The 72,089-nt window shown below is 36.5% G+C and overlaps 1 long non-coding RNA gene across 2 annotated transcripts; it reads right to left on the minus strand.

Moving 5' to 3' along the window:
- Positions 1–16,508: 16,508 nt before the first annotated feature.
- On the minus strand, positions 16,509–41,917 carry LOC110467975 (uncharacterized). Of its 2 annotated transcripts, XR_014953578.1 has the most exons (4): positions 34,734–41,917; positions 32,612–32,699; positions 28,315–28,387; positions 16,509–21,639 (listed from the first exon to the last, which is right to left on the minus strand). It is a non-coding gene; the product is annotated as an uncharacterized LOC110467975 (long non-coding RNA). The 2 variants fall into 2 exon arrangements; XR_014953577.1 differs by having other exon boundaries at positions 16,509–28,387.
- Between the last annotated feature and the right edge of the window lie 30,172 nt (positions 41,918–72,089).

The raw sequence follows: 72,089 nt of genomic DNA on the forward strand, positions 1-72,089 counted from the left end.
GGTAAATGACAGTTAAATTCTGCCTAAACATATCCAAACCTGTAAGATTATAGACCTTGTCTCTGAACTCTACTTGTTGCACAGTCTGATGGTAAAAAGTGAAATTTCTTGTGTTGCAAGAAGTATTTACATGTCCTGTGATAAACATCAGATAGCCACAGCAGAGCAAATCTGGATTTGATGTTGTTCCATCTTGCTGTCTATAATGAATATATGCTTTTTACATTAAGATACAAATTATTTAATTTATTCTGTCAGTTTTAAATACAACATATCAATCAGATATTAAATAAAACAAAATTTTTATTTTATTTAATCTGAATAGAGAACAGCTAAAGACATTTCAGTCTTTACTGAGGCACAACTTCCATCATGCTTTAAATCATTTTGTCAAACTAATAAATAACAAAAAACACAAAAAACCCCCAACCATCTGATAAAGCAGATTTACAAACACACTTAGAACAAATGTAATCAGTATAGTGTATATCATGTCTTTTAATATGGATAATACTCATATGTTTAAAGTGATGCATTTTCTCAAGCTTTAGTGAGAACAAGGTTGGACAAAAATCTCTGTCTATTTTTCTATGTTATTCAACTGTGTCATATAGAAGTGCTTGATATTACTGATCACACAAGTTTCCCATGTGCAAACCATACAATTACAAAATGCCTTTGGTCCTTTAGTCCTTTTAAGAAATATGTCCCACAATACCCTGTTCTCTGTTTTTAGATAAGAATAGTGTTCATATATAGTTTGGAGTTTTTTAAACTCCAATTTAGAATTCATTGAATTACCTTTTCATGTTGACTTGCACATGTATATTTGTTCTTTAAAGCCTCATTTACTTTCTTGCCTTTTATACAAGCAAAAAATAATTTTGTAGCTAAAATTGCTTTTTTGGTACAGTTTGATTCAATCAGCTTTTAACTGTGCTGATATTTACCGGATGGTCATAAAAAGAAAGCAAAGTGAAAATGACAAAAAGCCCCATGTTTTGCAGAAGTTCACATTCAGTGCATCCAATCTGCAGTCCCTGGAGACAATAAGAGAAAAGAGCAGGTCTGTAATGCAGCTGCCAGTTTAGTGATCAAATCCAACAGATTGCGGTCTGGCCAGATCTGGTGTCCAGATAAAAATGGCATTCATGCTAACCATCTGCCTACAGGTCAGTGGGGACAAAAATTAAAAATAATTACCTCTAATGAATGAATAGACAATGACAATCCTGTGTGAGGTATGGTATCATCTCTGTGCATGCACACACACACACACACACACACACACACACACACACACACACGTATACTGAAGAGTCACTGGGTTATTTTTTTTTTAGAATGCTCCCAGCTACAATTTTCATTTATGTTCTACTTTAATTGCCTCACTTTCTGGCTTTATGTTGTTGTAGTTTTAAAATATACAGATGTCTTTTCAGCAACTAAATTGCACTTATGGTGATACAAATGATTAATACCTTGATTATGTCCAGTGCAAGACTCAAAAGCTAACTTCTTACTCCAAAAATCTTAAAATCCAACTAAGTCCAAAAAGGCAATTTGGACTATTTACTTTCAGGTACAAAATCTGTGGAGAACTAGGAGCCTTGAAAGAGTTAAGCTGAGCACTGATTACTGCAGCTGGAGCTACTTGGAGGGGGAAAAGGAAAGGTCCGGTCTGGGGTGTGAAGCTGCCTGGGGCTGTCCGGTCTGGCTTTCATATCTACAGATCCAAATCCACCATTCAGAGCTACAGCTGGCATCTATGTGTCACAAATTCATGGTTTTTTAGAAAAGGAAAGGCTTGTATATGGTGAAAAATACAATAAATCATGGAGATTCATGAGCATCTCTTAATAGGCCCTGAAATAGCTCCTGCTGTTGCTACAGACTACATAGTCAGTAGTGTAATTTCAAGAGATTGCACTTTTTCTCTTTTTTTCTACAGCTATGAAACAAGATTGATTTCTGTATTAACAAATACATTCTCCAAACAAAATTATTCCACTGTCTTCCTATACTAAGCAGCTACTAACTCATCATTTTTCCCAACTATTCTGGAACCAAACATGCTCTGAAGATATACTCCAATTTAACCAAAGTGCCTTCTTTTTACATCTCCATATAAACAAATCTGAGTGTCCATGTAATTAATTTATTTGTAGAGGAAGCCAATAAGAAGATTTAAGAAGATTTTACTGCTGGAAACACTGCGGATTTGAGCTACCTAAAGGATACCTGTGCCTATAAAACACTTATAAGAGCCATTATTGACTTAATCTAGATTTAAGTTACCTCTTTTCTACATATATATGTACTACATAATGGTAAAAGATGAGTTAATTAATTGTAAGGGCCAGAAATGACAGAAAATGTATTAGGAATATCTATGCAGAAACGTGTGCTTCAGCTTTGATAAAAAAGCCTAAATTTCCCAACAGCCAAGAAACAGCAGCTTTTTGAAATCAGAGTGAGCTTGGCTTCCTTATTCAACTTTGTACTGTGAAAAAGTTTGCAAAGACATCTAAGATCAAGCAGGTTGTTGTAAATTAAATCTTCATCAAAGAAAGATGAGCTGGTTTCTCAGCACCCAACATCCTCCCCGAGTCACACACTGCTCCCAAAGAACCTGTTCACAGGAAACATCCTTGGAAAGATTCACTGCTGTCTCTGCAGGCTCAGAAGAGCCCGTGTTGCAGAAGGAACTGGTCTGTATAGTCAGCTCCTATTTTGTGTCATGAACTACAAAGCCAAGACATTCTGGGCTCATGTCCTTGTCTCTCCAAGAGCAGCCCTGCTCCTGTCAAACAGAACCCAGCAGACATTTCCTAGCAAAGTGTAGTCAAATTGCTGAGCTGTGATTTTTATTAAAGGCTACTCAAAACAAGGCCATTGTTTTGTTTTTAGTATAATATTTTGCCATGGAAACCACAATAATAAAAAAAATTGAAACAAAAAAAAATTAGTCTAACTTCTAAAGTACAGGCCAGTGTTCATTTCATAGTTGCCTTCAAACGCAAAGTTTGTTTATTTATTTATTTGAAAGTCATCTCTGCACAGTCCAGAGAGCAATATTTACATATATCTGCACAGATATCCACAGACTTCTATATGTGAAAGAAAATATATGTAAGAAAAAAATATTATATTTCAGAGTGAATTAGTGATCATGCATGTGACTCATTTTTAGGATAGGATGAAAGAATTGCGTGTGGCCAAAGCTTTTGCACTGTGTGATGCAGACAGGAGGCACTCAGACATGTTAGAAATGGACCTGTAATAAAGAATTTGCACATAACGAAGTAGAGCACTTAATAACTTCTTTAAACAGTATTCAGAACATTATGTTGTTCCTATCAACATATGAGATCAGGATCCCAGAAATCTACAAAAAATATAACTGAGCTGAAAAAATTGTTTGCAAAACAGCATTGTGAGCATGTTCCTCCTTGCAATTTTTTTAACATTTCTTCAAACAAATCATGTTGACAACCAACCTAGCAACCAAATGCACTTACACATAGCCAGTCCTCCATTAATTCAGTAAAACTGAAACTGGAGACTGTTGGAAGTTCAGAATAGGAGTAATATTTCCTCATGTATGCTGTGAAAGAGTATGTATACACCTTGGAGAAGTTAAATAAGTTTAAAAAAAGTAACTATAGCAAATAAATTTGGACACAGAATTTGGACTCAGAATTCATTTTTAGAAATTTCCAGTACTTTTGTCTCTCCTGGAAATACAGCAGAGACTACTTTCCTTTCACATGTATTGAACAGATGTAAGAACTATATGAATGAGGAAAGGTACCTTTGTAACTTAACTAAATTATTTAGAGCTCTGTAAATATGTTACATTCTATATATTTTATGTATTTGCTCACTATTTCCATGTTCTGATTTTTGTCCTAAATCATTTTTATGACTACTCTAGATGGTTTTTTTTCCTGCCCTGTGGAGGAAGGAAGAGCTTATGTCTCCTTTGTGAGTGATAGGATGTGCATAGACTATTAAAGGTGAGTCTTATTGGCACTACCTGGAACAAGCTTCTAGAGTGTAAGAGGTGGTAGGACTAAGGCCAGTGACAACTTGCAGAGAGCCTGATGTTTGAGAGGAGATTAAAAGAGTGTTGAGAACAATGCACAGCCAGCCAGGCATGGAGGAGATGGTGGAAGGAGACAGGCTAAAGCTCTTCTCTATAGACTCTGCTGTAGCCCAGAAAAAAACATTAAATATCAGTAGATGTAGAGTGCAATTACAGGAAAGAGCTCACCCTGTCTTGCTCTAAGTTCCTATATTTTGAAACTATGTACTTCTAGATTTGGTAAAACAAGCTTTAAAATTTAATAGCTCTGCCCCATAGGTTTATTGAAAGAGAAAAAGGCTTTATAGTTTCATCTAAATCACTGGCATCGCATCTATATATTCTCTTTTTATTGATTGGTGATTTTAACTCATCCCTTTTAAAGCTATCTACAAAGAGAGGCTGTCCCACAGAGTGAGAAAAGGCAGTGCTAGGCTAATGATTGAACTTGATGATCTTAAAGGTCTTTACAAACAAATTGATTCTATGATCCTATAAGTTCTCTTCTTTGGTCTTCTAGTTATTTCTCATGCATTAAATCTCATGTTACTGTCTCCTTATTTTCATGTCCTTTCAGCTGCTGGCTAACCAGGTTCTTCTCCTTTTGCTGACATGTTTTCCAGGAAATGAAGACCATTTGCTCAAGACAGCAGCTGGTCCTGTGCTTCTAAAGTGGATTTCCTGGCTGTGTAGTTAGCATTTGTCTACAGGAGCAGTGTCTATCCCCACCTTGTGCACCAGCCACAATGTTCTCCTCTAACAAGGTAATCACTTTGAGCCAAATACCAACTTGTATATGATATATTGGTGACCCAGAACACAGGCTTTTTTAGGTAATATTTGCTTTTGGGGACTCAGTAATCCCAAATGATGCATGAGGAGACATTTGTTTCTAAGCTTTTGTGCCATGGTTGGCAGAAAATTGAAGCTTGAGACATTTTATATGCAGTGTTACTCATACTGCCCATCTAAACCTATTGTTGCTCACTGTTAATGCCCAAGGCAAAAGTTTTGCCCAGCTTCTGCCTGGGCACCATGCCATCCCAACAGATGGGTATGAGTGTAGACAATCAAGAAAGAATGTTTGTTCATCAAACATGAGTGGTTGGGGCATTTTTCCCAGCTGACACTAAAAACAGCTGTCTGCCTTGAGCATGCTTATTTCTAGTTAAAAGGTCTGTGATATATTAGTAATTCCTCTCTGAACTATGCAAACTGTCAATAAATAAAAGTAATTTACAATTAGATATGGTTACTATGTTTGGGGCTACTTTTAAAGAGTGACCTCAAACAAGTATTTATTTTTGCTTCCAGAATTAGGAAGTGAGGACTAAGTGTCCATGACTCACCTGAGCTGCAATTAAACAGAGCTCAAAATGTGTTCTCAGTTCCTGTGCAACACTTGCAGCAGGCTTCCCTCTCTCCTGATTGCTGAGGTGACAGGGACCTGTAGTACCTGAACTCCTTTGTCATCAAGGTTGTTCAAATACTCCCCAAGTCTAAACAAGATGTTTGGTCTCCACTGTCCAGAGAGAGGGAAATATGAAAGATTTACCTTTATTTTCCAATGTTTAATTTCATTTTAAAAAAAGGCAGCTATAAAGTCCTTCATGGTCTACAGGTGCATTTCAAAATATTTCTTTCATGTTAAACAGAGTAACTCACAAATTTTTGCATTTCAAAATCTTCACACATAGCCATCTGATATTTATATTCCTGGAAAAGATTTTAGCCAGCAGCAGAAGGGAATTAAAAATCCAACATTGACTCATTTACCAAGACAACAGCAGTTCTGCTGTTTCGCAATGTCATAATGATCTATATGCTCAAGATTTTTGCTGTATAGTGTACAGTGATTTATAGACATCATGTGTGTATACAACCCCAAGCACAATAGCTCTTCTTGAAATTATTTATTTGCCATTTGCAACCTTTTATCATGGATAGTCAAAATTTTTCCTCCTGTTAATTGCTGCTATTTTACTAAAGTCACATGGGATTAAAAGAATTATAGATGTATCCTCATATGCCTCAGACTACAGCCACCATGACATATGATGAGTGTTTTGAAATCTCTGTTATCCCAAACTATTTTTGAAGGACACTCCAGAGAAAGACCTGAGACACTAAATTTCAAAATTCCGATCTGAACAAGTATGTTTCACCTCAAAAAGGTCTGTGTCACAGTATGAACACTGAATTCAGGATACATAAAATGCACTTATACAAAAAAGAATTCATGGCATATTGTGGTTTCCCACACCAAAACCTTTGAGAGCTGATGTTATACAGAATATTTTCATTTCCCAGTGCTTAGCAAAAGAAGCCCAAGCATAAGAAGAAACAGAATACATGAGGCCCCTGGACTGTCTTCTTGGGATGGCAGCACTCAGTTTTCTAAGGAAACATGCCACTGTATCTATCACACATCCACATTTGGAACAGAAAGAGCTGGGATATTTACAGTGATTCCCCTGAGAATTAAAGCATTAATTCACATGGCTATTTTCCCACAGGTTTAATGGGGAATATCTCTGTCCTTGAAAATCTGCCAGGACTGAGACAGGCTCTGCAGCACTTACAGCTACAGGGCACTGACTGAGTAATCAGAGGGATGAGCATACTCCATCTGGTCCTTGCCATCCCACTGACATGCAGTTATTGGCTTCACCTAGGAGAGGTAGGTATCCATCCCAGTCCCTCTGCATGGCATGTCCACCAGGCTGTCCTCATCACCCGATTTTCCTGAGTGCCATGAAATAGAAAAACACTGAAAAAAGAGAACACAGGTGACTCTGGAAAGGATACTGGACAGGAATGGGGCAGTGGAACAGTACTGCCCATCTGGTTGTCTGGTGAGTGAGACACAGGCATTCTTCAATCATTTCATGAATGGAATAATGGAATAAAAATTCCCAGGAAAGGGAAACTAATCCTGTGCTTTTTTTATGCCTTATTTTTTTCTTTCCTTTTTTTTTTTTTTTTTATTAGTCAATATAAGATAAAACTTTGTAGAGGATTGAGATGATATAGTGTCACTGCACCACAGGCATACCTGTGTAAAATAATGAAAGGCCAGAAATTGTAACTTTTCCTTGTCTGTCATTGATTGGTCTCTGACATCATCAAATATAGAAGTGGGAGGTTTTTCCCGCAAGCTCATTTCTGAGCTAAGTGAAACTATTTTAGCAGAACCATGGACTATCCATGAAGAAAGGTAGAGAAAAACTGTGTTGAAAGACAAAAATTTTAATCTTTAATTCTTTCTCCCGTCACCCATTTGCAAACATGTTTAAAAGGGGAACCTTCTCCCAGTTTCATGAGGAAACTAGCTTCAGGACCACCCAGAGAGCTCTATTCCCTTTTCCTTGTCTAAATCACACAAAGAAAAATAAACAAATGAACACAACATTTGCTTTCTCATCCCTTCTTTTCACTAAAGGGTCAGGAAGGTCAGGGATCCTTCTTCTGCCATCTCTGGACACCCTCACCCTCTTCAACAGCCAATCCAGATGGATCACGGCCTTTGAAATCTTAAATCCTTTAATCAGTTTCTCCAACTTTCTCCATTGGATCCTTTATGTCACATTCCAGGGTTAATTCAGGTACCTTCATACAGTGTAGGATTTGGATGGCAGAAAACACACGGGGAAGTACAAGTCCAGAGATCTGTGCAAGCGGAGGGTTGATTATCCTTTGCTTCATTAAGGTTGCTCAGCAACATGAGCTTGTATTAATCATGTCAGAGCAGCAGCATCCTGACAAGCTATCAGCACTGCCAGGATACAGAGCCTTCCCTCACACTGCTGAGAAAACATTCCCATGAACAGTCCCTCTGCTTCCAGCGAGGTAATGGGGGAATAAAATTTAGACTTTTCAAAAATTTAATGAAGAATTGTTCTTACTACAGTTATGAGTCCAACCAGAAAGGAACAGACGACGTTGCACAAAAGACTTTTTCAGTGACTTCAAAAAAAGATATGAAAAGCAGCACTTGAAATATGAAATAATGCAGCTAAATGATCTAGGTAATTAAACAAGGGGTAAAGAATTCCTGAATAGATAGATCACTGGCTGCTGCACAGCTCACAGCTTTTCTATGCCTGGAAAGATGGAGACAACGTATTCTTGAGAGATTCATCACTGAGTTCACAGACATTATTTCCAGCTGGATTTTTTCCATTTGATAATTTTATCCACTTAATCAGAGCTCATCAAATTCTGCAGAAATAACATTCAAAAACTTCAGTTTAAATTCCAAACAGCTTCCTCATGTCTTTCTATTTCTTATTAATATGATTATGTTCACTCACAAATGTTCTTTTTTTATCTCAGCTTTTTAATGCTTTCAAATTACCAGCCATTCAGTGGAACAGCACTTCAAGTAGCATTACAGAACAAAGCTGACTCTTTCATGAACCAACCTTACACCCTCAAGCCAAACAGGAATTTCTATGGACTTCCAGATATTCAGTATTGATGATGTCAAGATGTACTTGGTGCTTTAAATTTGAGGCAGGGCTTACCGAAGAATTACTGAAGAATGGATTTATAATTTAGTAATGGCAATTCTGGGAGTGGTTTTCCTCTAATATGTGGGTGAAATGAATGGGAGATGATGTCAGCCTTTTAAAATGAAGTGAGGGTTTCTCAAACACCTTGCAGATGATTTTAGGACCCCATTCCTAAAAGTCTATGCAGATAGTACAAGTAACAAAGCCCCACTAAGGTCAAATGGGATGCTGGAAAAACCATAGGGATTATTCCCTTAAAAGAAAACAGAGAATTTTAGAAACACTCTAGAGGAGTTATCCTCTATAACCTCTATCTCTAAACACATATACTTTGTCGCCTACTACCAGTTTTAATTATAAATTGAAGGATTGTGCTCCAAATCCTTTATAAATGACACATTGGCTGTTTCAATACCAAAGGTGGAAAACTGTTGAGAACAATTGAATTTGGGGGTTTTTTTTTGTTTGGTTGGTTGGTTGGTTTTTTATTTTTGTTTTAAGTCCCTCACTTCATGGAGCAGGAAAAACTATCATGCAATTACAGGGAAATTTGCTTTAAAAAACCCAAACAAATAAACAAACTTTAGGAAAGATTTGGTTCCTATACTCCACATAAAGATAAAGATTTCTACTAGTTTGTTCCTACTTGAACATATGAGTATAAAAGAGCCACCTAAATCTTAGAGACCATTGAGGCAAGAGGGTTTTCTTCTGTGAGTTTGTTTATGCAATTTTGCTGAGGCTTCAAATACTTTCAAATAAAGAACACTTCAGATCATTGAATGCTATGTGTACTCCCACATACTTTTTTTTTTAAGTTACACATACTGAAAGAAACCACTTACTGGGAAGGAAGACTACTCTTGGCCCACTTCTGTGCAGAACAAGCTCCGGATGTCTGAGTCTCCATTAGATTTGAAAAGACACCTCAGATCTGTGTTGTTGTCTATATTTCCTCCTCCTTTCCCCCCACAGCTATAAAACTAGAATAGTGCAATTTGATTTTGCAATCACTATTTACAACCTGACTGTACATTTGAATGTCTGAGACTGCCTCATCCTATATATAGAATTAGCATGATGAACTTTTACTCTCAGTTCAATTTTGTTTATGCAGCAAATAAGTTAAATATTATAATTTCTAAAAGAATGCAGGCTAGCCAATAGTCTTAAGCAGTTTAAAACAAAGAAATGTCTTAGAAGTCTTGAGAAGTATAAAAACAAAGAAATCTAACTTCCATTAGTGATTTATCCCATATGGCTATGGAATAAATTCCGTGTTATTAATAGTAATAGGAATAACTTCTTTACTGTGAGCACTGAGAAGTACTGATTTCCCAGAGTAGTGGTGAATGCCCTATCTCTTCAATGCAGGTTGGATGGGGGAGGCTTGGAGGAACCTGGTCTAGTGGAAGGTGTCCTGGCCCATGATAAGGAAAGTTGGAATTAAATTATATTTTAGGTCCATTCCAGCACAAACCATTCTATGATTCCATTAATAGCTCTAAATGCCATTTATTTCCGTTTTAAAGAGGGATTATGTTGCTTGTTGACACATCTGCAAATTATTACATTATGTCTTCTCTCTCTGAAACCTAAGGTAATACAAATCTGAAAATCAATAGGATGTGCATATGAAATGTACTAACATTTTAGATCACTATCATGTTATTAATCACTTATTAATCATAAAAATAGAGTATTATATCAGCATAACTACCAGTTGAGATATACATGTGTCTCAGTACATATATAGCATGGATAAATCATTTTCCATCTCAAAGGTCTTTTTATCCAGAAAAGTGAATCCTCTAGTTCATGAAATTCCTCTTTTTTCCACCTTTATTTCAACCAGTCTTCAATCTTTGATGTTAGGATAAAATTTTTTCTCAGAACAAATAATCTCTGTCTGCAGCTGCAGGAGGTCCTTGCTTTCATCTAAGAATACATCAGGGCTAATGTCAGAGTTAAGATACTCAAGGGGGTATATCAACCACCTTGTTCTATTAGGAGAATTTTAAGTTGGACATTCTTTTTTATATTTATTTTAAACATGTAGAAAACATCTAGCATGGAATGGAAATAAGTTTGTGGTGTTCCCCTACCATGCTCTCTATTAACCTCAGTGACCAGTGACCAGAGATGAGTGTTCAGGCAGCTCAGTTTGTTCTGCTTCTGTTCAAGGGCAATGTAGACTTGCTAAGTTTTCTCCTCCACACCCCACACACTCCTGTGGGTTGTGAAGTTTTTTCCTCCACACCCCACACCCAGGCACTGCCCTCTACTTACCATATACACAGAGGTTTAAGTAAAGTAAAACAACAAAACAAACAAATAGATAAATAAATGCCCCCACATAAACCTCTGAAAAACTTGAATTAATAAAAAACTTTTGATGGGCTGACTCTGGACACAATGACATAGCTGAAGAAAATTCACAGAGCAGTGTCTCATTTCTGTTTTCTCTTGTGTGATCTATAAACAAAAGAGGGATCCTAATTTTCAGTTCATGACATTATTCTCATATTTATTCATGTGGGGTTACCTCATGAACTGGCCTCCAGAGGAAGCAGCTTCTGTTCTTATATGTCTAACAGTTGAATCTCTCAAGACAGAAGAGTTCAAAAAGACCAAGCTCTCCTGTCCTTTCTTGGTTCATTGCTTCCATCTGGCAGCTGAAGTACAGTAGCTGGGTGGGAGAAATAAGATGAAATTATTGCTGACAATTCTGCTTACTGAATCAGTATCGCTTAGTGATCTGCAAGTGGACCAGGTTGCTCAGAACCTCAATTGGTTTGACTTCACAATACCTCTGAGAAGTCAAGGATTCTTGAAAGGGGGAACTGAAGATTTCCTACATCACCAGAATGATGTAAGCTCAAATTGTAGCAGACAAGTTAGTGTGGGTGTCCTATGACTTATCCCATTGACTTAGTAGGGACCATGTCTCTCTTTTGTCTGAGTAAACTGAGATTTCATTTCTTTCAGACTGGCAGTGTGACAGTGCAGACAACTTGGTTCCACAGGAAAATTTTATGAAAACTTCCCATAAACAGTTTGCACATAAAACCCTTTAAAACACCCCCCAAAAAAACAAATCAAAGTATCTTTCCTTCCCCCTCATACTTTCTATCTCATATACATACTTTAATGGGGAGTATTATGTTGAAAATACAGATGTATACATAAGGTCATACTTGAGTTACTCTGCAGCATGTAATATAATTATCATGGCCTTTCTTCTGTCACTTTCTTTTGCATGGAGGAGTCTTTCCTCTCTTGCAAGTGCTCTCATTGCAGAGGGAAGCCCATCAGACTTCCTGCTCCTCTGTGTCCTCTGCAGTCCTTGCCCTGCTGCTCTCACTGGAGAGCTCACCCCTGAGACATTCCCATGCTGGTGGGAGTGGAGGATTGCAGAACTCTCCAGCTCCACCCTCTTCCAGAGGAAATGTCGTGAGAAAATGTTTCCTTGAGGTCTTTGCTGTTAAAATGCTATGAGAATGCTTGCTATCAAATGTGCATTTTTATGGCATTTTGACTGGAAGTAATGTGAGAATGTTCTTTCTCACATTATTTCTAGTAGAAATACCCTGAGAACACTGTTGTTTGTGATATTTCTACAAAATATTCTTGGAGACTGGATGTGACTAAATTTGCTTTTGTAATCATGGATTTTTTCTTTCTTCCAGCTGAAATTTGGGTAGCATTTAATGTTTCTCTATTTTAAACATTTTTTTATCATTAAGCCTTGTCCAGATTTGTGCCAAATGAAGCCTTTAGCTGAAATGGTTGATTTGTTTCTTTTGTGCCCTAAGACCTATCCAAACTGAATCAGAGGTTAAGAAACCAGATTAAACTCCACAGCAATTACAATATTTATAGGATTTTCTTCTGAGATGAAGTTGTTTCGACTGCCCTTTCTGTTTCAAAGTGGACCCACAACAGGGTTGAATAAAACTGTGGAGGAGTAGAGACCTGGAAGAACAAAGATCACGTACTGTAAAAAAAGCCATTCTAATTAAATCAAAATGAAAACAGAAGAATGCCTTTGCTTTCAGAGAAACAAATAAGTGACCAAGAGAACCTTATGACTTGGCAGTCTACACATTTCTTTTTAAAAAGACAACTCACATCTTTTAAAGGAAATAAATCCTGGAAAAAATATAAGATGTGTCAAGCCAATCAGCTATTTATGCCATTTCCTCCGATCCTGATGTTTCCTTCATGAATTATGCACTTTCAGCTGCCACTACTCACATATGTGGGCCCTTGTGGCATGTTTCCCAGGACCAGCATGTGATTACAGATCATAAAAAATGAACATACACATTGCTCCTTCACTAAAGGCTGAGATGCACAGTTCCAAATGCTCCATGTTAGAAATGTCTCTTCTATTTGAAAATAGCAGCTGTTATTAAAAACATCCATAGGTAGAATAGCTGAAGCCATGAAAACTAATCACCATAAAGAATTAAGAAACAGATGCCCCTGAAGAATGGAATAGGTAAAGTAGCCACTAAGAGTTTTCCCACAGCCAGAAGGTGGTGCTGCATTGTAATGTAGTCGCGGGGGTCAGGTTTGCATCTTTGATAACTTATGCTGTTTGATTCACTTTTAGAAAGTGAAAGAGTCACAACTGAGCTCTGGGGTAGTGTTTAGCAGAAGTAAAATAAAGTGTAGAATTTAGTGACTTATATATTAACAGTTTGTGGATGTGCTGGTGTGTGACTGTGTCTTTCAGTAGAAGATTTAATTTCTCTCTCTGTTTCTTTTGTTGCTGGTTTTATTAAACTTAAACTCTCCTGCTTTCTTAACTCTTCTGTTTAATCTCAGGACACTGAACAACAAAAAAGATAAAAATATGGTCAACCACGTTGTGATGTGTTTCCTTGAAAAAATTCTTCTTCTTGTAACATATTGCATAATTTTTGCTAAGAAACTTTGAGCTTTTTCTTTTGTTGAACAGAAGTTGAGATATTCAGCTCCAGGCAGGCACTATTGACTTCGATGAAACTCTGCAAGACTTTGCCAGGTGAGGTGGTGCAAACTCCTTCTTTAACAGAAGGGAAGAAGGAGAGCAGAGCTGCTGTCACGTCGTGTGTCTGCACAGTGGAGAGTGGTGCTGGGCAGAGGATCCCAGGGATTTAGCTCAGGTAAGGCAGCGTGGGTGCCCTGTCTGCTCAGTTAGGCTCCCCCACTCATGCTGCAGCCTGGTCTGCATGGATGCATCTGCAGTACTTAGGATGATGAATGAGCTTTTGAAACATACCTGGATTGCTCCCTGTTTCTGCACCTTGCTCAGTGTTTTGGAATAGTCTTGGAGAGCAGATGCTGGTTGTCAGTAAATGGGTAGACATGCTCTAGCAGTCCACACTGTGCACTCCTGTTGCTAGGGACAGTCATGACACAGGATTGTTTCCTTCCTTCCTCCCTCTCTCCCTCTTCCAGATTCTGCATGGTTGGGATATAGAGCCTCAGCAACGAGTGTTTCTCTCCTACAGATTTATTCCTATTGATCTGCTTTAGGAGCTCATATAGCTCACAGGTGCTTTTACACAGGCTAAGGGTCATATGGACAAATCCCAAATGTTCTCTGATAAGAAAGATATCCAAATTTGATGTGATTTTTTTTTAATGGGTAAAAAGTTAGTAAAAATCAGCAGCTGTCTCATGGGAATAAAGTTTTGACTGAGAGGAAAATGACCCTGACCATCAGAGTAAATCATCTCAAGGACATGGAAAATTATTGCCAAGTAATGCCATTGTTATTTGCATTACTGAGACACATTGAAGTCATGGGCCAGCACTCACTTTTACTAACTACTAAAAAGGTGATTTTTTTCACAGCAAGGGAATGAATCAGGAGGTTAAAATTTCCCATGGATTAAAGGAGAGATGCTGTAAGTTCACAGAACTGAAATCCACAGAGAATTAATGAGTGCGTAAAAAACACGCCAGTTCAGGAAATCACTGGGCTGAAAGTAGCTGGAGGCTGGGAGAACAGTGAGGGGGATGGGCACATAGATTTGCCCTCTTCTTACTATTTTCTAATCATTACTTTAACCACTTCTCTGACTGCTCTGGGGCAGATAAGAGCTGGTCCTCCCCCCTGAGATCAACTTCAGCCTCTTTCAGGCTTAGGGCTGAACACCTTCATCCTCCCAGCACTTTCTAGAGAGTTGTCTGTGCAGATCCCCCAAGCTCAGCTGTATCAGCCTCTGTACCACTGGGAATCAAAAGAGGATTTGGTCACCTGAACTTTCAGAAGAAAATTTTCCATCAAGTTGTTATTAATTTGGGCTAATTTATCCTTGGCATGACCTTTCTGAGTGATGGCTACTCTCACATCAGCATGGAACCTGTGATTATGCAGTGACTGAGATATGCTAAAATCAGCCATGGAGAGATTATCCAAAATGGAAATCCCTTTTCCACAGGAGGTGCCACCTTTGCACTGTGCATAATGTCTTTGGTAGGTTGTAAAACATCTGTGGATTAACTGCATTATTTTCCCTAAATTTAGGGTGCCAGAAAGCTGCTTCCAGTCTGGAAACATACCAGTTGTTCCAATGGGGATTTTTAAGATGAGCAAAAATGTACACAGATTTTGATACAGATGAAAATTAAAGACTATTTTCTTTCCTCTAACAAGGCCAGGTAGTCTGACCAGCCTTATGTAGAATAACTTCATGAAAACTTTGTGTTAACATAGAAACCAATACGGCTTCATTTTTGGTGATTTTTTTTTTCCATTTAACTATAATTCTCTCTCTATGTATACACACAATAGCTTTTAAAATCACCAGATGCTTAATGACTGCTTTCAATTTAAAAATTGACCTATTGTAGATAGAATAGACCTAACCATTCCCAAAACCATGGAGTTTTATCAGCTTAAATAAAATGAATTTTGAATAATGAGGGGGAAAACGGAACCTTACTTTAACTTATATAATGATAAAATAGAAAAAGCTATTTAAATAAAAATGTTATTTAAAGCATCTAGAGATCTAAGACCTTTAGAGGCAGAGGTCATGTACAGCTTGGGCTAAGTGCTTGTGTGAGAGTTTCTTATTGCTGGAAACAGAGCCCCATAATGGAAGTGGTGACAGACCTTAAATTAGTGCAATGCTACTGTACTATAATGTATATTCTCAGTGCCATATGGTTGTGATATGCAGCAGTTTTCCTATGCTGATTATAAATTTGGATTGTCTGGCTGACATTACAGAAGGGAAAGACATCATTGATCATTTTATCTATCCATTCTGGGTCAGTGAAAGATCATTACTGACAGTCTCAATTTCTAGTTTTTAATTGTTTGCATTACTGTGGTGTCCCAAATCCCCAGGCAGGTCAGCATCCCCTGTTTCCTGGATTACACACATCAGGATAAGTGTTGCTTGCTTTGAAAATGCAGTGCATTTTTTGAAGTGCAGATGTACTCAGAGGCAAGCAGAAACTGAAGCAAGGTGACATGAAACTAGTGGTAAAAGGCTACGAATTCTTTGCTGCTTCACTCTGTTCTTTTATTATAACCCAGTTATGTTGGTTTGCTTACCGGGTCACCTTAGCTGGCTGAAGGCTCACAGGCACCTCAGCAGACTTGGTGTGTGGAGAAGCAGCTCCCTGTGAGCAAATGCAGAAACACAGGAAAAGTTGAGTCATTTGTCTGAGAAACCATCAGGACAAAGTATCAGAGGAAAGAAGTGGAAAGGCAATGTCATGGCACAGAAGAATGTGTAAAAACATTTGCAGAATGACTGGAAATTTGTCTATTCCATAAAATGGTTACATGGTGGAAATCCCACAACTAGTGGGAACTCGTGCCATTAAGTGCAGACTGTATGTGTGACACTGCACTGTGCCACAGTGACCTGTCACTGTATTTCTTGACAGGGCTTATTAGCTTGGGCACAGCCCTGTCTGATGTGGGAACAGCACGTCAGATGTGAGCTGGCTCGGGTCCAGACAGCTCAGTGCATCCCTGCATCACACACCCCAGCACACCAGCTCTGGGATTAACTCGGAGAGACCTCACTTGGATCTATTTTAATTGGTCCATAAATGATAAGAAGTCCACATAGCTTCTCTTATCCAATCTCCAATTTAATAAAGGAAGTTCTTTCTGATGATTAGACAGGTCTTTTCCTTTTAAAAAATATTTCATCCTAGTATAAATTAATTGCCTTCCAAACCCAGAAGAGAGTCCTTTCAAAAAGAGACATCCTGGCAGGGCAAACAGCCGTGTGTTTTGTTGCTATTTGAGGGGACTTGTGCTGAAATCCCAGCCTTTGCTGCCTTTCTCCTGCCAAGGAAGAAGTACCTCATATCACAAACCAGCAGCCCCTTCAGGCAATTGCCATTTAAAGAGTGGCATTGATGGACTCTGTAAGGAGTCCTATTCAGTGCTCTCTGGCTTGGCAGCATGATGTCAGTGATGTGGGCGGCAAACCCCTGAATTTCCTTTGATGGTATTTGTGCTCTTTTTTCCCCATTTTTCACGAATGAGTGATTCATTTCTTTAAAACAATGTGTTTGGAAAGCCTGCCCCGCTAAGGAATTGTCTACGCAGTGGGGGAGACTTGGAACATTGTATGTCCTCATGGAAGTACCAACAGGGGTTGTGCCAGATCCTTAGTGCAAGAGGTAACAGGGATGCTTGCATCAAAGCCAAAGCTTCATGAATCAAAGGCGCTGACTCTCGAGCACAAGTGCCAGCATTTGGGCAGATAACCCAGCCCGTGCCAATTTAGGGTGAGAGAAAAGCCCCAGACTAATCCTGTGTATTCAAAGAAATGCAACATAAACAATTTTGAGTATCCCACAGCCTTGAGAGTCTTCATTTATAGATATTAAGCAAAGAAATGAGGGTAATGATGTGGGCTCATTTCCCAAACAAGAAAAAGCAGAAATATTTCTGCTAAAAACCGATTTTGCCTCATGTGGGTTGTTCTAAAACACAGGGGATTGGGAAAACAGCACTGGACGAAGAAACTGTGGATGTCCAATCACATGCTTTGCAAGTAGATTAACTACAACATAAATGCTCATGTGGCAGGCAACCAGAAACAGATTTTGGCCAGTATGAGGGCTGTTGGATAATTCTGTGCCATCTCCAGTAGTAAGCAACTGACACTCGACATTCACCAGCAGGGTGATCCAGACTGCTTAGATTAGGCTAAGGCAAAATGTTATATGCAATGGAGAAAACAAGACACTCATGGAAAATCATCAATTATCCTGTATGCACAATGGAGCTGGAAGCAGCATTAGATTAAACTCTAAAATCGGGGTCATGTCTGAGATGTCACTCTCAATGAAATTCCTAGATTGGGCTGAAAATTATGTACCTGTGTTCACTCAGAAAGAAAATGTGGAATCCCCTTCTGTTCAGAGGCGTGTAATCAAGAATTTCTTGTTCTCTTAAAAAGACAGCTAAAAAGCAAGGTGACTGCACAAGTTTTGCATAACATTTTTTGTGATTATAAAGGTAAGTGTGAACACCTTCAGACAAATACAAGTATCTTAATCATTTAAGTTTGCATTTCATATATAAAACATTAAGTGTTTCATTGCAATAGCTGATCTCTAACTTGGTGAAAAAATTGTCTTCCTCTCCCAACAAGTTTTGCAGGGGAAAGTCCCCATGAAAAAAACTGATTGCCTGACTTTACACCACAACCAGTATCTGGTTCAAAGGATTGGTCCCAAACAGTAGGAGCAGAGGACTTCATGTTACCAATGTCCAATGCAATCATACATCTAATCAATGTTTTCTTAGCCCTTTTCACATTAGCCATCTGCTTAGACAACTTATTCAAAAAGTGTAAGACCTGACTCCACCTTCTTTTGAAGCTTAAATTCCATAATTCCTATATGACAGAACATGTTGAACTGGACAATATTAATGCCTTCTCTTAAAAGTAAGCCACTGGGCAGATGTCTAAGCTCAGTATCAATATTGCTTTATTTCTGTTTAATGCATCCTGGATAGAAGTGGATGTATATGCACTTCACAGCATAAACATGACCCACATCACTATTAAAATGGTCTGCAAAATTCAGTAAGTCAGTGCTCAGATTTCATCTCAGTAACACATTTTGGAATGGTGAGTTTAAAGAGACAATCTCTAATGCCACAAGGGCAGAAAGCCTCCTGTTCTCCTCTTCTCCTTCTCTCCCAGAAGATAACATGTGCAAGAAGATGATGTCCACAACAGCTACTGTGTCCTCATTTTCCAAATCAGTTTTTCTGTTGGGTTTCTCAAGCTCAGTGGATCACAATGAGAATAGAGAAAACATTCTTAAACATTCAAAAGCAGCTCCCCATTTGTCCTGCAGTTACATACACACCATAAAGTGAGTAAACACAAGGAAATGCTTTGAAATCAGACCCTCCTTTTTTTTTTTGGCTCTGAAACTTGGTACTCTATATTCAGTGAGTAGATTTTTCCTTCTGGTTTTTGACAATAAAAGCCATTACAAGTCCGAGAAACCTGCCTGGTGGAAAGTGTGTCAAAATAGCACATACAAAAATTCATTTTCTAACAATAATTTTGGTAGGAATTCCCCAACTGGCCCCCTTAAATTACTTATAAAATAATTTTGTATTCTCTAATATGGGGAACATTGGATTTTTCAGTGCAAATGTTATAGATATTATTTGGAGCAACAGTAGAAATATACTTTCAAGAGGATGTATTCCTTGAATCATTCACTTTTCTGTGTCTTTTCACAATGTTGATGAAAAATGAAAAAAATCAAACATTCTGTAGAACAGAAATTCTGAAAGAAGTTTACTAAAATTTTTGTTTAAATTATATTGATATAATATTAAATATTAAATATTGTCTTGAATATTTAATGTTTATTTTTAAAAAATTATATTTGTGATACTCTATTAACATGATCAGAGTACTTTCTTATTTTATAATAATTGTAAATTTTAAAATCCCAGTATTAACAGATTCCTGACAAACGTTTTTGGTTTAGTGGAACTGTATTTTCTGGTAGAAGTCAGCATAGCTTAAAAATTTTTAATCAACTTTAGAATTATACATAAAGACAAGTGAGGCTGTGATTTTCAACCACATGTGGAAATAAAAATCATATGGATGAAATTGAAGGTGACTGAGATTTGGGTACCATGTCCCAGAGGATCCCTTTAAAACCCTGAAAGAGTGTCTCAAGCACAGGATGTAACTTTTTAAAAATAAAAACTATTGGAGGCACATGTCTAGGAAAACTTGAAGCACTATACTGCTGTAGAACTTTAACTTCTTTAACTTCTAAGGAGCTGTAGAACAATACCTTCTTTTGTTAATCCTAATAGATAGATTATTCCAATTAATACATAGTAGGAACTTCATTATATGTTATATATTGGTGCTTTGCGAATTCTGATACAAATATGTATCTTAAAAAAAAAAAACAACAAAACAATAAAGAACGAAAGATGAACAATCATTTAAACCATGTCTTAGAATTTTATTGGAACTCTGTGAAATACTTTGAAATTTTATTTGAAGTTCAGTAACTGATGTTAAGTCATCAAACAAGATTCCCTGCCTTTATATAATTGATTGCAATTCATTCTAAACTTCAGTTGTGTCTCCCTGCATACTAACTTCACAAACACAAAACTTCCCACTGCACTTTTATTCACAGGCTTGTCAATCAGGTGCTCACCGGTCCCTTAAAGTTTAAGCCTTATTAACCTACACACTGGATTTGACTGGTGATAGGCCACAACAAACAAAGAGCACCAACTCTCAGGTTCCAAATCCTGTCATCCTAGTTCAGAGGGTCCCTGCAAACCCCCTGTAAGAGATGAAAGGATCAGTCAAATGTCTGATTTTTCAAACACACAGGCAATGAGGGCACATTGTGGAAAAAAAAAAAAAGTTAGTGGAGTCCCCTGCTGATTGAGATATCTTCTAAAAAAAATAACTTGGTGCTGATCTTTGTATGCAGATAGCATTGGTTTCTAGCCCAGGTCTTCATGGGTTATGTCAAATGCACATTGGGAACAACATGTGGAAGGTCTGGACTGAACATATATTTGGCAAATATTGTTAAATTGAATTGACCTCATTCCAGTGTTGCCCAGCTACAATGGGAAGCCAGCATGCCAGCTACTTCAGAGGAATTGAAAAAGCACTGCAATTCTGGCAAGAACAATTTTATTTCATTCATTTTCATATGTAATCCCATATCTTAAGGCTGCTGTATAGACATGTACGTATGCCCTGATTTGGTATAGAAATTATTTTATTACAATTATGCTCATTAATGGCTTAGGCATGTTGGTCAAATGTAATCCTGCTGACTGCTGACATGGTCAAATGTAATCACTCTATTTATCAGGATTTTCATTACTGTTAGTTAATATTAGAGAATTGCTCAGAGAGCCCACTCAGGCATGGGACCCCTTATATAAAAGGCAATGGCCTTTCATGTTCTGTAAGTACAAATCTAAATAATAACTATGAACTGTAGAATGCAAAGTAGAAGAGCTGAGGGGAAAGAGAAAATCATGTTAATGAAGAAATCTGAAAGGGCTTTTTTTAGGATTATTTAAGAAAAAAGTCTTTGGCTTTTAACACAAATAAACCAATAGAACGAAAAGCAAGAAATGACAATCTAACATGAAGGCAGACTACAAAACAGAAGCTGACCTTAGATTTTCCCAAAAATATTTGTTTATATTCCTACTTTCCTGCTCTTTTTTATTTTGGTTTTCTCCTAAGTAAAGAATAATAATAACTGCAGGATTCCAGCAACTGTTGAACCTGCATGAAACAATATTCAGCTTCTGACTGTAATGGCTTATGAGCTTCCCACGGAGCTAACTACCAGTTAGTAAAATGTAAATGACACAATAAACAGGGCTCATGAGAGGATCAGATCATACATACATTTTTCTATAGCACATTTTGAGAAGGGGGAAACAAGTGCAGGTTATAGCTGAATAGTACAGGGAGCACGTGGCAACAGGTCCTTTATTCTGTCTACCAAAGCAAACTGTTTTTTTTCCTGGGGAAAAAAAAGGCATAACAAAATGATGAGTAAAATGCTTTTCCCAGAGTAATAGATTCAAAATCCAGATGGTTTTACCTACATATCTTAAGACTTAGAAAGAAAGACTTAGAAAGAACTTAGGGTAAAAAAACAGTGAGAAATAATCCATCAGGATATAACTTTCTTGTAAAAAGTTGAGCATCCCACTTATACGATATTGTCTTCTTCTTGTGTCATAGTAGTATAAACCAGATTATTTAACAATGTTTTATTTCATATTTTGGTAGGATGCTACATCAACTCTCAAAGGTATTAAAATGTGCATCTTTTGCTTGTTTTCTCTAGTCATTAAATATCTTTGACCATTTTTTTAGAAAATGGTAATGCTACGATTTTCTTCTCTTTTCTGTGTCAGCTACATCTTAATACTTCTGTCCTTTAAGAAGATTCCTGCCTATTCAATAAGCATGTTAAATAAAGGGTAAATGTATGAGTAAACTGTTTCTTATATGATTCAGAAGCTCACAGCAAAAAAGCAACCAAGCATATACAAGTAATACGCTGTTCCTCAGGGAATACAATACTTGTACCATAGCTTTGGCTTTATGTTGCAGAGTTGGACTGCGCCTGAGAGATGAATGTAAAAGATAAAGAAGCATTGTAAGGTCAGTGACTGAGCTCCTCTTTTTGCTAATCGGCTTCCCTTGTTATCCATCCAATTTACTAGAAGGTTCACCTTTTCATTACTGCTAGAAATTAACTAATTTTTTTCTTTTTTTTTTTTTTTAATGAAATGTCCAGGGTAACAAATTGAAATTGTTGTTGTTCATACAGTTCTGTAACAGTAAATGAGATTAAAAACAAACAAACAAATAAAAATTCAGCAACTCAGCAGCATTTTTTCCTCCAAAGAGTATTCAAATGCAAATGGGTTTACATGAAAAGAGGTACCAGGCCTTCATAGATAAAATATTTCATGGAGATAGAGCTTCCAAGGCCATGAAAGGAATGTCAATGTCACATATTAATTAAGAACAGATTTAAGATGGATTGACCTGGAATTTTCCAAAGGAATATATTGCTGTTAAAAAATAATTTTCTTTTAAAATAGAACTTTATATGGACATCCTGTTCCAAAATATCTTTTAAATGTTAAATGCATAGAATATTATATGTCAATATTTTTTAAATGTAAAATTCATTATCCCAGTTGAAATTATCATAAAGGTCAAAAAAAGTTAAAAAAAAAAAGCAGAATAGTTATATAGAAGTGAACCAAAACTCACTATGTATCTACAAGCTTTTAAGAGGTTTTTCTTTTCTTCTTGGATCAAGACAAAAAAGTAAATTTGTTGAAAAAAGTGCAAAAGTTGTTTTTTTTCAAGTTATATTCTATATCCCAAGATAAGATAGGAAAAAAAAAAATTGAATCAAAATGGGTAACCCAAAGATGAGGACTTTACGAGTTGAAAGATCCAGGTTGAGTGCTTACTTCCATCACAAGATATTTTTGTGGCTTTTGCCCAGAGAGTTCATTCCATGTCCACCTGTCCTAAATTCATGGAAGCAGTTAAGTGTCTATGTCACAGACAGCACCATTTGTCCTCTAGAAGAACACATACAAGGAATCGATACCTCTGCTCTAGAGCATACACAAAGGACTGTCCCAAAATCTGCCTTAAGATAATGCAGCAGATGGATTCCAGTTCCTTAGGAAGTGCTGGCTCAGGAGAAGGATTGGTTCAAAGTTACAAGGACTTTGAAGAGGCTGACAAGGAATAGAAGTCCCCAGAAGGACCACACTCATTAGATGTTCCCCAGCTATGGCTAACTTACACAGCTAGCGCAAGCTATAACCACCCTGCACTGCAATTTTTTGTATTAAAAGAGGAAGGTGATATGTGAAAGACATATTTTACTCAGACATCCTAGTTAGTAGTGGGACTCTCCTGATATCTCCTACCTCAAAGGATCAGTCTAGGGGTTAATATCTTAAGTAAATATTAGCTCTGTGGACACTACAGTGATAGAAGGGAGGGAGGGAAGTGCCTTAATTCAGAAGAAGGTTGGGAAAAATGTCTATATTTTGCCTTTCTTAAAATATATATATCAATGCAGAATATTAGAGAGGAGAACATATGAAAACACTTAATATATGGTGAAGAGAAAACAAGAGAATTCAGCAGTGATTATGAGGCATATTAAGCAAATTCAGCTCTAAAGATTAAGAAATTGATGCAAGGACACCAAACACTACAGAAAAAGAAAATCTTAGTAGCTGTTCCATATTGAAAATAATGTTCTAAAAATGTGATCTTAACACTTATAAAAATAATATAAATTCTTAAATTCAAAACATATATTTTCTAGGAAATATCTGTAGGCACTTTGTGTGTCATATTCTATCTCAAAGGTAAAAGAAGAAAGTTGAGAACTTTTATGAAAATTGAAAAAGCTGTTGGACTTCAGTCATTCCATTGACTTGTCTTGCAACCCCAGTCTATATATTTTAACCTTCTCTTTATCCTTCAATTCTTACTATAATACCAAGCAACTTTTGGATGAATCTCTCAAAAAATTTTATTCTTTAAGCCAGTCTTGGTTTTAATTATTTTTCTTAGTATATTTTAAAATAGTGATGAAAATAAATAAGCTGTTGTGTCTTTTAATCTCAAGAGTAATAAAAGAATTTGAATAGGCCTATTATTTATATAGACTTTATAGGTCTATTATTTATATACACTATTATGAGTATAAAATAGGAAAGAAAAAGTTAAATATTTGTAAGTTTGGTATCAAGTCAAGGTGAAGACCCTTAGGCAGATGAAATGAGAAAAATCTTTGGGATAATTTTCATATGAGATAAAAGGGAAGATATGTGAAAAACTATAGGAAAGTGCTCAGAAGTTTTAATTTAGGATCTTCACATTTAATAAATGTTCCCACTCACTCCAAGACCTCACAAACCTAATCTGATCCTTTGTATCTTCTGAGTGCACAAATTATTAATGAAGAAATAGCTGTTGTTCTTTGCATAGTAAAAAATTTACACCAGTTTTGGACTTTTAAATCCAAAGCGCAGCATTTAGGGGTTTCATTCTACCCTCAGCTACATATTGCAGGTGCTTGACATCTCTTAAGTACTGCAACTCATCATCTCAGTTTGGATCCCCAACAGTTTAGCCTTACTATTTTGACTTAATGTTGGCATTTATTATAATCATGGATAATTATGTACAATTATAATTAAGCCCTAATCCTCCTCAATTACACTGACATAAATTAGGCATAAGACATAATTTAATCAAAATTAATGGATTTGCGTTAGTGTGGAGCTGACACAAGGATAAATCCAGATCTTATATCATCTTATGAAGTATAGCATTCCAAACATGCCAGAATGAACCCATCTTATAGGTAAGTATTGTTCAGTTACATGATTTTTTTGCTATTCATTGACTGTCATTATTAATAAAAAGGAAAAAATGTATTGGTTCAGAAAATAAAGCAAAAATTTCAAAGGAAACACTGAAATCTGAAAGAATTTCAACTCTTGCACATAAGAAAAAGCATTTGTAAGATCATAAGAATGTTTATAAAGATTACTTTAGTTAAAATAATCAAAGGAAAATTCATTCCCTTGGGCATTTTAAATGTATGTGGTAGAAATACATCCAGATGCTAACTTTTCTGGCTGACCAAGAGCGGCCTTAGAGAGGTGGTTGGGGAAATGATCCTTTACAAAACATGAGATACAAAGCTTATGTTGTTGAAAGGAGAAGCATGTAATCAGCTAAAGAATTCCTGAGAAAGACCAAGGGCGGCAGATACTGAAACCTTGAACTTCCTTACTTCAATGCATTTTTTGCATGCTTCCTGAAGAAAGGAGCAACCAAGGGAATTTATTAACTTTTAACTTAATTAGGTAGATGCCAAAAAAATGTTCATTCCTGGACAAGTCTATTTAGACATTGCGACCTTCAAAAAATTGTAACTCCTCTCTAAGGACCCCAGTGGGGATTTTTTTTAAGAGTCTATGTGAACTTTTCAATCTTCTAAATGTAACAAAGGAGAATTTTTAAGTGAGAATTTTAGGTGCTCAATTTCATGAGAACATATCTAAGGCAACAGACAGTAGGGTGTGTATATATGTGTATAAGTTTAATTCAGATGGTCTATGGAAATCTAAAATAAACTTCTACAAAATAATATAATATCCAGTTCCTGAGAAATATAACAGATCTTTCACACACACTACAATATATGCAAGCATAATTTTTTTTTCTAGGTTTGATTTCTATTCATTGCTCTCTGTCAGAGAATATATAGCCTAACTCTAACTTTCCTAAGCAGCACTGTCAAACCTATAATATAGAATTATGTTTTGTTTAGTTTTGTTTTGGTCTTTTTTTTAATTTAGTTGTCTCTTATGTGAAATTGTTGATGAAATAAAAAGGGAGACTATTTTAAACTTTTCTCTTCTTAGGCTCACAAGAAATGCCAACAAAAGCAACAGAATTCAGATGCCGTGTTTCCCCCTGAGACACTACCATTGTTTCACATGGTGTCTTCTGTGTCAATCAAAAAAAGAGGAGGAGAGGATGTTGTCCCTGGCAATGGAAAGTCAATGCTGGCCCTTCAGCCTGACAGGAGCCATAGGCTGTGTACAGAGCTAAGAAATAAATCAGACTTTAAGAACCACTTCTACAGCAAAAGCAAGTTATAGGTGTAGAACAATCACTCTGTGCTAAACCATAATCAGATTAATTTTATTCACTGGGTTGATTTAGAGTATCAACACTGCAAAGAAGGTTGAAACCAGTCCTGTTGACAGAAAGTACCTAGTTCTCTAACCTAATTTACTGGCCACTGGTGGTGAATTAATTGAACTACTTCCAAATAAATTCAAATGTGTTGGAATTAAGGGTAGATAAATTATAGAAAAGCCATCAGTCTTCCTCAAAGCCAGGGCGAAAAATTCTAAGGTAAAATTTATATAGAATAATTTATTTTTAACAATGGATTATTAAATCCATTCACAGGTACTCTCTGTTACACATCTTTTGAATTATAAACATTATCCAAAGGATAACATATAAATGAAGGCTATCTCAAGGAATAATACTAAAACGCCCCTATAGTAACTCCCATGTTCTCTGAACTGTTGTTAATTGGGATTTTTTTGTCCACATGCTGCAGTTGTGTAACCAGTCTTGTATCCCTGCTAGCAAATCCTACTATTGGCTATCAGTATTGAAGCCCTTTTAATATTGTCATCAGCTGTATATTCAGTCTCTGAATCAATAGCTTTAATCATCTTTATGGCTGTTCTTTTATTCATGTCTATTTATTATAGTGCCACAATATACAATGTCGAGTGAAGAAAATTACAAAGGACCACTGGAAAAAACAAAACCTAACAAACACAACTAGGAAAGCTTTGAAATGAAATAATTTTTCCAAAATGCTGTCTCTGAAGACTTTTGGTGCACCAGGCAGTGCAGGCAATTCAATCATTTTTCTAAAGGCCTTGGTAAACTTTTATACACAATATATTTCAGTAAAATCAAGACTAATATAATTTTGGTTACAATTTATATGCATGAGGATTTTTCTTAACCATGCAAAATAAATAGCAGATATAAACTGAAAGATAAATTAGGTTAACCAGCTTAATTGAAAAATGGCTTTTGCTCCACTCCACTTTTTTCAGTCACCAAACTGTTAAGATGCCCAAATACTTATTATTTTTAAACAAAATTACTTAGCATGTCTGCAATAACTCAGTAGACTACTCTTCTGACTAAAATCACATGATTGTACATAATTTAAGAAATTCCTGAGTTATTCTATAGAGATTATCACTACTCTGGAACTAATTTCACAAAGGTAGAAGATGCCCAATTGTTAATTTACTCATTTGTTTAACTCCTTTTTTAAAGTTAAATTTTTTGTTTTAGTCTTGGGAAAACCTTACATTTGGGAAAAAATTTTGAAAGCATGACAGAAATTTTCATCTTCTGCTTCTATCATCATTATAACAGTATCCTTGGGGAGGGGGAAAGAAACTATAACAACAATGACCAAACAAAGCAAACAAACAAACAACCAAAATAAAAATATGCTGCATTGAAAGAATTAATCTCAGAGGTTTGGTGAAATTTGGATTATCTTTGGGCTGAGAGAACTTCTACAGCAATCCCTGGTAAAGGCTGTGTCTGAGCAAATCAGAATCTGTTAGCAGCTTCACATGAGTGTCAGAAAACACTGAATTCAAACCCTTAGATTCAAAGTGTCAGATTTAAATGCTCAGAAATCTCACCTAGAGGTTCATAGGAGCATCTACAGAAGACAGGATTTAGAAGAGGTACATGCACATATATAGACCTTGCAGTTTATATAATTTTGAATAGTGAAAGAATAAAATCTATTTTGATGTGCTGAAGTAAAAAAAAATCTTCCTGCATGTGATTCATCCATCTCTGTTACATTACACAGAACTGGATAAAAAAAAGCTTTCTTATTTTTTTCCAGATTGAAATGTGGGCATCGGGGGCTAAAAGAACAGTTTTCTCTCTTTTTTTTTTTTCCCCAAACATTTTTTTACCCTTCTTCATTGGAAACATAATGCTGTCAGCTGTCCCTGCCATCTTCCAGTTTCAAGTTTTCTCTTTCCATCTGTGTTCATACTTTTTTTAACTCTTAATCAGGTCCTGCCGTGTCTTTGTATAGGAATTCATCATCATATGGCACCAATTCAGACCTGTAACATGAATAAAGGTTAGTATTTATCATAACTGCTGTAAAGGAAGTGCCTTTAAAAGGAAAGGGAGCATGTAATTCCCTGCCATTCACTTTCTCCTCAACCTTTCACCTTTTAATCAGTAGCCATAACCCAAGAAGATCTCACAATGGAAAGTTAATTATGAGGTCATGAAGATGAAAGCATCTGACTTGCATTTTATAAAGGTACTTTGCTTTTAAATTATCCCTGATTTACCTGCATGAAAGGAAAGGAAGTTCCCAAAGATTATTCAAAATGGACCAGACTTTCAGATGCCAGCATTTCCAAGTGAAAATGGAAATGCAATCCTGTCAAGTGTCCTTTGAATATTTCTTAGGAAGGAGGCTTCCATTTACCAATATGACCCGACTCATAAATTGAAGTTATGTTCATGGATATGAGTATTTGGAGCACTCAAAGGCAATAGGCCATGGAGACTGTACTGTTCATAACTAGAAAGGTATCTAGAGTCAAAAACTCCATAAGTTAGGTATTTGTATCTACCAGCTTTGGGAATCTGATTTGTAATATTTAGAACTTCAGGGAAGGGCATTGTCCCATCTATGCTGAAAATCCTAAACTTATTCTGTCTTAATATTTGCAGATGTTGAAGGCAGAAGAAACAACTGCAGAAAAAAAATCCCAGTAATTTGTTTTATAACATCTAGTATCCCAGGAAGGTAAGATGGAAAGTTTGCCATCTGTAAATGGTAACAACATGTATTCAGAATTGTCTTTTTTTACATAAGAACGAAGATACTCTGTTCACACAGTGGTGAAGGCAAGTACCCCAAAGACAATTAAATAGTTAAACAATGTGTTAATTTTAGACTATCTAAACTGAATTACCAGAGTACAGAATGCATGGTTTGTCCATGTATATGAGGCAGGGAAGAGCAAGAGGCTGCCTGGGGGCCATCACACTTTCCTGTGGAAAACCATCCTTTCTGCATCCAACACGTAAGCACTGGAGAGGACCTTGAGGATACAACATTCTTTTTGGCAATAGTGTCTTTTCATTGAATTTCCATAGGAGTTACTGATTAAGGAACACCATATTTCACTCTATGATCATAAATAGTACAGTGATACCAGCTTTCTATGATGTTATTATTGGCTGCACTGTTCCTCTCCCAACACTGCTTTAAATTATATCTGCTTGGTTATTAATACTCCTTAAGTTGTTTTTGTTTCCTCTAAGGGAAGGACAAAACATTTTCTTTGGACTTTTCATGACAGTTAATGGTAGAGGATGAATGGAAAAAGAGAGGTTGTGATTTAAGTTGGCGAAGTATAAATTATATATTGCTTTTCCTGAAATAGGACTTAATTCTGAGAACTGAAATCAGCAGTTATAAGAAATTGCTGCTCTTGTAGGAGCAAACCCAGAATGTCTACACTTGATAAAGTAAGTCTTTTAGCAAGTTCTTAACATGAACAAGAAAATGTTTTGTGCAAAAGAAAATTTTCCTTATAATGCTATAAACCATGAGGTCAGCTGCAATATATAAAATAAGCACAAAGCTTAAACAAGAGTTTCATGTCTTTGGCATTTCCTTGAAATGCCATGAAATCATTTTTTGATAGCACTACCCTTTTCTGTAAAATGCAGATGCTGAGTGTATGTGTTCAGAGAACTATACCCATAATGCTGCATGAGGGTCACAGAAAATATTAATTAATAAAGAGGAAACAACAGCACAAAGCCAGTTCAAATGTAATTGATACAATTTTTAAAAATAATATTACAGTTCCATGAAGACATGGAATAATGAAACTCTCTTTCACTACAATATTATCAGTTCAGCTGTGACAGGAAGCCCTCTGGATACTATTCTCATAGGCTTCTTGTTCACATTTTCAGATAAAGGGAGTTTGTGATATGTTTTGAAGTTAGGCATGATTCAAACCGGAATTTGCATGAATGAGCAATAGTGAGTTTATAATCTGTGCATCTGGTAATCCATGCTCCTATTCCTCCAAACAGAAACAAGCCTCTTAAATTCACCATGGATCTTGGATGTTTAGTAATTTAATAGGCTTAAGCTTTATTCCTTCAAGGTAATTGTGCAGATACCTTTAATAAAATACACTCAACATTGCCAGTAAACATTCTAGATAAATGAACACAAGAAATGTTAGATGCAACTGTATTAAAGTGTTAATCCTTGCTGGAAGGCTTCCTGGAGTGTTTGAGGGTACTGTTAGTAGTGATGATAAACTAATTTGCCATGGCTCTTAGGTTCATGTTATCTTTTCTTATCAGCCTAAGGCTAAGTCAGAAAAAAAATTAGAAACATTTGCCAGAGACAGCAAAGTGGCTAATTCAAATACCATTGCAGAGTGTCAATCCATCCATGTCTCCATGATGGTTAGTTTAATGGTCCATTTAATTCTTCAAAGCAATTGAATTTCCACCCATATACTGATAAGGTGATACACCACAGTAGTGTTGCCAGAATTTATCTTTTTTATATGCAAGACAAGGTTTATATGCAAGAGAGTCTAATTTCTCCAATGCAGATGAGCTAAGGGCAACAAAAGGCTTGAGATTTTTGCTCTTGTGTTTTCAATGTCAAGTAACCTCTAAAATTGTGGTATTATGGTGGGGTATTATGGTATGGTATTATTGCTTTGACTTATTTTGTTTGGTTGAGTTTTTCAGTCATCTTAAGAAAGTAAGGCTCAAAACAATATTGTGGAGTAAGACATAAAGAACAACATAATGAATCTCTAGCTGTTCCTAAATCTAACAATGTGTGTTCAACTCAGTGATAGTGAGGCAGTAACTCTTATTACCTTCAACCTGTAGGGTTTACTATACCCAGGACCTCTCAGATCTTCCACTTTTTGCACTGGATTGCAAGATAAAGGATACTGAGTCCTCTGCTGTCTTCCACAGTTCCTTTCTATTCTACTTCACAAACTCTGCTCATACTCATTCCATGTCCTCATGAAATCAGTCCTTTGTTGGCTGAAGTTCCCCTGATTCTTCTACTCTGTTGTTTCCTGGTTGGATTCCATGAAATCAGACAAACCTACCTGGTTAGAAACTACTAGAGAGAGTGTGAAACAAGACCTCTAGATGACATTCCTGAGTCTCTTGCCAGTTTATAGTTCCTGCACAGTCCTTCCCTTCCTGTTTGATTTACAGCTATTATGTGTCATGATAACCTGCTTCTTATAGGCTGTGATGTTTATATCATGAATACCTTCACTTATATATATTCAAATGCAGAACTAGATGAATATAAAACATCTGATGACAATTTCCAAAATGTTTAGCTTATAATATTGAATGGAATTGGTGCAATTGCAATAATTGCAGCTTGATGTACCAGAATGCAGTTTGCCTATGTGGCAAAAGACAGATTTTTCTATGTAAAACCGCTTATGTTTTTAGCAAATATTTTTGTGTAAATTGCCTTCAGCTCAAATATAGTTAACAAATATTCATTCATTTTTAGCAATCAGCAGAAAATTATAAGATTGTGTACAATAAATTTGAAAATACTGAAACATCTTACATATGTTGTTACATATTTTCAAATTTTTATAATGTCCAATCTAATTCACACCAGTAACATAATAATAGTCCATAAATACAAAAAACCTTTCCCAGATGAAAATATACTAAGAGTAATGGCCTTATTATAAGAGAATAAATATTATATTGCACTCAAAATTTGACAGTGGTGAAATTAAAATAGAGTTAAATTAAAAATAAAGTTACTTTCAAGTCAATATATCTGAAAACATTTTAAAAATATTTTTCATCTCTCTACTTAATAGTTGAATTATTTTTGAAATTTGCTCAGAAAGGCCAAAGTGTTGGCTCAGCAGAATTTTATTTAACCTGTGTGTAAGAGGTCAAGCCCAGATTAAAAACATAAAAATGTACCAAAGTCCCATCATGACTGAAGTATGCTGTATATGCTTCTGAGATACTAATGAGGGTTGATAGGTTTGATAGGTTGATAGTTTAGGGAAAAAGGTTGGTAAAAGTGTTCAGGTTCTATACAATCAAGGTTTGATTATCATATCAATAGTCTAGTTGCCATGGTCTTTTACACTTGTGGAGCATTATTTCCTGAGACTCTGGTATTGGTTAATATTGAAAAATAATATAGTTCCAATAGAAATGAATTATTTTTCAAGACTGCTGAGAAACAGTGACCAGAACAAAGAAAACAAGAATTTTACCTTTAAATTAACTAGAATGCTGTCAGTGATGCATTAGTTTCCCTCACTTATTGCCTTGCTCCAAACTTCTGCAGCCACTTTCTTTCTCCTCAGAAAAAAACATTATTTGAATGGTTTCATTAATTAAGCAAAGGCAAAACATATCTCAAAATCCTGCATAAACACTTTTCAAAAATTTGGAAGAGCATTTTTAAGATTAAATTTACTTAAACCTAGGAAGAGCATGGCCAGCAGGTCTTGGGAGATGATCAGACCTGGTGATGCGGCCACATCGGGAATGCTGTGTCCAGTTCTAGGCTCCTCTGTACAAGAGGGACATGGAATTCCTGGAGTCCACTGGAGGGCAACAAAGGTGTTTAGGGGACTGGAGCTCTTCATTTGTGAGACAAGGCTGAGACAACTGGCCATGTTTAGCCTTGAGAAGACTGAGAGGAACCTCATTGATCTGTGTAATTATATAAAGGGAAGGTGTCAGGATGAACCAGGCTCTGCTTGGTGGTGCCCAGCAACAGGACAAGAGCCAATGGGCAGAAAGTGATGCATAGCAAGTTCTAACTGAACACGAGGAAGAAATTATTTACTGTGCAAGTGAACACAAACTAGAAATGATTGCCCAGAGAGGCTGTGGAGTCTCCCTTACTAGAGATATGCAAGAACACTCTGGACTCAATTCTGTGCCATGTGCTCTGGGATAAGCCTGCTTGAACAGGGAGGTTGGACCAGATGACTCCATTGGTGGTGCCTTCCAAGGTTAATTCTGTGAAATTCTATGAAATTCTGTGAAATTAATATTAGGAATCTGAATTATATAAATATTTGTGTGAATATATGTATATATAACATTCTAGAATAAAGTAAATGTTATAGATAGATGAGACATTTATACAACAGAAAAGGCAAAGTTAATTTTAAACTAATGAAATCTAGATTTGGATCTGCTTTCTTTGTCTTCATCAAAATATTTGTTCTAGAATTGATAAGTGACTAATATTAAATGAGAAGAAAATAAATAGAGGAAAATATCAGCTTTAGGACTTATGAATTGTTTTCATTTGTGTGTTTTAATCAAAGGATATTTTCTTACCTAGATGTCATATTGGAAATTTTTTTTTCTAAAGACAATGCTCTGACTTAGAATAGTTTCATCTTAAATATAGCATTAAGTAGAAGAGCTAGTCTGGGAGATACCCCATTATTTTCTTAGATTATGAGTGCAGCCAAGGAAATATGAGACAAAATTCTGTGGAACTCCTCATATCTTGTAGAAGGCACACTGGAAATAATAAGGGAAAATAAGGGAAGAAACATTGCAGTGATTTTTTTTTTTTTTTACATGGGTGTTACTTAGTCAAAAGGAAAGTGTCATTAGATTCCTTATTTCTCACACTGGAGCTTTCAATTAGAAGCTGTGTGATACTTTAAAAAGTAAGCTGCAAAAGCATAGGAATCTTACATTACTTAGGACTTAAACTTGTTTTCAGGCTTCTTCAGGCTCAGGTGTACAAATTGCTGGACTGCAATAGGTGCAAGTCTAGTCCTTCCTACCTTTCAGAAAAATAATTTAGTCCTGGTTGCAAAACATTTCTGCCTACACAGAAAATGTGGTCTAAAGAGGTCACACTGTATGGAGACCTGCCTTTTTGGAATGTTTTCCTAACTCCCTGCAAGGTCTTTGGCAGGAATCTCTTCCTGAAGTCCTCAGGACTGTGCTGCACAGGAAGTCAGATGAGATGGTTTTAACAGTTCTGATGGTTTCAATCTGGAAGCCTGTTAGACCTAAGTCTTCTTAGAGAATATTGACTTTGGGACAGAAAATCAAAAACCTTACTGTCCCTGCTGCCCACTTTCCTTAGCACTTAAACTTATCTCACTTTCAGAGAAGGTTTGATGCTTTGGGGAAAAAAATGTTCATCCTTAGCTTATTTGTGATGTAAATACACTTTGCAAATAGAGAAATTAAGACCTTATTTTTGGAGGTTCTCTACCCAATGTTAATGAGTGAAATGAATGCAAAGCTTCTCAGAACTCAATAGGGAATAGCTCCTGCATTAAACAAATACTGTGGATAACAGGGAACGAACACTCTTAATGTGCTACAACAACAGGAGAGCTAGAGACTTACCCACATTTCATTGTAGAGTCTCCATCAGGATTAGAGAACTTTGTTCCTTTAATTAATACAAGGCAAAACTTTTACTCCATGGCTTCTCATCCTCTTCTGTCCTTTTTCATTTCTTTTTAACATTAGTTCTTTAACAAATCCTTCTTTTCAGAGACCAAAAGCTGATATGTTCTGGGGAAATGCCAGCAAGATGTTAGAGATTGGCACAACTTGCTACTGTCATTCTATCAAGACAATAGGATTTGAGCGAAAGGGGTAGAGTTCTCCATGCAGAATTTAGCTGCTTAATCCTCTCTTGTGGGCTGGCACAAAATCAACAAAAGAAAGAAACCAAATTACCCAGCTCTGCTTTGGCAGATTTAGCCACTGTCAGCAGGCCAGAAGTTAATTCCCTCATATTCTTGTTTGCCACCAACTACGGCAGGCCTTGCTGAGCCAGCTTTCCTGTGTAAATCTGTCAGCTGAAATGATGCACAGCATGAAGAAGGAGAGAAAGGACATGCAAAGAGTGTGGTCCTTTTGCCAAATCAAGTCCCCAGAAGTCAGGGGCTGGCACTGAAACTCCCTCCTTGCCTTCATCCTGAGTGACATTTTTGACACAAGATGAGAAAGATTTATAGTTTCTTAAACCACCATCATACACACACACGCGCACGCGCGCGCTTCCTTGCCAAAATGTAGGGATTGCTGTTGCATTAAATTCCGTGTATGGGAAGCTGTTTCCTTTCTGGCACTCAGAACAAGCTTCCAGCTGCTTAGCATCTTTCTGAGACTCAACAGTGTGTAGGGTATATGTTAATAATGAGGACTACACAGTCATCCAGGCCAGTAAAATTGCATTGAGTCTAGGAAATGCATTATCAGTTTGCTCTGTCACAAATACTGAGTAGTCACAGTGTATGGTGCCTTTTATTGTGTGCCCAAACCAAGCTCTTGGGTGGAGTCTGTGACACAGGGGAATCAGGCTGTTGTGTGTCATTCATTACTCTCCTGCTCCCTTAGAAATCAAGTAAGAATATTACTGAGAGATGAGGTAAGTTAGGTGTAAAACATTTGCAGCAACATGCAAAACAACTCAAATCACACAGCTTTTCTCTTCTCATTATGAATCCTAAAATAGGGATCACTTAATGAAAGTTTTTACTTACAGATGTTTGTTTAAAAGCAAAGAAAGTCTTGAAAGTTGAAAAATTAGGAAGAGAAATGCAGTCTCCTTAAGAGGAAAAGAATACATATCTTTTTTTAAAGATAATAGTTTTCACATGGAAATCACAAATGTCCAGGAATTTCACAAGTTGTTAGTGCAAAAATTGACATTTCTTTTAAGTACTTAATGAAACATGCTTGACAGGATGAGCAATACTGAAAAAATGTAGATCTGTGTGCGAAATTCTCAGTTAAATTACATGTTAACAGTTCTGGTTGACTTCATTCTTGTACAGGAAACATTTTTCATTGATATTAGACCTGTATATGCTTTATATGCTGTACTAAGATAACAGGGTATATTGGTAATGCAAGCAGTAATTCCGTGAGTTGTTCTTAAGTTCTGATAATTTCTCTTTCAGATTACATAAGTATAAAATGATTGTGCAGTAAAATTAGAAAAATCTCTTTTTTTTTTTGTCTGTGTTGAGACAAATCTTTAGACATTCATCACAAACATTTATTGATTGTAATAATTGCATAAAATGAAAGGATAGATGAAGTATTCTTCTCCTAATATCTAGATTCCTTTCTTGACATCAGCCACTTATTTCTGACTATTATAGCATCATCTTATGCAAGTGCCAGACTTGGCAAATATAGCTACTAAACCTAAATATTAATGAACAATTTCCTACTATTACAATCAATGGAAAAAACTTGCTGCAATTTCTAAATTAAATGGACAGAAAACTAGTACAAAGATAGCCTCTCATATATTTTATTTCTAGCTCTAACCCAAGACAGATGTTCATGTTATTAAAAAACACTATGGAAATGTTGAACAGAGAATTGCAAATGTTCTCAAGCAGGTTAATCTGGGTAAAAGTGGATGACTGGATGCTACCTAGGAGAGACAAGTGCAAGATGACTTACAGAGAAATAATCAACTGCATAAATACAGGTCAGGGAATATTTGATGGATGGGGTTCCAGTTCTGCGGAAAATAATGCAATTTATCTCTTGTTATGCCATATTTTTTGTAATAGTCTTTCAGTGCCAAAAAATGGATCTTGAAGGCAGTTTGAAGGGGAAAGAGGCAAGATCCAACTTTGGCCTCAGCTCTAAAAGTAAGTGTTTCATTGAAACACCTGATCCAGAAGTGAAATCACTGTGTATTTGCTCTGTAGCTAACGGAGAGAAATTGGCACTTCCAGAATAGAAAACATCTTGATAAGACTTTGGAGATCTTTCCTAACTGTCTCAATAAAGTGCTTAAATTTGCATGGAACAGGTCCAGGTCTAAGTATCTATGGAAACTGAATTTCAGAAATCTTATAGCTTTGTTAGTTATCTAAGTGACTTAGGGGAGTATTTGAAATGTGCTTCTGAGCTCCCATGCAAGCATTCCATCTATACTCCTGTGGTCCCATAGAGGAGACAGTAGGCATTTTCAAGACACTGGATGTGTTTGCCTCATGCCTATGAATGCAAAGAGGTTTCAGTGATGCAAGAGGATAAACTAACTCATTAATTAAAATTTATAAGGTTCCAATTATACATTAGGGACATGGTTTAGTGGTGGTTTTGGCAATTCCAGGTTAACACTTGACTCAATGATCTTAGAGGTCTTTTCAAACTTACATAACTCATTCTATAATTCAAACGCTGCAGGTCTGTACTTGCTGAGGTGTCACATGGCCCTACCCATTGCATGGATGGCACCTCCCTGCAGTTGCAAACCATGCATAATGTTGAGATGCTTCACAGGCATGCTTTTTGTATTTTCCTGCATGATGAGACATACTTAACAGCTCGAGAGCTAGCTCAGAAAACACAAACCCACTTGACAGAGAAGACCATAATTCCCTGAGCCTTATATCTCTGGACAACCCTGTTTGGCACCTGGACATCTCATCCAGCTGAGACTCATACTTAATAAAGCCTTGGGGGAGGAGGGAAAGGAGGGACATTTTTTGTGAAACAGTCTGGATGTTTTGTTGTAAGCCTGATGTAGATTAAGAAATGCTTCAGAGAAACAAAGCAAGGATGGTTTTGTCTGTAGAGAAGCCTTCACTCTTGTCTAGTCAACAGGACTGCATGGATGTAGATGAGAGCAAGTTTTGGCTCACATGGTTTGAAATCTATTTGAACTCTTAAAAAAATAAGTTTTAAAAAGGATTTCCTTCCTGTCAGCAAAAAGCCACAGACATCAGAGGAACAGAGTCAACCACATGTGTGCTTCTTTTTATGCTTCCTAATCAGATGTAACGATTGCTCAGACTGTATAGATAGTTTTTATTCAAGGATGTGCATTCCTGAGTCTTAGGACCCTGCCAAGTGTAAAAGCAAACAGAACAAGCCACACATGAGGTGATATATGCCCTTAGGCTTTCCTGACTGCAACAGGACTGAGAGATTCTAACAGATTCCCTCTCCCATCCTGGCTGCTGTAAAGTTCTCAAGAGAAACCACAGCTGGCCTAGGTCCAGCAATTATCCCTTTATTGGGCTGGTAAATTACTTTTCTGAGAGCCAGAAGAACAATAGCAGAAGGAAATGTGCTATAAATAGGTCTGCAGAAAGCCTAACAAAGGTGTCATCATGAATGACTTATCCACCATCCATGATGCTGTTATCAACAGTGATTCTCCAGTCTGTTACTGGGATAGCAGGGGAGAAATTTTAAAGTATATTAATAAACTAAAGTTCTAAGGAATTATCAAAAATTTCATGTTATTTTTATATAATAAGCTTCTAACCATAGTCCACTTTTTCTACGTATGTCTGTAGTACAGATATCACAGCTTTTGCACATGTAGCTGAGCTAGTTTGGGTGTTACCACAAAGTACTAACAACAATGCAAAACTGAGCACAGATGAAGTGCCTAACTTTTCACCCCATTTTTGAAGTAAATATTGCAGCTTTATGAAGTTCTATGTCATTACAGACTGACTAGTACCAAAAGTAAATCATTAAAACTTAATTAGGTATATCTACACAATCTGTATTATTTTGTAAATATGATCTGCATTATTATATACCCTAATACTGTACTGGTAGACAGCTGGTATCTTTGATTTCTTAAGAAATCTGAAGAACTAAAATCACTACTGGACTGAGTCAGGAGAGATGGGATTTTTTTGTGCAGTTTTTTACTCATATGTGATCTTGAATATACAATTTCCCTCTGCCTTTCCTCTTCTCTGTCAACTGTCTTTGAAGAGGGAAGCCTGGTGCAAACACAATGCCTATTAAAACTGATATTAATTTTTGTGAGTTCAAATCAGCTTTTGCAGTTTAAGTCCTATTTCTGACCAGTACTGTGCATATTGTTTCCCTGCTGTATACACACGGACCCCATGAAATAGCATAAAGAAAGTAATTTCATTCAAGCCTGACATTAGTCACTACTTTTTCATCAGGAACCACAACTCTTTTCTTCAAAGTGGGGGAAAAAGTTTTCATTATTAATATTATGTTACAGTTTTTCTGCATTCTTTAGCTTTGAGTGGTGATGGGCAGACAAAATTACATCAGTTGTCTGAAATACAACAACTGATCTTGTGACATCACTACATTTTTTCTCTGGTTTTGATTCTGAAGACGTGAAGACAGTAGCTCTCAAATATCAAATCCATTCTCACTTTAAGAGGATATTAAAGCTGTCTGTTGCAAATGTCCAACTTGGCAAACCTAGGTAAGGAAGAAACTGCTACAATTTGCAGCTGTGAGTATATGACCAAGAGAATAAATAGCTAAAGAAAATCTAGATTAGTAGCATTAGTTATTTTTAAAGTGAAATAGACTTTTTTTTTTTTTTTTTAAATCCAGAATTTTTAGGAGACTGTCAACTTCAGTACAGCCACACTTCACTGAACTATTATATTCTCTTACCTTTGACCAGTGGATCCTACTTTGTCTTCATATGTTGGTTGGCTTTACTGATATTGTTTGAAATCACTGAAACATTAAAATAATACCCAAAACTATGCTGCTTGACACTTCTCTCATTTCCAAAAGAGGAGACACTATTCATTGGTGTCTGTCTGATACAGCCACACCATCCTCCTAAACAAAATGTACCCAGGGATGTTCTCAGCTGTGGAAGCCAACTGGCACAGAGCAGTCTGTGTACATAGCAATAAATTCCACTAGCAACCAAAGTGCCTATTGGGAACAGTTTCTGCCCATGTTAAGTCCCAGGAATTTTCAGGAGGAGTGCTGGCTGACTGAGATAAAAAGTCAGGACAGGGACCTTTCTGACAATTTCCTAGAGTAGATCAACAAGCAGCAGTACCACAAAACATGCCTTGGTATGAGTATTGATGCAGCTACAGAAGGATACAAATTCTGTGTGTTTTCTTTATAAAGAAAAGCAAATGGACTTGTTTGGGGTACAATTCATCCCATACTTTCAACTATAGCCATATAAAACAAGTTGACTTGATCAAGCACTGAAGGTATCTCTTAATTTTTATTTTGTCTGTAAAGTGAACCTAGAGAGACTTACTAAGATATAGAAGAGAGATCTAAAGGGATGAATCTCCCTCTTATGATTAGAGCAACTACTTAGTGATGATGCACAGCCAGCAAACATCTTTACTTTTCCAGCATATGAGGCTAACAACTTGAATAGCAGCTTCTTTCAGGCACAAAATCCAGATTGATTCCCAGTTTTCATATATCAAAAGGCTTCTGTGTAAATAATTTTTTGCTTATTTACGTGTGCAGTACAGGTTTTTCAGGAATTTGAGAGGAGCTGTTATTTTTGCAACTGTGGTATGAGATAATTAGACACACGGCAGTAAGAACTTGTATGATGGCGAATTTGAGAAGAAAAGCAGGAACGTAAGATCAGAAGAGCACTTTCATGATACTAAGACTGGTCGTCTCCAGTATAGGCAAATCACAGACATTACCAAATGCCTTTCTAAAATATTTGTCTCTATGAGTAGATATTTGTTCTTGTGTTCTTACTGAATGATTGAGTGGAATAACTTCCCTTCTCTGGTTCTTACAGTTTCTTCTGGTTTCCAGCTTAAATTTATGCTTGACTATTCTGTCTGTACTTGTTCTTGTGCCAAGTTTGCCATTTATCTGAAATAATAATTTTCCTTCCCTGCTGCTAGCCTCCATGATATCCTTGTGGAGAGAAATCATATATTCTCTCAGTATTCATTTCAGTGAGCAATACCAGTGAAGGTCTTTAGGTCTACTACCTGTGGGTAGTCTACCCTTCTGTATCTGTTCCACTTTAAATTAGCCTTTTTTGAAGACAGCTTTCAAAAAAATGCACAGTTAAAAAGTCTCTAATTCCTTGCAAAATTATTTAGCTTGTTATTTATTTCAGCTGGAAATTAGCCATCAAATGCATCTGTTCTCATTTGTCTTTTCTACAGAGACAGCTTACTCAGTCTGGAGGTTATCCTGGTGCTTATTCTGTTTCTTTATTTAAATATAATGAGATCTTTGACTTTTTCTCACATCTGAGCTGTGATCATTCCCATCCCATTTGTATTAGATGCGGGCCTTTGCCCCATGTTCCACTTCATGATTTTTGAGACCTGTAGCAAAAATATTATTTTGAACAAAGCTTTATTATTTTTAGTCACATCCTCATTCTGAGCAGCAGAAATTTTGTTTCTTTTTCCTAAGATACTTTTAAATGTGAACAATTTTTTCAATAGCTCCAAAGTCTAACTGATCTTTTAAGTTAAATCACTTGCTTTTGCTTATTTCTATGACATAAGGATTGTTTACATATTTGTTCATTTCTTCATTCTTTAGGGTTCCTCTGCTTAATTCTCATATTCTTTTTGGAAGAAGTGGTTTATCCATTTATCCATTTGTCCACTTACTGGTAGGTATAAAATAAATACCAACATAATTTCTTACCCTTTAATGTTATCTGACCCTTTTTTCATGTTACAGTTACAGAATTATGATATTTAGTAGTAAATTTTATATAAGTTCTAAAATTTATTCTTGAGTATTCTGTTTTAAAACTGAAAATTTTAGTTGCTGACTTAATTTTGCTTATCTGTTCATGTAATTTAAACTGAATGAGTTCATGATGACTTTACCTAAAGTTGTCTTCTACAACCACTCAGTTACTACTAATGGGAAGAGAATATAGTATTTTCGATGTTCCATTACTTCAAAAAAATTCTGTCTTAGTTTTTGTCATAATCTATCATTAGTAGATTATATTTTCTCGCCTTTATCTGTGAAGTAATATAACATAATAACTTACTTTTTCCCCAATATTTATCTTCTTGACAGAAATAAATCTGTTCCCTTTTGAATCCCACCTTGGGAGCTTGCAGTATAACTACAGTAAAGAGAACCCTTCCCTGAGTCGAAGGAAAATCTGTCACACCTGAGATATTTTGACATAAACACTTAAGGTTCTGCAAACAAGAATATTTCTATAAAACTTTGTTTCATCAGGAATTTTTCTCACCAGTTCCACACACATCCCCCAGATAGATGATATAAACTTTAATCAAATACAGATCTTGCAAACGACAACCAGACAAACTACCAAGCAACTGAGAAAAAAAGAGCTCCTCCCCCTTCTATAGAATGTCTCATGCTAATTCCAGTGTTTTCTGCTTTTTCCTTGTGGATTCCTTTAAATTGCCTGAAGCTTTTGATAAAGAGGGAAACTATGTGGAGACCAAGTATAAAAAGACAATGGCAGGTCCGTTTTCTATTTTGAGAGCTTCCACAGAAGGAAACCATTTTAGAGTCTAGAAAATATAATAAAAGTAAATTTAACAATATAGGACTGGTGATAGTCAGCAGTGTAACACATGCAAATTGATCTAAAGTAGCAGCAGTGTGTGTATACATGTCCATAGGTACATACATGAAGGACAGAGGGTCAGGACTTGGGAACTTTAAAAAAGCAATGGGTTAATCCATCAGTATTATTCCACCTCCCAAAAAAAAGAAGCCTACAAACTGTGACATTGTGACACAGATTGATATGAGATGGTTTAAGAAGCATAGAATCACAGAAAGGTTTGTGTTGGAATGGACATTTAAAGGCCATAAAATCCAGCTCCTGTCTACACTGAGAAGGGACGACTTCAATTAAGTCAGTATGCTCAGGGCCCTGAACAACTTGACCCTGAATTTTCCATAGGATGGAGCATCCACCACCTCTCTGGGTAACCTGTACCAGTGTTTCACCACCTTCATTGTAGAAAATTTCTTTGTTGTAGCTAATGTGAGCCAGCCCTCTATTAGTTTAAAATCTTTACCCCTTGTTTTATTTCTACTGGCCCTGCTACAAAGTCTGAACCCAGCATGGTCTCATTGACTAGCTCTGTGAGAGATCAAGACTAATCCCCAAGCCTAAGACTCTGTGGTATCCATTGTGTATCAATATTGATCAGGTCTTTCACATCCATTATACTTCTCTTAGTATCTCCTCTGGATCATGTGGTTTATATGATCTTTCTTACACTAAGATATATATACATTTTCAGTGATTTCTAGGTTAAAAATGTACAAATTAATGGGAAAGGTGTGGAGCAGCTGCCAAAATGATATTTTCATGGCATGATACTTAGGTTATGTGTTGCACTTTTTGGGTGGCATACAAGGCATATATGCAATGACCAAGATTGCTTTGACATTGCAAAGCCTACTGGGAAAGTATCAAATGGCTCTTCAATTAAGAAAGGTTCAGGTTCATAGATACTGCCTTGAGACCTTCTTTATATTTCTGAAGTCCTGTGCAGGCTTGGATCAGTGAACATCAAGAGCAAGCTAACAGCCAAGGATTGCTGACTTCCAGGAGTCCAAGACTTGAGTCTGTGCACTGATATTTTTATTCAGTAAAGTAGTATAGCCCAGGGCTCTCTGCTAGCTCAGATCTTAAACCACTTCGTGGAGAAATCTTGCCCTACATCTTTAACAAAATGTAAGATTCAGCCTAACTATGTCTGTAGTCCAAAGAAATGGTTTCATGGCTGGAACAAGGATGTCAGTTTGTGTACATTTTTGCTTAAACTGGCGAGTCCAGACATAGTTCCAATCCAGTGATGACCTTCTGTCTAAACTGCTATCATGACCATGCTGACACTTTCCTAATGCCTTTTTATGCTTCTAAGTAGATGGTAAAACATTTCTGTTGAATTTCACTGACAACTGATAAACATTTTTTACAGCTGTATTCTAGAATTTCATGAGAAATAATGAAGATGGTAACATTTTGGAGAGATTCTTGATGATTGGAAGAAAAAAAAAAGTCCCCCTTACCTTCTAGAAAAACCAAAAAATATGTTTTTAGGACCAAGAGCAGAGCAATATTACCTCAGTCCATGGAGATGCAATAGAGAAAATAATTCTGAAAAGAATTTCTAAACATAGGAAGGGTTAGAATATGGCTGCAAGTAGTCACCATATATTTTTAAAGGGGTAATCCTGCTTCACAAAACTGGCTGTGATGAGCTGGGGGAGAGCAGTGGTTGTTTATCTTAACTTCAGGAAGGCTTTCAATATGCTGTCTCATCATGTTCTTATTTACAAACTAATGAAGTATGGACCAGAGAAATGGACTGCAAGAACAAGAGAGTATTGTATCCATTAGGTATTTCCTTGAAAAGAAGGAAATTATAGGTCAAGGCCTTAGGCAACCTAACGTGACTTCAAGTCTGGCCATTGCAGACTAAAAGATTTCTAGAGTCACTTCCAGTTGAGATTATTCTTTACTTACTATGATGCCAATACTACAAAAGAATATAGACGAAAATCAAGAAGATAAGTTTCCCTGGTGTTTCACCAGTTCCAGTTCAACACAGACCTTCACTGATAAGATTTATCAAATAATAATTATTTTGTGGTTTAAGAGTTGGACAGAAAGTTTTTTCCATATCTGCTTCATGTGATAGAGATCACATGGAAATTAGGGCCTTTTTGGCATTTATATTGCAAAATATTAGTGGAGTTTGCAAGTAAAAACCAGATTATGATCTGAATTGCTCCCTTATTTATGCTTGGGACATGCTGAATAAGTCTTGTTCCTCTGATAGGTGTGTATGTCCTGGGCACAGAACAGAAAAATTCAAATTCGTTATGTATATGATATTTTATGGAATCTTCTGAATTTTGTGGCAAAATCTATTGCTAATTTACATGTATTTTTAAGCAAATCTATGACCCCATGAGAAGATATGTGTGTGTATACATGATTTTTGGAAGTGGAGGGCTACATTCTAATATTGTTTGTAAAACCATAAATCCAAAATAATAATTAATGGCTTTGTTGAGAACAAATGCACAAAACTGTATATTTTTGTACTTTCTTGAGTACAAAAAAATGGTATTTTGGGTAAAAGAAAGAACAGAAGGTTTTCATTTATTGGGTTTTTTGCCTGGTGCAAGAAGCTTAGATATTACACCCCTCTAATTTAAATAATTGAAATAGAGGAATGGCCCTGAGCAAGGTTTTGGCCATGATAAATTCACAATTTCTGAGTGCACAGTTCACAAGCCATCATGGCCCAAGGACCATTCCAAAAAGAGTTTGGACTTACATTGATAAAAATGGTTTAGCACTGCAGACATGGAAAAATCATTCAGTTGTCTTCTGGACACCCGTTGTTTATTTCATTGTTAATTGCTGCTTGTCAACAGAGAGGTAGGCAGTGTCTCTCTCCTGGTAAGCTTCTGGTAAGCTTCTCTTAACATCTGGCAACCAAATCTCAAGTTTTGGTAAGATTCCTTGGTCTGGCTTTCCATGAAAATGTATCCCCAATGGCTATTATCATAATTTTTTCCACAAACTATAAAATTAAGGTTTTCTCACTTTGGATCTGGCGTCTGCCTGAAATTAAATAAATCTTCAGTAACTTCAGCTAAATTGAAGATTTTGGTGGGAAATAACATAAAAACTAAATAAACTGGAAATGTTTTACCATTGCTGTTTTTCTTACACATATATATAAAATCGTATTTTTTTATAGCATTACACTTAGGTTTTTATATCTATTGACAACATCTATCTTTTATGCTTACTAGGTTAAGCATCAGTCCTGGTAAGAGTTACCTATTCAGAACTTAGTTATCATATTGTTTATGCATGTAATTCTCATTGTTTTCCATAGGCATCACATAACCCAAAACAACAGGATAATTACGTCCCTGGATTGACTCCACTTATTGTAATGAAATTATCCCAGATTTACACTGGCATAACTCAGAGCAGAAGTTGACCTCACTGTTTTTACACAAGCCATGTCTTAACCCAGCAAGGTTTTCGTCAATCCCTTTAAAATATAGAAAATGTCCTTTATAATAAAAGTCATAAGGCTATAGAGCATGACCTTCAGCATTAACAATTCAGAAGCTCCCAGGGTCTTTCCCCTCTTTAAAGAATGAATAAATGGAATAAATTCTGACAGCTGAATAAATATAGGAGGTCTATGTCAGTCTGAGGAAACAGGTTTTCATTTTGTCACAGATGACTTCGGCTCACGGGTTCTCAGTGGAAAAGGAAATCAGCATCTTCTTAACATGGGATTAGTTGTTCAGAACAGCCTATGGTCAGAGAGAAACAGCCCCTGCCCCACAGCGACTACACTACCAGTCAGTGACGGAATAGAAAACTTTTTCATACCAATGCAACATGCCAGATTCACCTTATCCTACACGTTGTTTCCCTCCACTAGGTTCTTCCACACTATTACAGTGTTTCACCTTCCCTTACCTGCCAAGTTAGCTCAGCTCACTTGGTATAAGGTCACCAGACATTTTCTGTGTCACTGATACTCGTTAGTGATTTCTATGTAAATGTGACTTTTCGTATACTGGAGGGGATTTGTGTTTGGTTGGTATTTGGTGTTTTGGTTTTGCTTGTTTTGGCTTTTTTAATAGGGCTGTAAACATAGAAATAATTCTACAACTATTAACTTAGTCCTTCATCAGTGTTTTAATATGTATCTGATATTATCTTTTCTATTTAAATACATCACTTTAAATTACATTCAAGATGTTTGCATTCACCATAAGGACAAAGGAGCTGACACTTTTTGAAAAAAAGCCTTTTTTTTCTTTATGGATGAATATAAGAGGGAAAGATGTGTTTGAAACTTTAATGCTGAAGGAGGCCCTTCCATTTTTATGAGTCTTTTACTTAATAGCAGGCATGTGCTACTGCTCTTTTCTTCTCCTCTATTTTAACAGAGAATAATGAGCCACCTTCCAACTGAGGGTCTTAAAACTCATCAGGGCATTTGTAGCAGAAATGTGTCACAGAACAGGGCATTTAAATATTCTATTTTCTTCAGCATTTTTTGCCATCTGGCTAAGACATCACTCTGTTTGTGTCCTCCTGTCATCAGTGCCATAGTTCACCTAAATCTGTCCAGGATTTTTAAGCATGTTATTTAGACTTTTTTTTTTTTAATTTTATTTTATTTTTAAATATTATTTTTGTTTGTTTGTTTGTTATTTTATTTAGATTATTGGGTTATCTAATGTTTATGTCCTGAGGTGCCTTGTATAGCAGTGCCTAAACCTGGGTAGAGTTGCTATTATAAAATAAGTCTTAACAACAGAATTGTTGTAAGGCACAGTTCTAAAGGCCCTCCAGTTCAGTTTACAGCTGCTGCAGTCACATACACAAACATGCATCTTGAGGCATGCAGCCAAAATTCTACCTAATGTAAGCTGCAGTAAATAATTCAGAATGCCTAATTTATTTCAGAAAAAGCCATGATATGGCCATGAGCAATATGAAATAGAGAAAGACAGAATTCACTGAATACATTGTTTTCTACTGATTATTTGTTCAGCTCCAGCCAGCAAACATCATTCCTGATTTGCATTACAACAGAAAAATTAATATGAGTAGAGTCACTCTTTCTTGTATTCTTAAAGTCTTTAGACCATGAAAAATATCTAGGAATGTGTGTGTTCTTTTCCACAACAGATGCTGAATAACAGCTTGTAAGTAAAAAAATGTTATCAAAGTCAGTGGCTCAAAAAAAAATGCATGTGATTTTTTTTTCCTTTGAATATATTTCATATATAACAGAAGATTAAAAATTATAACAGAGGGTTAAGCTATTATCAATCACAACTCTGATTATGCAGCAAACAAAATCTAACAAATGTTGACTTGATACAAAACATTTTGATCTAATAATATATTTGCCTCCAGAACTTCAAATAAAATGGTTTAAAGGCTCTCAAAGGGCATAGAATTACTTCTACTGAACTCAGATAGTCCAGAGCAGCTTCTCAATCACCAGCAATAGTACAGCAAAGTAGGAAAATTCACCTTGGCTGGAAGTCAACCACTGGGCTTCCCAGTAGATCCATAGCCACACACAGCTGGAACTTAGCTGAAGGAAAGATGCATGGCTAATGCTAATGAGATAAACAAACACAGTAATAGGAAATAAAAAAATGTTTACACATGTTCAAATGCTTTTATTGTATGTTCAGCATCCACATATGCTACATTTGTGCTGTAGGAAATTATCAGGTACCTGATTTTAGTACCAGGCTATGTGAATGCCTAGAATCACTAAAACCTCTATGAAGTCCTTACTGATCTTTTGCCATTATTGCTCCCCATAATTCCAGAAATGCAGCTCTGCCTCTCTGTAACTTCAGATTGTCTGGTGGGGCTATTGAAAGTCAGGATGGGTCTAAGAGTCAGTCATGTGGTTGAGAGTGCAGCAAACCAACATCTATCCTTTAATAGGTCTTCATTTGTCCCTCCCTAGCAAAAATTGTGTCTCACAGAAAAAAAAAAATATCCTAAATAAAAAGGAAGTGTAAAATTTATTGTGAAACAAACAAACAAAAAAAAATCTATCTTATGTATCTATTTTTTTAGCAAGTTTTTTTTCAAAAATAGGTGAATAAAAGCAAATTATCTATCTTCGCTTCTGTTTGTCTTTCCCATAAATTTTTAGCATTCTGGTGAGAGTCAATCAATCTGATAGAGAAATAAAAGTTTTAAAATCTCTTAAAACATCTGGAAAACAGGGTCAAAAAGAGACATAGAAGTCTCTTCCACTGCTGTGAGGGCAAAAGAAACAGCAGCAGAATCTCATAATTCAACAGAGAGCAGGTACCCACCTGGAAGTGTCCAGCTACTGAGAAATTCCAAGCACTGTTCCAATGAACAGTGGGACACAAACCCCACAGGAGACCACACTTCGTTCAGCTTAGAAGAGTAAGTAGTTTATGGAGCTATCTGTGTTCCATTGTTTGTTGGAGCTCTTAATATAGATTAAAATATGTTCCTAATCACATGCAGAGTAGATTATTTTATCTGTGTTTAAGGGTTTATCTTTAGTTTTAAGAGTATAAATTATGAGCTGAAATCAGTGCAGTGTCTCAAATTTTATTCCTTTTTCTTTGCTACTTCATAACCTTTCTTGTTGATTGCTAAAGTGTATTTTTAGTAACTTATTGATATTTCATGAGAGATTCACTGAAATTTTTGTAGGGTACTTAATTCATGTTACAGTTGAAGTAGATTAGCCACTAGCCACTAGTTGAAGTAGATATGCCTACTGGAAATTATATTTAAAGATTTAAATAAGCCCATGGAAGATAATAATAAAATAAATATGTAGCTCCTATTTACAAATTCTTTACAAATAAAGTAAAACCCATTCAGAAAGACAAAATTAAGCATGTCATAGGTATTTTATCAGTTCTGCTGCTGCATCTATCACAGTAAAATGCAGCCCAGCAGCTCAGGACAAGAAGTCAGAATCAGTTGATGAAAAGGGTCCTTGCCAAAAATATTGATAAACTGCTTAAAATAACATACATATACCATACAAAGCAAATCTTGCTATTCTATAACAATCAGAATTAAATTTTTGTTTAATAATTTAAGAATTAATTATTGATAATCTTAAATTTCACTGAAAATTTCTTGTTTCATCCTAAACAAGAATTATGGGATTTGGCTCCAGGTTATTTTTTTTTCTTTTTTTTTTTTCTTTTAGAAAGGTTAATTTACAGCATAATCTATGTCTATTTGCTCTAAGAAGATCCGTAAATTTGGATGGTGACAAAAGTAGCACTGAAGCTCATTTTCAAATTGTGAATCTCCCAGATTTTTTGACAAGTAAATAAATAAAAAAAAAATTCCATGGAATGTACACAGATAGATTTAGAAATTTTTTAAAGAATATTTTCTGTCATATAAATTGCAAAGAGCAACAACATAATAGCCATGCCATGTAATTCTGAATTACTATGAAATTCTTTCATAATATTTAACAAATAGTTTCTCATAATTTCTGGCCAAGCTGGAGATGTGTTTGAAAAGAGTTTGATTAGAATGAACTAAAAGGCATTTCACCACCACCCACTACTACTTTCTTAGCTACTATTGTTTTTTTATATGGGATTGCATCGTGTGAACCAGAAATCTGCAAGATGCCTAAAGTCACCACAGTGTCTTCCAGAGCACAATGGTATACCTACTGCAACAAGTAATTAATCTTGGGCTCAAGATTTCCTGATGGGAGCCTATTGACCCCAGCACAATAGATGAAAGTATTTTATCCTGTGTGTTCCCCTACTGACCCCTTTGCCACCTTTTTTTCAGGCACTGTCTGCTGTCATACCAAACCAAAGAATTCATCCTTCACTCTGATATTTGGGGTCTGCCTGACCCTCTCTTGCTCTGTGGAAATGTCTTGATTTTGCTTATGAGGATCACTTGGTAAGGAAAACCCAGCAAAGTTTTACCATACACAGTGACAAATATGAATGAGCTCAGAAGTGTCAGGAATGCTGGGCTTTACCCTGATCCCACAGTTTTTAATGGGAAGCTGCATGTCATCTCTGCACCTGCTGGGAGCAAGGCTGGGGAACAACTGGGCATGTTCAGCACTGATGAGGGAACCTGGGAAGGGTCCTCAGGGCAGATGCTCACAAATCACCATCGTGGTCCTTCTGGGCTGGCAGCTGCCAGCTTGGAAGATGTTCCTTCGAGCTCTCTGGTACATGGAATACTCATAAGGGTGGATGGGAAAGCGAGGCACTGAACCTTCTGTATTAACCCCTGTGTTCAAGTTACCTCTAAACTGGCCCAGAGGGTGCTCCTGTGGTTAACACATGGACACTGCAAGGTGTGTGTAAGTACAGCTGTTTTCAGCTCTTGAGTCAACAGTACAGCAGCTTACATTGCCTTTTGCCAGTTTAAGAAATTAAAGAGATGTTTCAATCCCTCCTGTAGCAGCAATTACCCTCTGCTGAAAAAACTGTGCTGTAAATCTCCAGGGTCCCCTGACACTCTCAGTGACAGCAGGTCTCCAACACTTCAAAGGCCATCTTTCTAAATATGTGAAAACTGTCCTAAGCTCTTACAGTAACTGTAGTCCCAGAGTGAATGTCCCTTCCCCCATTCCTACCCATCAGGCTCCCATCTACTGTAATTGTTTCACCTCCTTGCTCCTCTGTGCTTCTCATTGGGAATATTTTCCAATGCAACATATTTGCTCTCCCACACAGGCTTGAAAGAGGGTGAAGAAGAAAACACTGACAAATATTTCCCCTGCAGATAATCATATTGTCATTAGAGCCCTCAAACTATTCCAGTGTCTATTACATGCAATTAATAAATCACTTCAGGTCCAGATTCTCACTTCTCTAAATTAAAATAACACTACTGTCGTTAGCAGTAATCCTCTCCTTTAGTCTGGCTGCATATCTGGATTACCTGAACTCAAATGAAGATTGCTTCTGATTTGAGCAAAATGAGAACTTAAAATCTGGATTTTTCTTCTCTTAAATAGTCCCCTACTCTCTACCATATAAGAGTAATACAAGCAGGAGACTGAAAACAGTGTTCTCCATAAAAATGCAGCTTGGGTAGTCCGCCTGAACAGCATAAAGCGCTGCAGTCCTGGTTTGAGGGCTACTTTCAGCCCTGGGAAAGGGTGATGACCAGAAGGTGACCTGCAGAAGATGCTGTAACCTCAAGCAACTGCCTAGATATGCTTGGTCTTTATAAGTTGGCAATACAGTGGAAAAGTGGGAAACTCTTTGTTGCACTCTGCTGATTCAGCTCTGGAAAATATGTGGGCAAGAACAGATGAAAGGGTCAGTCTGAGGAGCTTTAGGAAATAAAGACAGTGACACATGGCTGTGAAGGAAGTTGAGGCATGCAAATATGGAAAAAGGTTAGGTATATATACCTAGAAATATATAAATAAGCTATGGTTTTTGGAATGTTTTTTTGAATATTTAAAGAACATGGAGAAGGGATGCTGAGCACAGAGAAGCTGGAGAAGGTGGGAGTAGTTGGAGGAGAGAATATTTAGTTCACTTCAGAGCCCAAAACTGTTCTTCTAAGGTCCTGTATGTTTGTGTTCATTGATACATACATGTTAGTTCAGAAAAGATGTGTAAACAATAAAGTTTTATATTTCACATGTATCTTCAGAAGGCAGTGCTATGAACCACCTGTGCCCTTCTCCCATAAATTTTCTCAGTAATCTCTTTTAAATGGAATTCGGTCTTTGGTCTTTTTCTCCTTGGCCGAAAGGTCCCCAGTTTTCCTGTCCTCTCAGCCAGCCTCTGTCTGGTGCACACATTGATGATGAGGAGTTAGATCTATTTCCTTTGAGTATCTTGTGTATTTACATAAGGTTCATAGGTTTATTCACCCCAAGAAGTGGCAAAAATTGCAATGAGATATTTGTATTAATTACCATCAGGTAAGGCCTGGCCTCTGGAGGCAGCTGTCTTAAGATATTGTGTTTCTCTCAAGCTCCTACAGTACTAATTGCTGGGCAGAAAGCTGAAGTCCCTGACCCAGACCATGAGTTTAACAGGTGGAATTCTCTAAAGATGAGGTTATTCCCAGAGATAGCAGGGGCCAGTGGGTGGGTTTTATGTTTATATGTCCACTGGCATGATGCATTCAGCCTACCAGCAACACAAAGGAAACATAGGAATTCTCCTAAGAGGCAAATGTAGAGCACAGAATGATTTTACAGACACACTTGTTCTGTGGCATCTTTGGGTCACCTAAGAGGAATTTCATCCTTAGAACTCACACATTACCAGTGTCTAACACAAAAACATTCTTTCCTGACATCGCTAAACAATGTAACTTTACTCACAAGTGTAAGACAAAGGGGATTACTTAATATTTATAACATTATCTACTGCGCAGTGAGCATATAACATATTTTCCTTTCAAATGTTTTGTGCTGTTCTTTGCTTTTTTTTTTTTTTTAATCAATGTCAAGGGAATAGTGACATGATAAATATTCAGTGATGTTAGATATAAACCTTGTTATATCTAAGGTACCCAATTCTGTCTAAATCATCTCATTCTTTTATGCTTTTCTTTTCTTCATGGGCCCTTTTTCCTAATATGAATTGGACTGAATTGATTACTTGTCAAGATTTTGCATTGAAAGAGTACTAGGCCATATTTATTTACTTTTTTTCTGGTGCAATTACATATAACAATTCACCTGCTATAGGCTTAAGATCTCTGTTTCCTAACATCACAGAATTCTTTTAAGAGATCTTGTCTGGAGTCACTGTTTGTAAATAAAAATATTTTCTTAGTTAAGTTTTACTGTAAGTCATGTTGTATAGACATTTGCATTTGAATTAAACTTTTTTAGTCCTTCCTCAAATATTCAAATAATCTATAAAATATTTCAGGAAAAAAAAATCTTAGTCATAAATTAGTTTGCACTGTGTCAAGAGCTGATTTTAGACACGTTTGAGCAGTGAAAAATGTTAAAATTATTTGGCTGGATAATAAATAGTGTAAAAGCAGTTGGAATAGTACTGTTTGCAATATTTTGCTTATAAAAGATGCCTGTATCTCACTCAGAGTAGTCATTCTGGCAATTCACCCATCTAAACTCTTCCACACATAGTATTAAAAATGCTTTGGTTTGTATGCAAATAAAGAAAATAAAGTTCTATTGTAACTAGATTTCCTCATGAAGCACAAGAAGGAATGTTGGAGAGGTTCTGAGCCTCAACACCCTCCTCTCTATATGTGGACATTCCCAAAAGAGGGAGGAAGAGGAGAGGAGAGGAGAGGAGAGGAGAGGAGAGGAGAGGAGAGGAGAGGAGAGGAGAGGAGAGGAGAGGAGAGGAGAGGAGAGGAGAGGAGAGGAGAGGAGAGGAGAGGAGAGGAGAGGAGAGGAGAGGAGAGGAGAGGAGAGGAGAGGAGAGGAGAGGAGAGGAGAGGAGAGGAGAGGAGAGGAGAGGAGAGGAGAGGAGAGGAGAGGAGAGGAGAGGAGAGGAGAGGAGAGGAGAGGAGAGGAGAGGAGAGGAGAGGAGAGGAGAGGAGAGGAGAGGAGAGGAGAGGAGAGGAGAGGAGAGGAGAGGAGAGGAGAGGAGAGGAGAGGAGAGGAGAGGAGAGGAGAGGAGAGGAGAGGAGAACAGCGACCATTTCCTGGCTTATAGATTTTGTATGTCCAAGTGACTGTATGAGATTTATGTTTCTTTTTTTCAAGAGATAAATTATCTTAATATTGAGATTTTAAATTTTTCATTGACTTGAAGTTATACTAATGAACCATTAGGCTCCTGAAACTTGTTAATTTAAGTGATCACAACAAACCAGAGAGTTCTCCTGACTGTTACTCCACAGTTCATTGCTGGGAGAAAGCAAGTGGGAATCACTTGAACAAGGATGAAAATTCTGGTTAATGAGTCCTCAATGCTAAGCATGTGCTGCTCTCCAGTCTTGTCTCCAAAGAAGATGGCAGGGTTTTGTGAATTCCTGAATTTATATAGTCTGTGTTGCTGCTGTCTGCAAATAGTCTACTCAAAACTAAGTAAAATATCCATATGATTTTCTGATATGGGAACTTTTCTATTCTTGTACCATATTCACTGACCAATTAATATTTTTTTCCAATTCTTTTAATTGTGAAAATTTGCCATAGATATCCATAATTGGGAACTTGGTAAACTATGATTATTTATACCTGGTAATTTAAATATAATGGTGTACTTAACTTTGCCATGTTAAACATTTCTTTAACCAGGAGTAGCATTAATTTAACTATTCATTTTTCAATATTGCTAATTCAAGCAACCACAGTAGCAAAAAAGTCAAAGTCTGCAACTACTTGGTGTTTCTCCATTCCTACTTCACTGGTGGAGCCTTATCAGCTATAATCAATTGTCTCTATGCATCTTTCCTCTCTCAGGAGTACCTTTTCCATCTGTGATGTTTATTCTTTACTCTGGACAGCAGTAGCTGTCTGTGAAGGGATAATCAAACTATGTATTTTATAATGCATGTCATTGTCCCAAAGTCTATTAATTGGCATCTTCATACTTTAGTTTAGTAACAGTTCATGACAGGAAGAGATCCAGGAGAGGAGGGAGGCAGGGTGAAGAACTGAGAGACTGGGAGCATCAGGCAGGGATATGAGACAGTTGCATCCAAGTTAATCTTTGCTACCAAAGTGTAGGAGAGTGTGATGCAAAGATATCCACATGGCAACACAACACATGAGGTTTTTCAGTAGGATGTCACATCAGATCTAGGAAATGCTGATAAATTCTCTCAAAGCAGTGCACTAAATGGACTTAGTGGCTCCAAACTTCAATAATTTATTTTTTATGTTTTCATGTAAAAGTTCATGGTGTATTAATTCCATAGCATATACTTGATTAGAGATGGAGAACACTTTAGAGAGAAGGAAGTTAATGTTTTCCTTATACTATCCATGCTTAGCAGTATTTAAGTTTTAGCCAAGTTGCATGGTTTGGTTCCCATCAGACAACACTTAATTTTTCTTCTCCCGACTGTAGTCACAGAATAATTGAAATTACTTTGGCTTTTGTCCTTCATCCTCAGTCAGAAGAAAAAAAGACATTCTCTGCACTATTCTGTCTTTTTTTACTTTGGATAGGCAGGGCTATGTGGACTATGCCAGGTAATATAGTGCTATGACTTTTATAAATTACTTCATTCCAATTCTCTGCTAAAAAAAGTCCCACTACTAGGATGATTCATAACTATCACTTATTTTCAACTCACAATGCAATCCTTATTAGTCTGTAAAGTCATATTGAGCACAGCCAAAATTACATTTCCTGACCTGTAAATTAGGAGTGGAATCATAGTATTATCCTTAAATTAACAATTGTGGGACTGATTCAGACAAAGGTTGGATGATTATCTCTTATCTCTAAACCTCTGATATCTAAATGTCTGAAATTCAACAAACTGAATCTGAATTTACAGTTCACCCATTTTTGATTCAACAATTTGAACGAGAACAACTCCTGCCTTTTGTGCCAAATTTGTTACTAAAAATATTCAGTGAGGTCATTAAAATCATTGCCAAGGATAGGGAACCACAGGGAAACTTTGTTGACAAGTCTTTCATGTGAACTATGGTTAAATAGCCTTGAGAAGTTGTCTTAATCTTATTTTGATGTTGCTGTTCAATACCAAGCCATTTGCATGTGATCAACACTACAGGGCCATACTGGTCTGGCACAGTATTATGGACTTCACTGAAATTGTTTATTTAGAAGTTCTTTTTTCTCATAAGAAACTATAAATTTGCATTACACCTAAGATGAAAGTGTTTGCTTTTTTCAGGATCAGGCTACACTTTAGATATGCAAATGAATCTGTGACCTGTATCTTCTACTAATTTTAATTATATCATTTAAATAAAAGAAGGTGTGAACAAAAGGCCTTTAGAAACCTCAGCACATATCTACCTGTCTTTAAAAGATGCAATCAGCAGGATAGTTTTTGTTAAGAATATTAACAATTATATTAAGTAGCAATGATAACAGCAATCATAATAAGTCACAAGTAATAAAGGAATATACATGATCTTTGTGTCAAGACGAATATGAGGTCAATTCAATTGATTGTCACAAAGACCCTTAGATCAGTCCAGGTAATATAATAGAAGCATTATTTTTTGACAGCCAATATATTTTGTAACTGTTGATGATTTTTGAGATATAAAAGAGAATACTAATCTGCTTAAATGATCATTAATTTTTCTTAAAAAGAGTAGTGTTTTAAATTAATAAATCTGTCTTTCATTAATATTGTATTAATTTAAGAACACAATAATCCTAGAGTTCTTCTATTCAAGAATGCCAGCTTCATATTTAATGACAAAAAGGAGACTAAGATTTGAAATATGTTGCTCATCACTACCATTAGGAAACAGAAGTGCCTTTTCGCATTTCTCCAGCATACTTCTCTCTCTGATCATTTTCTCTCACAGAATTCAGAGTACAGTTAACCTCTCACAGTCAATAACTGTACACTTGAATAAATCAAAATTAAGCCTAATTCATTTTTAACCCTACACTCAGCAACAGTAATGATTGAGTATTTGTGACAAAACTGCAGAAGGGAACTCATACTTTAAGAGTCCAAACATTGCCCGTGTTGAAGAAAATGGAAAACTGAGGTGACCTGATCTGCCTCTGCCCATTAGAGACTTTTTGATAGTCATTGTCTTCAAGAAAAATAATTGCTTCCCAAGAATGCTCAGCTAAATCATTTTATTAGTGTGAACTGGATTAAGGTTATAGGAAGGTCCCTCTTGCTTCTTACCCAATAATATCTGACCATGCATATCAAAGAGTGGAGGAGGCAAATTATTCATTATTTCAGCAGCATAATGAAAGCATAAGGGAGGTTTAAAGGACGCTATCTGCAGCAGGAAACTGTCAAAGAACGTGGGAACACAGCCCTCCTGCATTTTTGTTTCAGCTCCGTTGATCAGAAGATTGAAAGGCCTGCTCTACCTACAGGGGTCCTCTGTTCAGGCCCCACAGTGCAATTATAATCCGTCCTCACCTCCTTTAGAATGACAGCCCAAAAACAAAGCCCAGAGCTTTTGTACAGCTTAGCATTCCTAAGAAACACAAATCTTCATTTCTTTCTTTTTTTTTTTTTTAACTGTTAAGAAGTAATTAAAAATGCTCTTATATAATATCAAGGGATAAAACAGCTTAAAATTATCTAATACTTTTTAAAGGGCAGAATTTTTTAACCAAAGGATCACTGACACAAGGTAGGGCAGCTCTGCTTTTGTCTTTCTGCTGCCTCCAGGAATAGGGAGTCCAGTTGGCTGTATTTTGCATGAGGCAATTTAATTTCATTTTTTTTTCTGCCATTATTCCTGTTATTTACAAATACTAGTGACAGAAATGTGCAAGTAGTTGGATCCTCAATGGGTCTTGCAGTTAATCTTGCTGGATGCCTGCTTTTCAAAGGATGTCTAAACCAAAGCCATGCACCTCCATAACTGACATGTATACTAGGTCACTGTAAAAGCACCAAATGGTAGGAAATGTGATGGCCTAAGTATTTTAAGAGATGCAGGAGACATCTGAAAAAGTAACATTTTACAGCTTTCAGCAGCAGATAATTTTGGAGGCCAGTTTTAAAACAACAGAGGCAAACTACTAAATCTACTAAAAATATTGTCTCTTTAATGTTCCTTCAGCTGGCCCACCACATCCTTGTGGTTTTCTGAGGAATGCTGTAGATTGCAGGATTATAGAAGCTTGGAAAATTCTTTGTTTAACGTAAAATGTCGAGGCTGTGTTGCTTTACCCAGTGCAACCCAGCACCAAGCAGGCTAAAGTTAACTGTCAGGTTCCATTGCAGAGTGAGCACACAGAATGCATTTGGCCAGCAAATCTCACATCATATGCGTGACCTTTAAATTAGTGTATTTGCAGAAGGTTAGACAAGATTCCAGGTTGCTTGAAAGCTTTAGTGGGTGAGATCAATATGGGATGCCACAGAGTAGTCTAGCTGTGGGTGTGAAAGTCTGCTTTGGAAATGCAAGACCAGGTGTTAATAAAACACATGGTAATGGCATGAATTAATTTCACTATTCTCATCCTCTGATTCTTATTTCTCATCCAGGACAACCAAGAATTATTTTTAGGCTGATTTGGATGGGTTTTTAATACCTTAAAATGTGGTACTGATACAATGCCATGGGTGAAATATGGCTTCCAAGAGTACAAGTGTATTTACAGGTCCCAGTTTTTCAATTGCATTACTTAGCAATTGTTTTACAATTTTTTTCTTTAATTAGTAAAGATATTCTTAATGTGCGTTAAATTGAGTGGTTAAGGACACTTTACAAGCATTTAGGAAGAATGCATTTAGCAAAATCACTCTTAAAAAGAGACATATTTTAGTATCCCTTTCAAGATTTATTTTTGGGGAGGTGCAAGCAATGTAAATAGGAATCAGGTTGCTCAGTCATAAAACCAGTTCTTTTTAGTCTGTTATACATTGACTTCCTTTGTTTGAAAGGGACAAAGGCATATTATCTTATTCTTTTTCACATATGGTTTATCTCTTTGCCCTTTAAATGACACCAGTTGGATGGTTTGTGTAAGATACCCAGGAGCCCCAAGACAGAAGGGAACCAAGCAGAGACTAGCCAGCAGGGACACATCAAAAGCCAAGTGCCAGGTCTGTCATTCATTACCTATGCTATTACTTTTGGAAGTATTATGGCACAGAAGATCACTTCTGGAGTAATAGATGCATTTGGGGATTTGGTGGAACATCTGTTCCTGATATATTTCTGCATCAGAACCTGTGAAAAATCTGAAGTGATTCTCCAAACTGGCCAGTGGAGTCCCACCAGCAAGGCATTTGTAGGGAAATGTTCAGAAATGTGACATTCTTCAAACATGTAGAAATCTTGCTTTTTGGGATAAGGCATTAGCTATCTCTTGCTACATCCTAGAAACAGTATTTAGCAGGTAGGACTTTTTTGTTTCATTTTGCTTTCAGTAATACAATTTTGTATGTCAGAATGGATGTAGCACTTGACTGACCGTCACATAACTGGTGCAAACACATCCTTTTCTGGAATTCAGAGCACCTCTTGGACAGCTTTTGATAATGTGCAGGACCAATCAGACTCCAAAGGCTAGGCATGCCTCAACACTAAGTGAAGGCTCAAATCAGATCAATCTGTCTTGAAGAAGTGTAAGACCCACAGAGCTCCATCTTCCATGGAAATATCAAGGCCTACCTGGAAAGCCAGGAGTTTTAGCTGAATTTGGACATATATAACATTTATAACTGCATATAATTCTGCAGAGCTTCAGGTCAGAGACAGCTGAATGAGCCATGGTAACTGCAGGTTTATTTTCACAGCTGTTAATGAAATAAATGTGAAAGTTTTAGCCATTTCTATTCCATATTCCTGTTCTACTACCTAACACCCATTTTGAGAGTCTAATTAGCTAGAAAAACCTACTTACTGATAGAGTTTATAGGGAGAAAAAAGCCAGTGGACACCATTTGTTCCTGTTAAACCCAATAGAAATAATTTTTTTAATGTTTCACCTTTGCTTTGGTTTGAGTTTTCTTTCTTTAATAGGAAATAAAACTAATGAGCTTTTAAGAAACTCTGAAGCATCGAAAGGAGCTGTGACAGATTTTTCAATTTGACCAAGCACACCATAGCCATAATTCACAGTGTTTGTGGTTTTTAACCATACTGTCATCAAAATATTGCCAATCATCCTGAAAGGTCAGATTGAGTCCGTGTTTTCACTTTCTTTCATAATTTTTTTTTAGTAGTGTTTTTCTCAAGTCAAATGCTTACAGTTTTTGAACAAAAACACAGATTTATGAAGTTATCTTACATTTTATTTCCCCCTATTGTACAATGTCATCTTTCAACTATAGTTTCTTCAGAACAGCTTTTCAGGTACAAAAGCCTTCAAAACTTTAACTTTTAAACGGAGTGATAATATCATCCTTTCACTGTAAACTGAGGGATTCACAAGAACAAAGCAGTAGCACCGACCCCCTCCAAGGAGCTGAAAGCCAGAAGGGACCTCCATCCATAATGGTCTAGAAGTGTCTGTCTCTGTTTCCTAATGCGAGGAAATTGCCTTGTGATGCATTTGAATAGAAATACATCATTAAGAGTTGGTGGACTATCAGTAAGAAAGTAGGCATTTGGGTACTAATCAGATCTTCCTGAATTTTCTTTGTTCCCCAGCTGTTTCAGCTGTAAATCCACCCTCTTTTTTTAATTTTTTTTTTTTTTTTTTTTTTAGTTTACTGTGTTCATATTAGAAAGTTCCTTTGGTTTATGATACACTTCAGGAACTGGATAAACCAGAGGCTGTTTGCTCTGTAACACCAAAAAGACCAGATTGCTTGTATGTGAGTGTATATCTGTGTGCACTCCTGTTCTCAAAGGGAAATCTCAGTTTTTAATAATATTAGGTTGTTCACATCAATCTCTGCTCAGCCAAGTCAGCCAGCTCTTCCAGCTACTGTGGCCACACACATCCTCCCAGGAGTCCATAACTCTAATTGTCTTCAATCTAAAATCTGTTCTGTCTCCATATCTGAGCTGTCCCTTGTATAACAGCAAAATTATATTCTTAGTTTGATCCTCCCCATTGTCCCTGTACAGATCTGGCACTCTGCAGCTTTCCTTTTTCTGGCAGGACCAGAGCAAGACAGGATTGGATTTTCTCCTGTAGGAGCTCAGATATTGTAAATATCAAGAGGAGCATCTTTAATTTTTTCCAAATATTTCTTCCATCTGAGAAGTCTTTCTGAAAGATTCAGAGACTCATGAAACTGCCATCAGCTTGTGCAAATTGTTATAGCTCCAGTTAGGCTAGATGTAGATAGCATCTACTTTATTCATGTGTTTCCAAGACATGAATGCCTCCAATTAATACAGATGTTAATCCATTTCTTTCCATCAACATATGTTGGGATAGGAGGGTTGTGTCCATATTCTGAGCATTGTTTTTCACAATCTACTGGAAAGTAACTGACAGCACAATTTTTTTCCATGCTTTGAAACTTTGTCTTGAATGCAGAGATTTATCTGGACTGAATGCCTTCCATATCTTCTTGTCATCTGTATCAAATCTCTTTCACCTAGGAAACTTATGATTTGAAATAACTTCTTTACCTATTTAAATATGAGTGAAAATGAATTTTCATTTCTCCATTAGCTGAAAGTTATTCATCTGGACCTGTTCTCACCACTACTTGATTTCAATGTGAATATTTTAATGAAAGAAGTGAGACAGAGGATAATTAAATCAGGTAATGAATGTGTCTAAAAGTGTACAAAGTGTACAAAGTAAACACTAAAAATTATTTATTTTATTTCCAGTTTATTTTATTTAAGTAGTCTGTTTTTTGATTGTATCTCACAATTAATTTTGAATCCAGAATAGAGACAAAGGAGTTGAAATTCAGCTTTTTAGGCAAAACTAAAGTAAATCCATTTCCATGCCAGTTGGGCCAGATATGTTGAGATAGTTTATTGAGGGTCATCCTGCAGACCAAAATTTTCCATCAAGTTGCAACTATTGACTAGCCATGTCCAGAAGATGCATTCTGGATGCATATGCCCTGGCATATCCAGGGCCTGTCATATTGGACATATCCCCAGGCAGTTAAAACAAGTTCTCATGCTCTGTCTCTGTGGTTTTAAGAAAAGTCACAGACTGTAAAGTGCTTATGCCTTGTGTCCTGGAGCCTGTCAGCACTGATGGAGATTTTTGCTTCAGCTTCTGTGCTGTGGAATGGGTACTTTAGTGGCTCTGAAGAGGTCTATAAACTGCACAAGGCCTAAAAACACCTTCTTTTATTGCTGTTACCAGAAAAAAGAGCATGACCTACTGGTTTGAAAGGGAGAAGTACCTTCTCCCAGAATTTAACTTCTTTCATCACATCATCTGCAGAAAGTAAAGAGGCTTCTGAAACTTTGGTTATTTGGGTTGAATTAGAAGTTTTTCATGGGTCATGCCAGTAAAAAAAGTCAGCTGGTGCTAATCATGAAGGGAGGAAACTGCTTATGCTGATGAATAGTGCAAACATGCTGCTCTATATCTTGCCATTACAGAAATATATTATCTGGAGATAATGCTGGAGGCAGCCACTCTAAAGCAGCCCAGTCAATGGAGCTGCAAACTATTCCTGCTTTGTGAGAACACCCTCAGCCTTTCTGTTGGATTGCTACAGCCATGGAGTTAGCATCAAGCAATTGCAGTCATATGGGTGCTTTTAGTAGCTTTTAGTCTTTTTTTTTGGAAACATTTTCACAAAAGTAATTTGTTGTTCAAGGCTTTTGCTTCAAATACATATTTTTAGCTCCAGCATGCTTGTACCTGCAGGGAACATCAACAGTTTTTATTAAGGCTTAGCAAGGCTCTTCCCTCTGGCACGAATTTTCCCAGCCTGGTAATGATTTTATGGACAGAGGAAATGACACATTTACTGCTTGCAGCCTGTCAAAAGAAGGACAACTGAAGCAATATCATGGTGAAATTTTGGAGATGGATTGGAAAAAAAAAATCAAGTTAAAAATGACTATTCATTTTTTAAGTGGAGCTCATTCAGCATGTTGAGAAGCAAAAGAGCTGATTCATTGTTTCTCAGCCCTCTTGAAGTTGTGTTGATATTTTCCATGGAAAATTAACTTAAAAGGCTGCTTCCAGGAGATCTGTTTGAAATCAGGCCTGGCGTTACTTTTCCCCATGCCAGCTGAAGCAGATGTAAATGAAGATCTCTGCTTTGTAGCATGAGATTTCTACTGCTGTGCCAGCAGTAGAAGACTGCTTCCATGCCCATACTGACAGAAGGTAAAACTGAAGGAGTTACAGCAGCACAAACAACCAGATCTTCTAATTCCTTTATAAAGGGGAATTTAAACAGGGAAGATTTGTGGCCAGGGCCTTGGGGAAGCACTATAGGATGCCTTGTTTAGGTCCAAGAGGTAAAATCCCCTACTGTAACCTGTATGAAAGGCATAACAAAGGTTGCTGCACCCTCCCACTGCCACAAATATGTCATAAGTGCACACGGGAATGAGTCAAACCCACTGTTTGAAAAATGCTTTTCAATGTTCAAGGGTTTGGTTTTCCTTTTGTTTTTTTTTTTGGGGGGGGTATTTTTTTGTTGTTGTGGTTTCGGTTTTGGTTTTGGTTTTGGTTTTATTTTTGGTTTTATTTTTGGTTTTGGTTTTGGTTTTGGTTGTTTTGTTTTGTTTTATTTTTTTGGTTTTTTTTACAGATGAAGCTTATGAAAATACTTTCTCTAACACTAGTCTCCCTGGAGACATTCTACTTTGAAATGATAAAGATACTTCCAGAGCATGAGTTCTTGCCCTCACAGGCAATCTTTGGACAACTAGAGGAACTCTTTAAACTCAAGGGTAATATCCATAACAATACTTGGCTTGTTATATCGGGCAGCTAATCAAACATAAAGTGATTGCAATTTGAATATGTTAGATGTTAATTGGCAATTGTGTTGTTATCTGTGCTTACAAATAGGAGTCAGAATAGTCATGTTTATTTCTGTCATCCTGCCATGCAGACTAATTTGAGCTATATTAAAGGACTTTGATTATTCAAAGTTGAAATAACAGTTTAGGTGTAAATATTATATCAGAGTGTAGATTTCTGGGTTTGAGAGTAGCAGTAGAGGAAAAGGAGTAAAAGTACGTAAAAGTCTAAAACAATAAAACATTTTAAATTTTGGTTGGTTTATTCTTCAAGTGCATTGACAAATGAAACTGGGGGATTATCTAACCTTATATCCAGTTCTGCTCTGAGAATGAAGCTGGACAGCACCTCCTCAGGTCCCTTCCAATAGGAATTATCCCATTTTTATAGATGCCAAAACCAAATAAAAAGCCAGAAAAATTCCAATTCTTCAGTATGATTCTGCTTTCTGTATGTTAACTATGACATAGCGTGGAATTTCTCATTTTCATTACTGTTAACATAATTGCAGAATCAAAATTTTTTCATGTTATATTTGGTACACCTGAGCAAAATACTGTGTAATTTGAAATTTTTGATCTGTTGTATTCCTGTTCAATATGTTTCTTACACTAGAGGAGAGGATGAGCTTCAGTAAAGACATGTATGGAAACTCTCTGTCCTCCAATGACTTTGCTTGTCCTTTAATTAAAGAGAAACTTCATTCATTGCAATGATGTGAGATCACCCAAATCATCAAACTTCAAAGGAAATCATTTGACATTTGATAACCCTGATTAAAATTGTAAGAATTTTCTCGCACAATTAACCTCATCTTCTTACCCAGCATTTTGGAGTAAATTCAAGAAAAATGTTAATGCAGACATTGTAAAAATCATTCTATTTACCAGGTGCTCTTTATTTTTTAATACTTTATTATAAGCTGTCATATTACCTGGATTGTTACAATACAAAAAATATTTAAAAATCCCAAACAAAACAGAGGATAAAAAGGAGCCAATGTTCCCCCACATGCATTGTTGTTGTTTCATGGCAGTAGTTTTATCTCAGCAGTAATGGAATCAAGTTAGCCATCTACTCACTTGAGACTGCTGTAAAGAATAAAGACATATTTCATTACATCTATTGAGGGAAAGAAATCTTGGAATATATTTGAAAAAAAAAATTTTAGACAGGTACTTCAGCTCTCCATTGCCTTCAAGCAGAAGGCTGGGAAGGTCAGAGCAGAGTGCATGGAGACACCAGAGTGCATGGGGGGAGCATGGTGAGTCAGCCAAATTTGGGATTTTGGCTCAACAACACAGATAAACATAAGATCATTGCATTCGGGTAACGCTGTCAAATAGCAATTTCTACAGAAGAATTATCTGAATTTACAAGATAACATTTATTTTATGTGCAGGTATATTTATTTTATATCAGGGTACAGGATTGAGAGCTGGTATCTCTCTGTGTTTTAGGCTTCCCTGGGCTATTTTAGAGCTCCACAGTTCACTGCTCCTTCCCTGCTGTGCAGAGTGAGGGTCTTGCTATGTAAACCAAAGGCGCTCCACTCAATTTTTGGAATTCCACTGGTAAAACTATTTATCCACACTACCTATATCTATTGTGTCTTGAGATTAACTCCATACAATTTGGTATTATTCCTTTTTAATTATAATCCCTTCCAGAGGAAACTATCACACTTCTTTCATGAAAAAAAAGGTATTGCCTATAAAGATAATGCATAAACAAATAGTGGAATTAACTATTTAAATTCCAAAAGTAATAACAATCAATGTAAAAGATATATATCTCCAAAATGAAAGGAAAGAAAAATTTCTTATCCAGCAACACCCATGTGGCAGATCTATTGCTTGTTCAATGCACCACATATATGCTGCATGTCCACTAGTGTGAAATCAGGAATTCTTCCCAAGCTTTAAAAACCTCTTTCCAGTGATACAGCAAAATGATGAAATCATTCTCCAAACTGATGGAGAGGGAAGATTTAAGCCCTGACCTATCACCATGCTGAACACTCAGTGATCCACTTCTTGCTATGCAGACCCAGGTGACTGCCAGGCTGTTCCTATTCAAAAGGTGAACAAAAAGAGGCCATATGATAAACAGGACAAACCAGGATTTTACACTGGAGATCAGAAGCATCTATAGCACCTTCTCAATAACTGCCTTGTGATGTGTGTGGACTCTTAATTTTCTGATTTCTCAATATGCATGGAAAGTGATCACCGTCCAGATCCTGTGGTCTATCCTTTAGAATTCAGCAGTCAGTAAGTAGAAAGAAAAAACAGATAATTCAAGAAAAGGGAACAAATATAAGGAGTCTGCTAGAAAGGGAGCAGATTGGCAGGCTTAATGCTAAAACCTTCACATCACACTGTAACTTGAGAAGTTCTAGAAAATGAAAGGACTGTGTGTGCTCAAAACCTACAGTTCAGTTCTCTCAGTTTTAGGTCATCACATCTATTCAGTTATTAGCAGGAACAGTCAAACCATAAATACATACTGCACAGCCTTTGAAATAGTTACTTTTTGTTCTTGTTGCTATTGGGAAGCTCTTGTCAAAAGACCAAAAAAGGACATTCTGATTTCCTAAGTGCATTCCCAGCCACAGCTCATTTGTCCAGGTGCCAGCCCTTCCTTTATTTTTAATGCTTTCATGATATTTGGCTGTGGACATTTTAGAGAGTAGTTATGCCTCCTCTGCACCTTCTTCTGGCTAAGCCTGTCAAATCAAGCTATTGCAACACAGCAAATTCTCTCTTCTTACTGATTATCTAAATAACACATCACCACAAGCACAGATGATTCATACATTTTAGGAAGAAGCGTCCTTCTGCTTCAGCTATTCTGTGCTGTTCCAGCTGCTCTTGAATTGCAGCCTCTGACTTCCTCATTAACAGCTTCATGGACTGGTGTGGTACTGGAGGGAAGTGATACTTCTGTCCTGCCCCGATAAAACCTTACATTTGCATGGAATGAGAGGTAGCCAAGGAAACTGAATTATTTCTTTTTTTTTTTTTTTTCCTATTCAGTGCTTTCATCAAGCCCTTAAGAAAGCTTTTCAGCAAAGGGTCCCTAGTCCATAAGGACAGCAGGGGTTTCTGCACTAGATTAATACTTTGTAATATATTAAGCTGCTTGAGTTTTTCCTGACACTTTAGGGAAGCAGATGAGGTAGACCAGCTTTTGGTGGGTTTTTTGCCCTCTATTACCATAATGATTTCACCAACAGCTAAAGGAAGTCCTTCTCACTCCTTCCCCTTTGAGATGTGAAAATGGCAACATCCCCAGAGTGTCCCTAACCTGCTTCTTCTCACCCTAACCTGAAGCATGTGTTTGTATCATATTAACAAGCTGTCAAAGAGACTCTGTGTTCCAGCCCTTTTTCCCACCTTGGCTATGTGAAAAACCAGTAGTGTGATTCTGGGACTACAGGTTCCTCTATCATGGGAAAGTAGCTCCTTGATTTACAGAATAATATTAATAGTCATGAATCAAAGTATGTGTCCATCTCTCAAGACAATTAAACTTTCTCGCTTCTGCACCACCCTTTCCCTAACTCAGAATCAACCTGACCACTGTGCACACATCTTAGGAATCCAAAATGCTTTTTATTTCCACATAATTTTGACTTCTAATTTGCTATAAGGTGTTCCAGAAGGTAACTATTTCTGACAACTGTGAACAATTCAACACTCAGCATATCTTCCTATCCTATAACGGGCAATAAGAATGCATTGATTTGAACCTTTTGTAAAATGAAGCATGTTGTCTGCAAATCTGGCATGCTAATTTCCCATATGTGATTGGTTCAACATGCAGATACTCAATAGTAAATAAAACCCAAGGTTTACAGAAAAGGATTTCTAAGTTTATTAGGTTAAAAACTGTTTTGTTTTGGTGTGCCACTGTTGTTGTTTTTTCTTGGTCCCACATGGAGAGCAAACATGGCCTGGAAGAGTGTTATGTCAAGTACCTCCCATCATGCATTGTTGCTGCTCAGTGAACTGGAGTCTAAAAAAAGTAATTCCTCATTTTCATCTTGACTAGTATTCCCCTTTTCTTTGCTGTGGAGCTGCACTAATCCTTCATTCAGAGCAACCCACACCCTCTGGTTCCACTCGGAGTTCTCCCTTTCTAACGTCATTGTATTCTTTATCTGGGCCTTCTTCTTCCAATAGTACTCCTTGAAAGCTCTTTCACAGACAAGAAAGGACCAGCTCCATAATGGCCAAGTTGGCCCTTTTCTTTTCTCTCTCTTTTTTTTAAGCTTCCGACTGAGCTTTGCTATTTAATCTTCTTGAGGCGTTCAAGATGTCACTTGCCTCTGATGACTATAGACAAAAGGGAAATCCATCCAACTTGAATGCAGTGTATACTTGAATACATAGGGTTGCTTTGAAGAGAGTTTCTTGAAGTCTCTGTGTTTCATTGGCTGTCCTGGTGGCCTTCATGCAGGTCTTTATGTGAAATCATATGCCCTTTCATAGATCACATTTCTTGGAAAGTTACCTGAATTTATTCACCTCTAAATGTTATCAGGTGAGATATAAATCAAAAGAGATTTTTTTTTTTCAGTCAGGTTTTTAATAAGCTAATGAGAATTCCTTCCTCACCGAAAGTTTAGATAAATACTTGATGCTTTGTGGGTGATTTGACTGCCAAATTTGCACATATTTTAGAGGTAGCAGTTTTATATTCTCTTCTTGCTGCTGCAAGCTGAAAAAAGGGAGAATAAACAGAGGGCAGGGTGCAACAACCCCTTGCTCCAGGATCTCCATTCCCTGTTGGAGCAATAAAAAGTTAACATTTGCCTCTCTGTAATGCATTACATCAAGATTGATTTTAACTTCCTGTGTTTCAGAAAATCTGAAACATTAATACAAGGTATTTTAGTAATTGATATGGACAGTGTAGATAAAATGCACTAACTCGTAAATGCTGTTTATTATATCTATTCTTTAGAGGACCCTGGTTTTCCTGAAGTGATGCATGCCTCAAGACAAGTAACACTTCAGCTGCTGGTTACCTATGAATATTTATACCTACTGACAACAGGCTGATGGTGTGAAGGATGTGGATGAACAGGTATTTGTCCATACAGGTTAATAGTCAGTATAGATTGCATAGGCTTTGTACAGATTCATTTTAATGAATTTATTTTTGTGTCTCATATGTAGCTAAAATTCTAGAAAAACAACAAAACTGGTAATATCCATTGTGGTGTGGATGAAAGCACAAACACTTTTATTAAATAGAAATATAGAATAGGAATTTTTGCATTAAAATATTAATCTACCAATTCCTAGCATTGGTCAGGAGAAGAAAACTCTCAATCTATGTAGAGATATATACAACTTTTCATTTCCCATATCAATCATGAGAACAAGTTGAAGTTCATATAATGGCCAGTTCCATTTACCCTAATTGTGAAGGACTTAGCTTGACTGTTTGCATTACAGACTGTGGCCACTGGGTTCTCAGTAGGGGTTTTCGGCCTACTCCATCCCGTAACAAACCCATGTTCATGCGTCGATTCAGATCCATCACCCTGAGATAAACAGTGAATATTGCCCTTTGTCCCGCGCTGCATTCTTTCATGCATTGTGTAGTGACTATTTAAGGATTTAAAGGCTCATTTGCACAATTCTTTTGTCAGCAGCCTGGGTGCAGAATGGAAAAGTGATGGCTTCTCTGTCTGGGTTATGCCCTGAAGCTCTTGTGAGAGGAATCTACATACATAAGTTTTTCTTACACATGCAGAATGTCAACACTAAAAAAAAAAAAAATGACCTGTCTGTTTCTGTAGCTTAAAAGGTTATGGGTTAATATAAGATGTGATTTGTTTTCCTCTTTTGTGGCATGAAAAAAAAAAAAAAATCAACACTTGAAAACAAACAGTAAAGGAAGGCAGAAACACTGGGTATTTAAAAATTCAGCTGATTAGGGTTGCTGGAATTTGCAAAATGAGTCTCCTCCTCTAAAGGAAATTGATAACATTAATAATTTAGATTCTCTCTATTGCTTATGAAATGTAGGAGAAGATAATATTTCAAAGGTCCATCTCTTCTGCACATTATGCATGTCTATTTTGTTAATACATATTTATTTAGAGAAAAAAAATCCTTGAAATTACACTAGTTTTGTATATAATGTGAGAGTGTGCGTGTATAAATGCATATATATTTATTTATTTATTTTAGAAAAAGAATTTGTTATTCTTCCCCTCACAGCAAAGTTGGTTGGAAGGTTACAGAAAAGGTTAACATTTGGGAAAATCACCTCCTTGCACTCTAGCTGAGAACTCAGAAGGCTGTGCTTACTCCATCTGAACAATTTACCTGCCTTATTTATTATATAAATTATTTTTATTTGACAGAGATGGATGTGTCATTATGTTAATGAAATTTACAGTAATTTCTCACAAATAAGCCAGATGTGAAAGCAGATAGCAAAGTCATATTTTAGCAAATATGACTGCTTACCTAGTACACCTGAATTGTGGAAGAATAACATTGCCCTTTTCCATGCAGCATTTTTCATTTAGGTTTATGACTCAGAGTTCTTAGGAATCAGCTGCACTTCTTTTTCAATGTTTTCCAAATAAATTGTTTTGTAATATGTCCGAATAAAATGTGTGATGCAAGTGGCTCATGCCATTGCTAAAAACCTTGAAACATGCAAAATTGTAGCCTTCAAAGTAAAGCTGGTTGATATTTTTAGGCTATTATAGCCACAATAATATGATTATTAGAAAAAATATGCTTTTAGGCTGTGCTATTTCCTACCTAAAAATAATTTACATTAAACTGAATACTGAATTCCAGTATTCAGTCCAAAACCAGTCCAGACTGCTTTTACTCGGACTTGATCTGATTTTAGTCAAACTCCAGCTGCTGTTTAAAAATAGTTTGCTGGGGTATTCCAGTTCTTATATCAGTCATCCATCCCCTCTGCTCTGCAAACATGATGAGTTTTTACCCCAATGTTTGCTTTTCCCAGAATTATGAAACCATTTTCTAAACTAATGTGTGTGGTCAGAGTCTCTAAAGATGCCATATTCATCAAATTTCACCTTAAAACTTCTCTTTGCTGGAGTCCTGGCACCATCTGGTAAAAAATGGAGGTAAGTGATATGTTCAAAATTGTTATTAGTAGCAACAGTTGGTTTAATAGACCTACAACTAAGGCTTAAAACCAGTGTAACCCTTGCTAAAACTTCTGACTATTATGGTGACCATGACTTCCTCCTGCCTCTTTGTCTACCTGCATTATTTTGATTCATATTTAACCTTGTGTTACAGATTACAGGTTGTGTGGCACAGAACCAGATACCAGTTCTGCAGGATCTCAAGGAGTAGGAATCCGTGTCATAGAAAAGATGTGTAACTGCCTCAACAACCAGTTTTAAATCCACTTCCAGTGAAACATCTGTTTGATCTTAATATAAGATTGTTGCATTGCTTTGGGTTTCTTTGAACCAGTAAAAACAATTCAAATGCTTTGAAAACTAGGAATTAATAATTTGTAAGTACTTTTATATGGAACACATTAAAACTACATCTTCAATGTAGTAAGATTCTTTTTCTCCTTCTATTTTCTAAGCTTTAAGCAGAATGTTGAGAAATAAAAAGCAGAGAAATTTTTAACTGGATACTTCTGATAGGATTGCAGATCCTTAGAAGTCATGTAGAGCCTGGTGTCTCTCTATCTGAAGATTTGTCTGTCATCCTTAAGAGTAATGTCAACTGCTGGTCTCCCCTCCAGGGAATTCCATGAACTTTTATGCTATGATACATGCCTGGTTTAAACATTTGTATTACTCTTCTTTTTTTATTACATTCCTTACCCTGAAGATATGCAAAATCATGTGAATCCCAATGTGATGTGCTCTCTGACAGATTGATGTCACTGACATGG

Source organism: Lonchura striata, chromosome 3, assembly GCF_050655825.1.
Source record: "Lonchura striata isolate lonStrDom1 chromosome 3, ASM5065582v1, whole genome shotgun sequence".
NCBI classification, from domain to species: domain Eukaryota; kingdom Metazoa; phylum Chordata; class Aves; order Passeriformes; family Estrildidae; genus Lonchura; species Lonchura striata.